Below are 71245 nucleotides of genomic sequence, written 5' to 3'. Positions count from 1 at the left end.
TGCAGTCAACGGCATCCCCGGGGGAAGGACAGACAACCACGTCCTCAGCACGGTCTCTGGGAGAGGGAAAGAAGAAACAGCGACCGTCATTACCGTCGATCGACCCTGGCCAAAGCCCCTCCTTGCGCAGGGGCTTCTGGACACACCGCCCCTTCCCCGCGCTACTGCTAAGGGCCCCTGCGCCGAGGGGGAATCCAGTGCGCTCGAGGGCCGGCTCGCTGCCTTCACGACAGGGCCTGGGGGCGGCCAAGGGCTACGCAGCACGCTTCCGGGGAGGTGCCGGGGCTGGGGGCAGGCGCACGGGGCAAGGGGGGGCCAGGGGAGGCTGAGCGGGAGCTCCGGTGAGCCGGGGAGGCGGCGGCCATCATCTGCGCCCTGGGCAGGGGGAAAAGGTCCTCCTCCTTTCCCTCTTCCCTTCTGTCAGCTCCCGGGGAACTCACCGCTTCTCGGGGAGCGGCCGCACCTGGAAGCCCCCAGAAATCAACACGAATCCAACCCCAAAAATACACCGCGCCTACCGTACGCGGCACGGCGAGCCACGTGACAGGGCCGGCAGCCACTGCGCCAGGACTACAGCTCCCGGCATGCTCTGCGCCACAACACGGCCGCCCGGCAGCCCCCCGCCACAAGGACTACAGCTCCCGCCATGCTCTGCGCCACAACACGGCCGCCCGGCAGCCCCCCGCCACAAGGACTACAGCTCCCGGCATGCTCTGCGCCACAACACGGCCGCCCGGCAGCCCCCCGCCGCAAGGACTACAGCTCCCGCCATGCTCTGCGCCACAACACGGCCGCCCGGCAGCCCCCCGCCACAAGGACTACAGCTCCCGGCATGCTCTGCGCCACAACACGGCCGCCCGGCAGCCCCCCGACACAAGGACTACAGCTCCCGCCATGCTCTGCGCCACAACACGGCCGCCCGGGAGCCCGCCGCCGCAAGGACTACAGCTCCCGCCATGCTCTGCGCCACAACGCGGCCGCCCGGCAGCCGCGTCCGCAAGGACTACAGCTCCCGCCATGCTCTGCGCCACAACACGGCCGCCCGGCAGCCCCCCGCCACAAGGACTACAGCTCCCGCCATGCTCTGCGCCACAACACGGCCGCCCGGCAGCCCCCCGACACAAGGACTACAGCTCCCGGCACGCTCTGCGCCACAACATGGCCGCCCGCCCAGCCGGCAGACGCACCACCACAGCTCCCGCCACGCCGCGAGCCCGCCCTCCCCGCTCTCTCACCCTGCGGGGCACCGTCCCTCCCGCCGATGCACCCGGAAGCCCCACCGAGCCCTCAGCACAGCCTCGCTCTCCCCACCGCCCGCTCCGACCCGCCGCTGCCCCGCCGCAGCCCTCCTCGGGGCTTGACCCGGCACGCAGCGGCCCCCCACCCAGCCCCCGCTCACCTCCTCCCTCGCTACACTCGCAGCCCGCTGACGCTCGGCCACAGCTCCGCTCCGCCCCGCCCTCGGCTCACACTGGCCCCCCGGAGCAGGGCACCACCCCTTTTCCAGGGAGGAGCCGGCACCGGCAGCCCCACTGCCCGCACCTGGGGCTCCTCCAGCCAGACCCCGCCCACAGCTGAGGCGCAGCAGCAACGGGGGGCCCCCTCCCCTCACCCCCACAGTGCACCACCTCCTCCCCCGGGCTCCATCACAGACCCTTGCCCCACGCCAAGGGAGCGCAAACGCAGCCCTCAGGCCAAAGGAGAGGGCAGGTGTTGGTGCAGGCGCGCACGTAACAAGTCCCAGGAGCGATTCGTGGCTCAGGGTCCCCAACGCTCCCCCTGCCCCAAGGCCACCTCGGCCGCCGTTGCCGCAGCCGCACGGAGCTGGTGGTGGCTGGGATAGTGCTCATTTTCTCCACAGTAGCTAGGAAGGGATACGTTTTGGATTTATGCTCAAAACCCCGTTAATAATGTAGAGATGTTTTGGTTCTTGCTGAGCACTGCTTCCACAGTCAGGGCCTCTTCTGGTTCTCTCAGTGCCCCACCAGCAAGTAGGCTGGGACAGCTGGGAAAGCTTTCCCAGCTAACTGACCAAAGGGATATTCCATACCATTTGACATCATGCTCAGCACACGCAGCTGGGGGAAGAAGGGGGAGTCCTTGGGGGGGGGGGGGGGGGGGGGCTACGGCATTTCTCTCCCTAAGTAACCATGACACATGACAGAGCCCTGCTTTCCCAGAGGTGGCTCAACACCTGCCCGCCGAAAAGGAGGAGTGAATTAATTCCTTGCTTTGCTTCCACGCACAGCTTTTGCTTTACCTATTAAACAGTCTTGATCTCAGCCCATGATTTTTCTCACTTTTACCCTTCCAGCTCTCTCCCCCAGCCCACTGAGGGTGGAGCGAGCAAGCAGCTCCCTGGTGCAGAGTTGCCAGCTGGGGCTGAACCACGGCACGTGCTTGTCCGCGTTTGGCAGGGAAGGGACCGTCCGTCGCCTGGCTCCTGGAGCGACGGGCTGCTGGGCAGAGGGGGAGGCCACCAAAGGTGAGGAGCAGGGCACAGGACAGTAGGAAGAGAGAAGAGAAGAGAAGAGCGGCAGCCAGCTGGACGGGGGCGGGGGGGCGTGTGTGCGTGTAGTGAGAAGGCACGAGGCAGGGAACAGGACGGCCAGAGAAGGACAGGGAGCCTGACGGAGGTGGAGATACAAGCAGCAGAGAGAGGGGAAGAGAGGCAGCAGAAAGAGGGGGGAAGAGCAGGACACAGACCAACAAAGAAGGAAGAGGAGCAGGCTGGAGACGCACAAAGAACCTGGGGCAGGCAGCACGACAGCGAGGGAGGAAAGAAGAATAGGGGCAGGAAGCTGGACCGAGCGCGATGGAGACAGACAAGACAAGCGACAAGAACAGGGCAGAAAGGGAAGAATGAAGCCACGGGGACAGGGAGCCGAGACAGCCAACAACGGAGGGAAGGGGCCGGGGAGGGAACACCACAAAACAAACCATGGGGCTACGTGGTACAGAGCACGAGAAGGCAGAGAATTAAGAATTAGGGACAGGGAGCCAGAGAAACAACAACAAAAAAAAACACCCAAAACAAAGGGAGATGGGGAGCAAAAGGAATCGCAATGCGTACAGAAAGGAGAGAGAAACAATTCTAAAACAGGGTCACGGGGAAGCCAGAGACAGCAAGATGGAGAAAGGACAAAAGCTACAGGCTACAGGGCAGAGAGGGAAGAATTAATGAATAGACACAGAGAGCTGGGCAGAAAGAGATGGAGAAAGGCTGAAGATCACACGGCCAACAGGGAAGAGAGAAGAGAGGGAGGAATTTTCAAAACAGGGGCAAGAAGCCAGAGAGAGGGAGAGAGGCGCAACAATAAAATGGGGACAAGCCACAGGGCGGCGAGGAGGGAATCGATGAATAAGAACAGGAGACCAAAGAGAACACAATGTAGAATGGAAAAAAGGAACAGCGGCCTACAGGGAAGGAGGAATTAAAGATCAGGCACTGGGAGGCAGACAGAGACACATGAAGAAACAAGTAGGAAAAAAAAAAAAAAAAAAAACACACAACGGCAATGGGCTACAAAGACAGACAGAGAGGGAAGAAATAAAACATAGCAGCAAGGAGCTGGACAGAGAGAGATGAGGACAAACAAATAGCACGGGTCTACGTGACAGAGAACGTGGAATTAGAACACAGAGAGGGGGAGCTGGACAGAGAGAGAGGCCGAGAGAAAAATCTAGACGGGCTACGGCGGGCAGAGGCAGGAATTAAAACCTAGGGACAGGGAGCTGGACAGAGAGAGACAGAGATCACAGGGAACAGCGGCGGGTGCAGGAAGAACAGGAATTCAAGAATAGGGAAAGGGAGCTGGACAGAGAAGAACTCAGGCAGGCAAGTAACAGTAGCAGGGTACAGAGCAGAGCAGACGAACTAAAAAGCGCGGCGGGAGCGTTGAGGCAGACAGAGAGAGATTAAGAAAAAAGTCACGGGCTACGTGGCAAAGCAGGAGGAACTCAGAAACGGGGATGGCAACCAAGGGAGAGTGAGCTGGTGAAGGATAACGGGTATTCAAAGTGAGGGACGGGGAGCTGGGAAAAGCGAGGCAGAGAAAAACAGAATCACAGAGAGAATCACACAAAGCCAAAAAAGAAGAAACTGAACAACAGGAACAGGTGTAACCAAAGCGATGAAATCAACCAACCAGAGACGGTGTTCCATTACGGGAACACGGAGCGTACGAATCAGCGCATCTGTCGATCTGCATTTTAGTCCCTAGGCGATCGTTAATGTCAGCAGAACAACAGACAACGTGCTTCTGTCAGAAAAGGATGACAAAACGCAGTTTCGTGTAGCGCACTGAGAAAACTAGCCAAGACTGCCAAGATTAAGAGCCAAGAAGGTAAAAGGCAATTCTGGCAGGGGGAGATCGCGACCACCGACTCACGGACCACCACCGAGCCTGCGCAGTGATTTACATACGGAACGAGCCAGTTTGTACCGATCAGTAGACAGGACGATAATGAATATGTATGAATACGTAAAATTTTGATCTACAAATTCTACGGGAAAGGTGTGTGAGGTACGCACGCCAGGAGAAGCGATCCCCCGTGCATCTGGCGCCGTGAATAAAGAACGCCTGCTCTTTAATACTAAATCGGCGTTGAGGAGTTGTTTCCGATTTTACCGCGTTTTTCGGTAACACACGGAGTCAGACCAAGAGGGCCAGAGAAAGACAAAATACCGACAGGCTACAGAACAGAGCAGGAGGAATAAAAAAATAAAAACGGAGCCAGAGCCAGGCAGAGAGAGGCGGAGAAAGAACAAGTAGCCACAGGCTACAGGACAGAGAGAGGGAGGCCTGAAAAGACGGGGAGGCAGGGAGCCACTCAGAGCGAGATGGAGAAAGAAGGGGCGGGGGGGTGCCAAAAAAAAAAAAAAAAAAAATTTTGCAGCAGGTAAGGAAAGAGAGGGGGCCAGGGGGGAGAGACAGGGAGGGCCCAGGACGCACAAGAGAGGCAACGGGGCCCCAGTGGCCCAGGACTCACCGCGACTCTCGCTCTCAGCGCTGCTGGCACAATTTAGCCGTTCAGATGCTTCTTTCCCCTCCTCTCCGCCCTGCCTCTTCTGCAGCTCCAGACTCTAGGCCGTCCTCCACCTAAAGAGGATACATGGGTGTCTTACCGCTCTTACGAGATGAGGCTTCCTAGGCACGTAGCCTAGCTCGCTCGTGCACTACACGCCCGTACCCAACTCCCGGTTACGCGTACAGACCCTGCGGTGCACGTTGGTGGCCTGGCCCGCTGCGGGCTACGAAGGGGGATCCTCCCTCCCTCACCTGCAGGGACAGGCTCTCTCTTGCCTGCGGCAGGAAGGCAGCTGGCAGCCAGAGCGCCTTCAGTTTCTTCTGCTTTACCTTTCGTTGGCGTCTCCAGCTTCAGCCGAGGCAGCTCCTGTCCACAGCCGGGAAGGGCTCTGTGTGTCCCTTTTCGCCCCCACGCTGCGAGGATGGCAACACCGGGCAGAGAGAAGCCACGCAAGCCTGAGACGGCTGCAGTCAACGGCATCCCCGGGGGAAGGACAGACAACCACGTCCTCAGCACGGTCTCTGGGAGAGGGAAAGAAGAAACAGCGACCGTCATTACCGTCGATCGACCCTGGCCAAAGCCCCTCCTTGCGCAGGGGCTTCTGGACACACCGCCCCTTCCCCGCGCTACTGCTAAGGGCCCCTGCGCCGAGGGGGAATCCAGTGCGCTCGAGGGCCGGCTCGCTGCCTTCACGACAGGGCCTGGGGGCGGCCAAGGGCTACGCAGCACGCTTCAGGGGAGGTGCCGGGGCTGGGGGCAGGCGCACGGGGCAAGGGGGGGGCCAGGGGAGGCTGAGCGGGAGCTCCGGTGAGCCGGGGAGGCGGCGGCCATCATCTGCGCCCTGGGCAGGGGGAAAAGGTCCTCCTCCTTTCCCTCTTCCCTTCTGTCAGCTCCCGGGGAACTCACCGCTTCTCGGGGAGCGGCCGCACCTGGAAGCCCCCAGAAATCAACACGAATCCAACCCCAAAAATACACCGCGCCTACCGTACGGGGCACGGCCGCCCGGCACCCGAGCGCCGGAACACCGCGCCTCCCGCCGCGCCCCGGCGAGCCACGTGACAGGGCCGGCAGCCACTGCGCCAGGACTACAGCTCCCGGCATGCTCTGCGCCACAACACGGCCGCCCGGCAGCCCCCGCCACAAGGACTACAGCTCCCGCCATGCTCTGCGCCACAACACGGCCGCACGGCAGCCCCCCGCCACAAGGACTACAGCTCCCGGCATGCTCTGCGCCACAACGCGGCCGCCCGGGAGCCGCGCGCCACAAGGACTACAGCTCCCGGCATGCTCTGCGCCACAACATGGCCGCCCGGCAGCCCCCCGACACAAGGACTACAGCTCCCGGCACGCTCTGCGCCACAACATGGCCGCCCGCCCAGCCGCCACACGCACCACCACAGCTCCCGCCACGCCGCGAGCCCGCCCTCCCCGCTCTCTCACCCTGCGGGGCACCGTCCCTCCCGCCGATGCACCCGGAAGCCCCACCGAGCCCTCAGCACAGCCTCGCTCTCCCCACCGCCCGCTCCGACCCGCCGCTGCCCCGCCGCAGCCCTCCTCGGGGCTTGACCCGGCACGCAGCGGCCCCCCACCCAGCCCCCGCTCACCTCCTCCCTCGCTACACTCGCAGCCCGCTGACGCTCGGCCACAGCTCCGCTCCGCTCCGCCCTCGGCTCACACTGGCCCCCCGGAGCAGGGCACCACCCCTTTTCCAGGGAGGAGCCGGCACCGCCAGCCCCACTGCCCGCACCTGGGGCTCCTCCAGCCAGACCCCGCCCACAGCTGAGGCGCAGCAGCAACGGGGGGCCCCCTCCCCTCACCCCCACAGTGCACCACCTCCTCCCCCGGGCTCCATCACAGCCCCTTGCCCCACGCCAAGGGAGCGCAAACGCAGCCCTCAGGCCAAAGGAGAGGGCAGGTGTTGGTGCAGGCGCGCACGTAACAAGTCCCAGGAGCGATTCGTGGCTCAGGGTCCCCAACGCTCCCCCTGCCCCAAGGCCACCTCGGCCGCCGTTGCCGCAGCCGCACGGAGCTGGTGGTGGCTGGGATAGTGCTCATTTTCTCCACAGTAGCTAGGAAGGGATACGTTTTGGATTTATGCTCAAAACACCGTTAATAATGTAGAGATGTTTTGGTTCTTGCTGAGCACTGCTTCCACAGTCAGGGCCTCTTCTGGTTCTCTCAGTGCCCCACCAGCAAGTAGGCTGGGACAGCTGGGAAAGCTTTCCCAGCTAACTGACCAAAGGGATATTCCATACCATTTGACATCATGCTCAGCACACGCAGCTGGGGGAAGAAGGGGGAGTCCTTGGGGGGGGGGGGGGGGGGGGGGCTACGGCATTTCTCTCCCTAAGTAACCATGACACATGACAGAGCCCTGCTTTCCCAGAGGTGGCTCAACACCTGCCCGCCGAAAAGGAGGAGTGAATTAATTCCTTGCTTTGCTTCCACGCACAGCTTTTGCTTTACCTATTAAACAGTCTTGATCTCAGCCCATGATTTTTCTCACTTTTACCCTTCCAGCTCTCTCCCCCAGCCCACTGAGGGTGGAGCGAGCAAGCAGCTCCCTGGTGCAGAGTTGCCAGCTGGGGCTAAACCACGGCACGCGCTTGTCCGCGTTTGGCAGGGAGCGGACCGTCCATTACCTGGCTCCTGGAGCGACGGGCTGCTGGGCAGAGGGGGAGGCCACCAAAGGTGAGGAGCAGGGCACAGGACAGTAGGAAGAGAGAAGAGAAGAGAAGAGCGGCAGCCAGCTGGACGGGGGCGGGGGGGCGTGTGTGCGTGTAGTGAGAAGGCACGAGGCAGGGAACAGGACGGCCAGAGAAGGACAGGGAGCCTGACGGAGGTGGAGATACAAGCAGCAGAGAGAGGGGAAGAGAGGCAGCAGAAAGAGGGGGGAAGAGCAGGACACAGACCAACAAAGAAGGAAGAGGAGCAGGCTGGAGACGCACAAAGAACCTGGGGCAGGCAGCACGACAGCGAGGGAGGAAAGAAGAATAGGGGCAGGAAGCTGGACCGAGCGCGATGGAGACAGACAAGACAAGCGACAAGAACAGGGCAGAAAGGGAAGAATGAAGCCACGGGGACAGGGAGCCGAGACAGCCAACAACGGAGGGAAGGGGCCGGGGAGGGAACACCACAAAACAAACCATGGGGCTACGTGGTACAGAGCACGAGAAGGCAGAGAATTAAGAATTAGGGACAGGGAGCCAGAGAAACAACAACAAAAAAAAACACCCAAAACAAAGGGAGATGGGGAGCAAAAGGAATCGCAATGCGTACAGAAAGGAGAGAGAAACAATTCTAAAACAGGGTCATGGGGAAGCCAGAGACAGCAAGATGGAGAAAGGACAAAAGCTACAGGCTACAGGGCAGAGAGGGAAGAATTAATGAATAGACACAGAGAGCTGGGCAGAAAGAGATGGAGAAAGGCTGAAGATCACACGGCCAACAGGGAAGAGAGAAGAGAGGGAGGAATTTTCAAAACAGGGGCAAGAAGCCAGAGAGAGGGAGAGAGGCGCAACAATAAAATGGGGACAAGCCACAGGGCGGCGAGGAGGGAATCGATGAATAAGAACAGGAGACCAAAGAGAACACAATGTAGAATGGAAAAAAGGAACAGCGGCCTACAGGGAAGGAGGAATTAAAGATCAGGCACTGGGAGGCAGACAGAGACACATGAAGAAACAAGTAGGAAAAAAAAAAAAAAAAAAACACACAACGGCAATGGGCTACAAAGACAGACAGAGAGGGAAGAAATAAAACATAGCAGCAAGGAGCTGGACAGAGAGAGATGAGGACAAACAAATAGCACGGGTCTACGTGACAGAGAACGTGGAATTAGAACACAGAGAGGGGGAGCTGGACAGAGAGAGAGGCCGAGAGAAAAATCTAGACGGGCTACGGCGGGCAGAGGCAGGAATTAAAACCTAGGGACAGGGAGCTGGACAGAGAGAGACAGAGATCACAGGGAACAGCGGCGGGTGCAGGAAGAACAGGAATTCAAGAATAGGGAAAGGGAGCTGGACAGAGAAGAACTCAGGCAGGCAAGTAACAGTAGCAGGGTACAGAGCAGAGCAGACGAACTAAAAAGCGCGGCGGGAGCGTTGAGGCAGACAGAGAGAGATTAAGAAAAAAGTCACGGGCTACGTGGCAAAGCAGGAGGAACTCAGAAACGGGGATGGCAACCAAGGGAGAGTGAGCTGGTGAAGGATAACGGGTATTCAAAGTGAGGGACGGGGAGCTGGGAAAAGCGAGGCAGAGAAAAACAGAATCACAGAGAGAATCACACAAAGCCAAAAAAGAAAAAACTGAACAACAGGAACAGGTGTAACCAAAGCGATGAAATCAACCAACCAGAGACGGTGTTCCATTACGGGAACACGGAGCGTACGAATCAGCGCATCTGTCGATCTGCATTTTAGTCCCTAGGCGATCGTTAATGTCAGCAGAACAACAGACAACGTGCTTCTGTCAGAAAAGGATGACAAAACGCAGTTTCGTGTAGCGCACTGAGAAAACTAGCCAAGACTGCCAAGATTAAGAGCCAAGAAGGTAAAAGGCAATTCTGGCAGGGGGAGATCGCGACCACCGACTCACGGACCACCACCGAGCCTGCGCAGTGATTTACATACGGAACGAGCCAGTTTGTACCGATCAGTAGACAGGACGATAATGAATATGTATGAATACGTAAAATTTTGATCTACAAATTCTACGGGAAAGGTGTGTGAGGTACGCACGCCAGGAGAAGCGATCCCCCGTGCATCTGGCGCCGTGAATAAAGAACGCCTGCTCTTTAATACTAAATCGGCGTTGAGGAGTTGTTTCCGATTTTACCGCGTTTTTCGGTAACACACGGAGTCAGACCAAGAGGGCCAGAGAAAGACAAAATACCGACAGGCTACAGAACAGAGCAGGAGGAATAAAAAAATAAAAACGGAGCCAGAGCCAGGCAGAGAGAGGCGGAGAAAGAAAAAGTAGCCACAGGCTACAGGACAGAGAGAGAGAGGCCTGAAAAGACGGGGAGGCAGGGAGCCACTCAGAGCGAGATGGAGAAAGAAGGGGCGGGGGGGCGCCAAAAAAAAAAAAAAAAAAAATTTTGCAGCAGGTAAGGAAAGAGAGGGGGCCAGGGGGGAGAGACAGGGAGGGCCCAGGACGCACAAGAGAGGCAACGGGGCCCCAGTGGCCCAGGACTCACCGCGACTCTCGCTCTCAGCGCTGCTGGCACAATTTAGCCGTTCAGATGCTTCTTTCCCCTCCTCTCCGCCCTGCCTCTTCTGCAGCTCCAGACTCTAGGCCGTTCTCCACCTAAAGAGGATACATGGGTGTCTTACCGCTCTTACGAGATGAGGCTTCCTAGGCACGTAGCCTAGCTCGCTCGTGCACTACACGCCTGTACCCAACTCCCGGTTACGCGTACAGACCCTGCGGTGCACGTTGGTGGCCTGGCCCGCTGCGGGCTACGAAGGGGGATCCTCCCTCCCTCACCTGCAGGGACAGGCTCTCTCTTGCCTGCGGCAGGAAGGCAGCTGGCAGCCAGAGCGCCTTCAGTTTCTTCTGCTTTACCTTTCGTTGGCGTCTCCAGCTTCAGCCGAGGCAGCTCCTGTCCACAGCCGGGAAGGGCTCTGTGTGTCCCTTTTCGCCCCCGCGCTGCGAGGATGGCAACACCGGGCAGAGAGAAGCCACGCAAGCCTGAGACGGCTGCAGTCAACGGCATCCCCGGGGGAAGGACAGACAACCACGTCCTCAGCACGGTCTCTGGGAGAGGGAAAGAAGAAACAGCGACCGTCATTACCGTCGATCGACCCTGGCCAAAGCCCCTCCTTGCGCAGGGGCTTCTGGACACACCGCCCCTTCCCCGCGCTACTGCTAAGGGCCCCTGCGCCGAGGGGGAATCCAGTGCGCTCGAGGGCCGGCTCGCTGCCTTCACGACAGGGCCTGGGGGCGGCCAAGGGCTACGCAGCACGCTTCCGGGGAGGTGCCGGGGCTGGGGGCAGGCGCACGGGGCAAGGGGGGGGCCAGGGGAGGCTGAGCGGGAGCTCCGGTGAGCCGGGGAGGCGGCGGCCATCATCTGCGCCCTGGGCAGGGGGAAAAGGTCCTCCTCCTTTCCCTCTTCCCTTCTGTCAGCTCCCGGGGAACTCACCGCTTCTCGGGGAGCGGCCGCACCTGGAAGCCCCCAGAAATCAACACGAATCCAACCCCAAAAATACACCGCGCGTACCGTACGGGGCACGGCCGCCCGCCACCCGAGCGCCGGAACACCGCGCCTCCCGCCGCGCCCCGGCGAGCCACGTGACAGGGCCGGCAGCCACTGCGCCAGGACTACAGCTCCCGGCACGCTCTGCGCCACAACGCGGCCGCCCGGGAGCCGCGCGCCACAAGGACTACAGCTCCCGGCATGCTCTGCGCCACAACATGGCCGCCCGCCCAGCCGCCACACGCACCACCACAGCTCCCGGCATGCTCTGCGCCACAACACGGCCGCCCGGCAGCCCCCCGCCGCAAGGACTACAGCTCCCGCCATGCTCTGCGCCACAACACGGCCGCCCGGCAGCCCCCCGACACAAGGACTACAGCTCCCGGCACGCTCTGCGCCACAACATGGCCGCCCGCCCAGCCGGCAGACGCACCACCACAGCTCCCGCCACGCCGCGAGCCCGCCCTCCCCGCTCTCTCACCCTGCGGGGCACCGTCCCTCCCGCCGATGCACCCGGAAGCCCCACCGAGCCCTCAGCACAGCCTCGCTCTCCCCACCGCCCGCTCCGACCCGCCGCTGCCCCGCCGCAGCCCTCCTCGGGGCTTGACCCGGCACGCAGCGGCCCCCCACCCAGCCCCCGCTCACCTCCTCCCTCGCTACACTCGCAGCCCGCTGACGCTCGGCCACAGCTCCGCTCCGCCCCGCCCTCGGCTCACACTGGCCCCCCGGAGCAGGGCACCACCCCTTTTCCAGGGAGGAGCCGGCACCGCCAGCCCCACTGCCCGCACCTGGGGCTCCTCCAGCCAGACCCCGCCCACAGCTGAGGCGCAGCAGCAACGGGGGGCCCCCTCCCCTCACCCCCACAGTGCACCACCTCCTCCCCTGGGCTCCGTCACAGACCCTTGCCCCACGCCAAGGGAGCGCAAACGCAGCCCTCAGGCCAAAGGAGAGGGCAGCTGTTTGTGCAGGCGCGCACGTAACAAGTCCCAGGAGCGATTCGTGGCTCAGGGTCCCCAACGCTCCCCCTGCCCCAAGGCCACCTCGGCCGCCGTTGCCGCAGCCGCACGGAGCTGGTGGTGGCTGGGATAGTGCTCATTTTCTCCACAGTAGCTAGGAAGGGATACGTTTTGGATTTATGCTCAAAACACCGTTAATAATGTAGAGATGTTTTGGTTCTTGCTGAGCACTGCTTCCACAGTCAGGGCCTCTTCTGGTTCTCTCAGTGCCCCACCAGCAAGTAGGCTGGGACAGCTGGGAAAGCTTTCCCAGCTAACTGACCAAAGGGATATTCCATACCATTTGACATCATGCTCAGCACACGCAGCTGGGGGAAGAAGGGGGAGTCCTTGGGGGGGGGGGGGGGGGGGGGGGCTACGGCATTTCTCTCCCTAAGTAACCATGACACATGACAGAGCCCTGCTTTCCCAGAGGTGGCTCAACACCTGCCCGCCGAAAAGGAGGAGTGAATTAATTCCTTGCTTTGCTTCCACGCACAGCTTTTGCTTTACCTATTAAACAGTCTTGATCTCAGCCCATGATTTTTCTCACTTTTACCCTTCCAGCTCTCTCCCCCAGCCCACTGAGGGTGGAGCGAGCAAGCAGCTCCCTGGTGCAGAGTTGCCAGCTGGGGCTAAACCACGGCACGCGCTTGTCCGCGTTTGGCAGGGAAGGGACCGTCCGTCGCCTGGCTCCTGGAGCGACGGGCTGCTGGGCAGAGGGGGAGGCCACCAAAGGTGAGGAGCAGGGCACAGGACAGTAGGAAGAGAGAAGAGAAGAGAAGAGCGGCAGCCAGCTGGACGGGGGCGGGGGGGCGTGTGTGCGTGTAGTGAGAAGGCACGAGGCAGGGAACAGGACGGCCAGAGAAGGACAGGGAGCCTGACGGAGGTGGAGATACAAGCAGCAGAGAGAGGGGAAGAGAGGCAGCAGAAAGAGGGGGGAAGAGCAGGACACAGACCAACAAAGAAGGAAGAGGAGCAGGCTGGAGACGCACAAAGAACCTGGGGCAGGCAGCACGACAGCGAGGGAGGAAAGAAGAATAGGGGCAGGAAGCTGGACCGAGCGCGATGGAGACAGACAAGACAAGCGACAAGAACAGGGCAGAAAGGGAAGAATGAAGCCACGGGGACAGGGAGCCGAGACAGCCAACAACGGAGGGAAGGGGCCGGGGAGGGAACACCACAAAACAAACCATGGGGCTACGTGGTACAGAGCACGAGAAGGCAGAGAATTAAGAATTAGGGACAGGGAGCCAGAGAAACAACAACAAAAAAAAACACCCAAAACAAAGGGAGATGGGGAGCAAAAGGAATCGCAATGCGTACAGAAAGGAGAGAGAAACAATTCTAAAACAGGGTCACGGGGAAGCCAGAGACAGCAAGATGGAGAAAGGACAAAAGCTACAGGCTACAGGGCAGAGAGGGAAGAATTAATGAATAGACACAGAGAGCTGGGCAGAAAGAGATGGAGAAAGGCTGAAGATCACACGGCCAACAGGGAAGAGAGAAGAGAGGGAGGAATTTTCAAAACAGGGGCAAGAAGCCAGAGAGAGGGAGAGAGGCGCAACAATAAAATGGGGACAAGCCACAGGGCGGCGAGGAGGGAATCGATGAATAAGAACAGGAGACCAAAGAGAACACAATGTAGAATGGAAAAAAGGAACAGCGGCCTACAGGGAAGGAGGAATTAAAGATCAGGCACTGGGAGGCAGACAGAGACACATGAAGAAACAAGTAGGAAAAAAAAAAAAAAAAAAAACACACAACGGCAATGGGCTACAAAGACAGACAGAGAGGGAAGAAATAAAACATAGCAGCAAGGAGCTGGACAGAGAGAGATGAGGACAAACAAATAGCACGGGTCTACGTGACAGAGAACGTGGAATTAGAACACAGAGAGGGGGAGCTGGACAGAGAGAGAGGCCGAGAGAAAAATCTAGACGGGCTACGGCGGGCAGAGGCAGGAATTAAAACCTAGGGACAGGGAGCTGGACAGAGAGAGACAGAGATCACAGGGAACAGCGGCGGGTGCAGGAAGAACAGGAATTCAAGAATAGGGAAAGGGAGCTGGACAGAGAAGAACTCAGGCAGGCAAGTAACAGTAGCAGGGTACAGAGCAGAGCAGACGAACTAAAAAGCGCGGCGGGAGCGTTGAGGCAGACAGAGAGAGATTAAGAAAAAAGTCACGGGCTACGTGGCAAAGCAGGAGGAACTCAGAAACGGGGATGGCAACCAAGGGAGAGTGAGCTGGTGAAGGATAACGGGTATTCAAAGTGAGGGACGGGGAGCTGGGAAAAGCGAGGCAGAGAAAAACAGAATCACAGAGAGAATCACACAAAGCCAAAAAAGAAGAAACTGAACAACAGGAACAGGTGTAACCAAAGCGATGAAATCAACCAACCAGAGACGGTGTTCCATTACGGGAACACGGAGCGTACGAATCAGCGCATCTGTCGATCTGCATTTTAGTCCCTAGGCGATCGTTAATGTCAGCAGAACAACAGACAACGTGCTTCTGTCAGAAAAGGATGACAAAACGCGGTTTCGTGTAGCGGACTGAGAAAACTAGCCAAGACTGCCAAGATTAAGAGCCAAGAAGGTAAAAGGCAATTCTGGCAGGGGGAGATCGCGACCACCGACTCACGGACCACCACCGAGCCTGCGCAGTGATTTACATACGGAACGAGCCAGTTTGTACCGATCAGTAGACAGGACGATAATGAATATGTATGAATACGTAAAATTTTGATCTACAAATTCTACGGGAAAGGTGTGTGAGGTACGCACGCCAGGAGAAGCGATCCCCCGTGCATCTGGCGCCGTGAATAAAGAACGCCTGCTCTTTAATACTAAATCGGCGTTGAGGAGTTGTTTCCGATTTTACCGCGTTTTTCGGTAACACACGGAGTCAGACCAAGAGGGCCAGAGAAAGACAAAATACCGACAGGCTACAGAACAGAGCAGGAGGAATAAAAAAATAAAAACGGAGCCAGAGCCAGGCAGAGAGAGGCGGAGAAAGAAAAAGTAGCCACAGGCTACAGGACAGAGAGAGAGAGGCCTGAAAAGACGGGGAGGCAGGGAGCCACTCAGAGCGAGATGGAGAAAGAAGGGGCGGGGGGGCGCCAAAAAAAAAAAAAAAAAAAATTTTGCAGCAGGTAAGGAAAGAGAGGGGGCCAGGGGGGAGAGACAGGGAGGGCCCAGGACGCACAAGAGAGGCAACGGGGCCCCAGTGGCCCAGGACTCACCGCGACTCTCGCTCTCAGCGCTGCTGGCACAATTTAGCCGTTCAGATGCTTCTTTCCCCTCCTCTCCGCCCTGCCTCTTCTGCAGCTCCAGACTCTAGGCCGTTCTCCACCTAAAGAGGATACATGGGTGTCTTACCGCTCTTACGAGATGAGGCTTCCTAGGCACGTAGCCTAGCTCGCTCGTGCACTACACGCCTGTACCCAACTCCCGGTTACGCGTACAGACCCTGCGGTGCACGTTGGTGGCCTGGCCCGCTGCGGGCTACGAAGGGGGATCCTCCCTCCCTCACCTGCAGGGACAGGCTCTCTCTTGCCTGCGGCAGGAAGGCAGCTGGCAGCCAGAGCGCCTTCAGTTTCTTCTGCTTTACCTTTCGTTGGCGTCTCCAGCTTCAGCCGAGGCAGCTCCTGTCCACAGCCGGGAAGGGCTCTGTGTGTCCCTTTTCGCCCCCGCGCTGCGAGGATGGCAACACCGGGCAGAGAGAAGCCACGCAAGCCTGAGACGGCTGCAGTCAACGGCATCCCCGGGGGAAGGACAGACAACCACGTCCTCAGCACGGTCTCTGGGAGAGGGAAAGAAGAAACAGCGACCGTCATTACCGTCGATCGACCCTGGCCAAAGCCCCTCCTTGCGCAGGGGCTTCTGGACACACCGCCCCTTCCCCGCGCTACTGCTAAGGGCCCCTGCGCCGAGGGGGAATCCAGTGCGCTCGAGGGCCGGCTCGCTGCCTTCACGACAGGGCCTGGGGGCGGCCAAGGGCTACGCAGCACGCTTACGGGGAGGTGCCGGGGCTGGGGGCAGGCGCACGGGGCAAGGGGGGGGCCAGGGGAGGCTGAGCGGGAGCTCCGGTGAGCCGGGGAGGCGGCGGCCATCATCTGCGCCCTGGGCAGGGGGAAAAGGTCCTCCTCCTTTCCCTCTTCCCTTCTGTCAGCTCCCGGGGAACTCACCGCTTCTCGGGGAGCGGCCGCACCTGGAAGCCCCCAGAAATCAACACGAATCCAACCCCAAAAATACACCGCGCCTACCGTACGCGGCACGGCCGCCCGGCACCCGAGCGCCGGAACACCGCGCCTCCCGCCGCGCCCCGGCGAGCCACGTGACAGGGCCGGCAGCCACTGCGCCAGGACTACAGCTCCCGCCATGCTCTGCGCCACAACGCGGCCGCCCGGGAGCCGCGCGCCACAAGGACTACAGCTCCCGGCATGCTCTGCGCCACAACGCGGCCGCCCGGGAGCCGCGCGCCACAAGGACTACAGCTCCCGGCATGCTCTGCGCCACAACATGGCCGCCCGGCAGCCCCCCGACACAAGGACTACAGCTCCCGGCACGCTCTGCGCCACAACATGGCCGCCCGCCCAGCCGCCACACGCACCACCACAGCTCCCGCCACGCCGCGAGCCCGCCCTCCCCGCTCTCTCACCCTGCGGGGCACCGTCCCTCCCGCCGATGCACCCGGAAGCCCCACCGAGCCCTCAGCACAGCCTCGCTCTCCCCACCGCCCGCTCCGACCCGCCGCTGCCCCGCCGCAGCCCTCCTCGGGGCTTGACCCGGCACGCAGCGGCCCCCCACCCAGCCCCCGCTCACCTCCTCCCTCGCTACACTCGCAGCCCGCTGACGCTCGGCCACAGCTCCGCTCCGCTCCGCCCTCGGCTCACACTGGCCCCCCGGAGCAGGGCACCACCCCTTTTCCAGGGAGGAGCCGGCACCGCCAGCCCCACTGCCCGCACCTGGGGCTCCTCCAGCCAGACCCCGCCCACAGCTGAGGCGCAGCAGCAACGGGGGGCCCCCTCCCCTCACCCCCACAGTGCACCACCTCCTCCCCCGGGCTCCATCACAGCCCCTTGCCCCACGCCAAGGGAGCGCAAACGCAGCCCTCAGGCCAAAGGAGAGGGCAGGTGTTGGTGCAGGCGCGCACGTAACAAGTCCCAGGAGCGATTCGTGGCTCAGGGTCCCCAACGCTCCCCCTGCCCCAAGGCCACCTCGGCCGCCGTTGCCGCAGCCGCACGGAGCTGGTGGTGGCTGGGATAGTGCTCATTTTCTCCACAGTAGCTAGGAAGGGATACGTTTTGGATTTATGCTCAAAACACCGTTAATAATGTAGAGATGTTTTGGTTCTTGCTGAGCACTGCTTCCACAGTCAGGGCCTCTTCTGGTTCTCTCAGTGCCCCACCAGCAAGTAGGCTGGGACAGCTGGGAAAGCTTTCCCAGCTAACTGACCAAAGGGATATTCCATACCATTTGACATCATGCTCAGCACACGCAGCTGGGGGAAGAAGGGGGAGTCCTTGGGGGGGGGGGGGGGGGGGGGGCTACGGCATTTCTCTCCCTAAGTAACCATGACACATGACAGAGCCCTGCTTTCCCAGAGGTGGCTCAACACCTGCCCGCCGAAAAGGAGGAGTGAATTAATTCCTTGCTTTGCTTCCACGCACAGCTTTTGCTTTACCTATTAAACAGTCTTGATCTCAGCCCATGATTTTTCTCACTTTTACCCTTCCAGCTCTCTCCCCCAGCCCACTGAGGGTGGAGCGAGCAAGCAGCTCCCTGGTGCAGAGTTGCCAGCTGGGGCTAAACCACGGCACGCGCTTGTCCGCGTTTGGCAGGGAGCGGACCGTCCATTACCTGGCTCCTGGAGCGACGGGCTGCTGGGCAGAGGGGGAGGCCACCAAAGGTGAGGAGCAGGGCACAGGACAGTAGGAAGAGAGAAGAGAAGAGAAGAGCGGCAGCCAGCTGGACGGGGGCGGGGGGGCGTGTGTGCGTGTAGTGAGAAGGCACGAGGCAGGGAACAGGACGGCCAGAGAAGGACAGGGAGCCTGACGGAGGTGGAGATACAAGCAGCAGAGAGAGGGGAAGAGAGGCAGCAGAAAGAGGGGGGAAGAGCAGGACACAGACCAACAAAGAAGGAAGAGGAGCAGGCTGGAGACGCACAAAGAACCTGGGGCAGGCAGCACGACAGCGAGGGAGGAAAGAAGAATAGGGGCAGGAAGCTGGACCGAGCGCGATGGAGACAGACAAGACAAGCGACAAGAACAGGGCAGAAAGGGAAGAATGAAGCCACGGGGACAGGGAGCCGAGACAGCCAACAACGGAGGGAAGGGGCCGGGGAGGGAACACCACAAAACAAACCATGGGGCTACGTGGTACAGAGCACGAGAAGGCAGAGAATTAAGAATTAGGGACAGGGAGCCAGAGAAACAACAACAAAAAAAAACACCCAAAACAAAGGGAGATGGGGAGCAAAAGGAATCGCAATGCGTACAGAAAGGAGAGAGAAACAATTCTAAAACAGGGTCACGGGGAAGCCAGAGACAGCAAGATGGAGAAAGGACAAAAGCTACAGGCTACAGGGCAGAGAGGGAAGAATTAATGAATAGACACAGAGAGCTGGGCAGAAAGAGATGGAGAAAGGCTGAAGATCACACGGCCAACAGGGAAGAGAGAAGAGAGGGAGGAATTTTCAAAACAGGGGCAAGAAGCCAGAGAGAGGGAGAGAGGCGCAACAATAAAATGGGGACAAGCCACAGGGCGGCGAGGAGGGAATCGATGAATAAGAACAGGAGACCAAAGAGAACACAATGTAGAATGGAAAAAAGGAACAGCGGCCTACAGGGAAGGAGGAATTAAAGATCAGGCACTGGGAGGCAGACAGAGACACATGAAGAAACAAGTAGGAAAAAAAAAAAAAAAAAAAACACACAACGGCAATGGGCTACAAAGACAGACAGAGAGGGAAGAAATAAAACATAGCAGCAAGGAGCTGGACAGAGAGAGATGAGGACAAACAAATAGCACGGGTCTACGTGACAGAGAACGTGGAATTAGAACACAGAGAGGGGGAGCTGGACAGAGAGAGAGGCCGAGAGAAAAATCTAGACGGGCTACGGCGGGCAGAGGCAGGAATTAAAACCTAGGGACAGGGAGCTGGACAGAGAGAGACAGAGATCACAGGGAACAGCGGCGGGTGCAGGAAGAACAGGAATTCAAGAATAGGGAAAGGGAGCTGGACAGAGAAGAACTCAGGCAGGCAAGTAACAGTAGCAGGGTACAGAGCAGAGCAGACGAACTAAAAAGCGCGGCGGGAGCGTTGAGGCAGACAGAGAGAGATTAAGAAAAAAGTCACGGGCTACGTGGCAAAGCAGGAGGAACTCAGAAACGGGGATGGCAACCAAGGGAGAGTGAGCTGGTGAAGGATAACGGGTATTCAAAGTGAGGGACGGGGAGCTGGGAAAAGCGAGGCAGAGAAAAACAGAATCACAGAGAGAATCACACAAAGCCAAAAAAGAAGAAACTGAACAACAGGAACAGGTGTAACCAAAGCGATGAAATCAACCAACCAGAGACGGTGTTCCATTACGGGAACACGGAGCGTACGAATCAGCGCATCTGTCGATCTGCATTTTAGTCCCTAGGCGATCGTTAATGTCAGCAGAACAACAGACAACGTGCTTCTGTCAGAAAAGGATGACAAAACGCGGTTTCGTGTAGCGCACTGAGAAAACTAGCCAAGACTGCCAAGATTAAGAGCCAAGAAGGTAAAAGGCAATTCTGGCAGGGGGAGATCGCGACCACCGACTCACGGACCACCACCGAGCCTGCGCAGTGATTTACATACGGAACGAGCCAGTTTGTACCGATCAGTAGACAGGACGATAATGAATATGTATGAATACGTAAAATTTTGATCTACAAATTCTACGGGAAAGGTGTGTGAGGTACGCACGCCAGGAGAAGCGATCCCCCGTGCATCTGGCGCCGTGAATAAAGAACGCCTGCTCTTTAATACTAAATCGGCGTTGAGGAGTTGTTTCCGATTTTACCGCGTTTTTCGGTAACACACGGAGTCAGACCAAGAGGGCCAGAGAAAGACAAAATACCGACAGGCTACAGAACAGAGCAGGAGGAATAAAAAAATAAAAACGGAGCCAGAGCCAGGCAGAGAGAGGCGGAGAAAGAACAAGTAGCCACAGGCTACAGGACAGAGAGAGAGAGGCCTGAAAAGACGGGGAGGCAGGGAGCCACTCAGAGCGAGATGGAGAAAGAAGGGGCGGGGGGGCGCCAAAAAAAAAAAAAAAAAAAATTTTGCAGCAGGTAAGGAAAGAGAGGGGGCCAGGGGGGAGAGACAGGGAGGGCCCAGGACGCACAAGAGAGGCAACGGGGCCCCAGTGGCCCAGGACTCACCGCGACTCTCGCTCTCAGCGCTGCTGGCACAATTTAGCCGTTCAGATGCTTCTTTCCCCTCCTCTCCGCCCTGCCTCTTCTGCAGCTCCAGACTCTAGGCCGTTCTCCACCTAAAGAGGATACACGGGTGTCTTACCGCTCTTACGAGATGAGGCTTCCTAGGCACGTAGCCTAGCTCGCTCGTGCACTACACGCCCGTACCCAACTCCCGGTTACGCGTACAGACCCTGCGGTGCACGTTGGTGGCCTGGCCCGCTGCGGGCTACGAAGGGGGATCCTCCCTCCCTCACCTGCAGGGACAGGCTCTCTCTTGCCTGCGGCAGGAAGGCAGCTGGCAGCCAGAGCGCCTTCAGTTTCTTCTGCTTTACCTTTCGTTGGCGTCTCCAGCTTCAGCCGAGGCAGCTCCTGTCCACAGCCGGGAAGGGCTCTGTGTGTCCCTTTTCGCCCCCGCGCTGCGAGGATGGCAACACCGGGCAGAGAGAAGCCACGCAAGCCTGAGACGGCTGCAGTCAACGGCATCCCCGGGGGAAGGACAGACAACCACGTCCTCAGCACGGTCTCTGGGAGAGGGAAAGAAGAAACAGCGACCGTCATTACCGTCGATCGACCCTGGCCAAAGCCCCTCCTTGCGCAGGGGCTTCTGGACACACCGCCCCTTCCCCGCGCTACTGCTAAGGGCCCCTGCGCCGAGGGGGAATCCAGTGCGCTCGAGGGCCGGCTCGCTGCCTTCACGACAGGGCCTGGGGGCGGCCAAGGGCTACGCAGCACGCTTCCGGGGAGGTGCCGGGGCTGGGGGCAGGCGCACGGGGCAAGGGGGGGGCCAGGGGAGGCTGAGCGGGAGCTCCGGTGAGCCGGGGAGGCGGCGGCCATCATCTGCGCCCTGGGCAGGGGGAAAAGGTCCTCCTCCTTTCCCTCTTCCCTTCTGTCAGCTCCCGGGGAACTCACCGCTTCTCGGGGAGCGGCCGCACCTGGAAGCCCCCAGAAATCAACACGAATCCAACCCCAAAAATACACCGCGCGTACCGTACGGGGCACGGCCGCCCGCCACCCGAGCGCCGGAACACCGCGCCTCCCGCCGCGCCCCGGCGAGCCACGTGACAGGGCCGGCAGCCACTGCGCCAGGACTACAGCTCCCGGCACGCTCTGCGCCACAACACGGCCGCCCGGCAGCCGCGCGCCACAAGGACTACAGCTCCCGGCACGCTCTGCGCCACAACACGGCCGCCCGGCAGCCCCCCGCCACAAGGACTACAGCTCCCGGCACGCTCTGCGCCACAACACGGCCGCCCGGCAGCCCCCCGCCGCAAGGACTACAGCTCCCGGCATGCTCTGCGCCACAACACGGCCGCCCGGCAGCCCCCCGCCACAAGGACTACAGCTCCCGCCATGCTCTGCGCCACAACACGGCCGCCCGGCAGCCCCCCGCCACAAGGACTACAGCTCCCGCCATGCTCTGCGCCACAACGCGGCCGCCCGGGAGCCGCGCGCCACAAGGACTACAGCTCCCGGCATGCTCTGCGCCACAACATGGCCGCCCGGCAGCCCCCCGACACAAGGACTACAGCTCCCGGCACGCTCTGCGCCACAACACGGCCGCCCGCCCAGCCGCCACACGCACCACCACAGCTCCCGCCACGCCGCGAGCCCGCCCTCCCCGCTCTCTCACCCTGCGGGGCACCGTCCCTCCCGCCGCTGCCCCCGGAAGCCCCACCGAGCCCTCAGCACAGCCTCGCTCTCCCCACCGCCCGCTCCGACCCGCCGCTGCCCCGCCGCAGCCCTCCTCGGGGCTTGACCCGGCACGCAGCGGCCCCCCACCCAGCCCCCGCTCACCTCCTCCCTCGCTACACTCGCAGCCCGCTGACGCTCGGCCACAGCTCCGCTCCGCTCCGCCCTCGGCTCACACTGGCCCCCCGGAGCAGGGCACCACCCCTTTTCCAGGGAGGAGCCGGCACCGCCAGCCCCACTGCCCGCACCTGGGGCTCCTCCAGCCAGACCCCGCCCACAGCTGAGGCGCAGCAGCAACGGGGGGCCCCCTCCCCTCACCCCCACAGTGCACCACCTCCTCCCCCGGGCTCCATCACAGCCCCTTGCCCCACGCCAAGGGAGCGCAAACGCAGCCCTCAGGCCAAAGGAGAGGGCAGGTGTTGGTGCAGGCGCGCACGTAACAAGTCCCAGGAGCGATTCGTGGCTCAGGGTCCCCAACGCTCCCCCTGCCCCAAGGCCACCTCGGCCGCCGTTGCCGCAGCCGCACGGAGCTGGTGGTGGCTGGGATAGTGCTCATTTTCTCCACAGTAGCTAGGAAGGGATACGTTTTGGATTTATGCTCAAAACCCCGTTAATAATGTAGAGATGTTTTGGTTCTTGCTGAGCACTGCTTCCACAGTCAGGGCCTCTTCTGGTTCTCTCAGTGCCCCACCAGCAAGTAGGCTGGGACAGCTGGGAAAGCTTTCCCAGCTAACTGACCAAAGGGATATTCCATACCATTTGACATCATGCTCAGCACACGCAGCTGGGGGAAGAAGGGGGAGTCCTTGGGGGGGGGGGGGCTACGGCATTTCTCTCCCTAAGTAACCATGACACATGACAGAGCCCTGCTTTCCCAGAGGTGGCTCAACACCTGCCCGCCGAAAAGGAGGAGTGAATTAATTCCTTGCTTTGCTTCCACGCACAGCTTTTGCTTTACCTATTAAACAGTCTTGATCTCAGCCCATGATTTTTCTCACTTTTACCCTTCCAGCTCTCTCCCCCAGCCCACTGAGGGTGGAGCGAGCAAGCAGCTCCCTGGTGCAGAGTTGCCAGCTGGGGCTGAACCACGGCACGCGCTTGTCCGCGTTTGGCAGGGAAGGGACCGTCCGTCGCCTGGCTCCTGGAGCGACGGGCTGCTGGGCAGAGGGGGAGGCCACCAAAGGTGAGGAGCAGGGCACAGGACAGTAGGAAGAGAGAAGAGAAGAGCGGCAGCCGGCTGGACGGGGGCGGGGGGGCGTGTGTGCGTGTAGTGAGAAGGCACGAGGCAGGGAACAGGACGGCCAGAGAAGGACAGGGAGCCTGACGGAGGTGGAGATACAAGCAGCAGAGAGAGGGGAAGAGAGGCAGCAGAAAGAGGGGGGAAGAGCAGGACACAGACCAACAAAGAAGGAAGAGGAGCAGGCTGGAGACGCACAAAGAACCTGGGGCAGGCAGCACGACAGCGAGGGAGGAAAGAAGAATAGGGGCAGGAAGCTGGACCGAGCGCGATGGAGACAGACAAGACAAGCGACAAGAACAGGGCAGAAAGGGAAGAATGAAGCCACGGGGACAGGGAGCCGAGACAGCCAACAACGGAGGGAAGGGGCCGGGGAGGGAACACCACAAAACAAACCATGGGGCTACGTGGTACAGAGCACGAGAAGGCAGAGAATTAAGAATTAGGGACAGGGAGCCAGAGAAACAACAACAAAAAAAACCACCCAAAACAAAGGGAGATGGGGAGCAAAAGGAATCGCAATGCGTACAGAAAGGAGAGAGAAACAATTCTAAAACAGGGTCACGGGGAAGCCAGAGACAGCAAGATGGAGAAAGGACAAAAGCTACAGGCTACAGGGCAGAGAGGGAAGAATTAATGAATAGACACAGAGAGCTGGGCAGAAAGAGATGGAGAAAGGCTGAAGATCACACGGCCAACAGGGAAGAGAGAAGAGAGGGAGGAATTTTCAAAACAGGGGCAAGAAGCCAGAGAGAGGGAGAGAGGCGCAACAATAAAATGGGGACAAGCCACAGGGCGGCGAGGAGGGAATCGATGAATAAGAACAGGAGACCAAAGAGAACACAATGTAGAATGGAAAAAAGGAACAGCGGCCTACAGGGAAGGAGGAATTAAAGATCAGGCACTGGGAGGCAGACAGAGACACATGAAGAAACAAGTAGGAAAAAAAAAAAAAAAAAAAACACACAACGGCAATGGGCTACAAAGACAGACAGAGAGGGAAGAAATAAAACATAGCAGCAAGGAGCTGGACAGAGAGAGATGAGGACAAACAAATAGCACGGGTCTACGTGACAGAGAACGTGGAATTAGAACACAGAGAGGGGGAGCTGGACAGAGAGAGAGGCCGAGAGAAAAATCTAGACGGGCTACGGCGGGCAGAGGCAGGAATTAAAACCTAGGGACAGGGAGCTGGACAGAGAGAGACAGAGATCACAGGGAACAGCGGCGGGTGCAGGAAGAACAGGAATTCAAGAATAGGGAAAGGGAGCTGGACAGAGAAGAACTCAGGCAGGCAAGTAACAGTAGCAGGGTACAGAGCAGAGCAGACGAACTAAAAAGCGCGGCGGGAGCGTTGAGGCAGACAGAGAGAGATTAAGAAAAAAGTCACGGGCTACGTGGCAAAGCAGGAGGAACTCAGAAACGGGGATGGCAACCAAGGGAGAGTGAGCTGGTGAAGGATAACGGGTATTCAAAGTGAGGGACGGGGAGCTGGGAAAAGCGAGGCAGAGAAAAACAGAATCACAGAGAGAATCACACAAAGCCAAAAAAGAAGAAACTGAACAACAGGAACAGGTGTAACCAAAGCGATGAAATCAACCAACCAGAGACGGTGTTCCATTACGGGAACACGGAGCGTACGAATCAGCGCATCTGTCGATCTGCATTTTAGTCCCTAGGCGATCGTTAATGTCAGCAGAACAACAGACAACGTGCTTCTGTCAGAAAAGGATGACAAAACGCGGTTTCGTGTAGCGCACTGAGAAAACTAGCCAAGACTGCCAAGATTAAGAGCCAAGAAGGTAAAAGGCAATTCTGGCAGGGGGAGATCGCGACCACCGACTCACGGACCACCACCGAGCCTGCGCAGTGATTTACATACGGAACGAGCCAGTTTGTACCGATCAGTAGACAGGACGATAATGAATATGTATGAATACGTAAAATTTTGATCTACAAATTCTACGGGAAAGGTGTGTGAGGTACGCACGCCAGGAGAAGCGATCCCCCGTGCATCTGGCGCCGTGAATAAAGAACGCCTGCTCTTTAATACTAAATCGGCGTTGAGGAGTTGTTTCCGATTTTACCGCGTTTTTCGGTAACACACGGAGTCAGACCAAGAGGGCCAGAGAAAGACAAAATACCGACAGGCTACAGAACAGAGCAGGAGGAATAAAAAAATAAAAACGGAGCCAGAGCCAGGCAGAGAGAGGCGGAGAAAGAAAAAGTAGCCACAGGCTACAGGACAGAGAGAGAGAGGCCTGAAAAGACGGGGAGGCAGGGAGCCACTCAGAGCGAGATGGAGAAAGAAGGGGCGGGGGGGCGCCAAAAAAAAAAAAAAAAAAAATTTTGCAGCAGGTAAGGAAAGAGAGGGGGCCGGGGGGGAGAGACAGGGAGGGCCCAGGACGCACAAGAGAGGCAACGGGGCCCCAGTGGCCCAGGACTCACCGCGACTCTCGCTCTCAGCGCTGCTGGCACAATTTAGCCGTTCAGATGCTTCTTTCCCCTCCTCTCCGCCCTGCCTCTTCTGCAGCTCCAGACTCTAGGCCGTCCTCCACCTAAAGAGGATACATGGGTGTCTTACCGCTCTTACGAGATGAGGCTTCCTAGGCACGTAGCCTAGCTCGCTCGTGCACTACACGCCCGTACCCAACTCCCGGTTACGCGTACAGACCCTGCGGTGCACGTTGGTGGCCTGGCCCGCTGCGGGCTACGAAGGGGGATCCTCCCTCCCTCACCTGCAGGGACAGGCTCTCTCTTGCCTGCGGCAGGAAGGCAGCTGGCAGCCAGAGCGCCTTCAGTTTCTTCTGCTTTACCTTTCGTTGGCGTCTCCAGCTTCAGCCGAGGCAGCTCCTGTCCACAGCCGGGAAGGGCTCTGTGTGTCCCTTTTCGCCCCCGCGCTGCGAGGATGGCAACACCGGGCAGAGAGAAGCCACGCAAGCCTGAGACGGCTGCAGTCAACGGCATCCCCGGGGGAAGGACAGACAACCACGTCCTCAGCACGGTCTCTGGGAGAGGGAAAGAAGAAACAGCGACCGTCATTACCGTCGATCGACCCTGGCCAAAGCCCCTCCTTGCGCAGGGGCTTCTGGACACACCGCCCCTTCCCCGCGCTACTGCTAAGGGCCCCTGCGCCGAGGGGGAATCCAGTGCGCTCGAGGGCCGGCTCGCTGCCTTCACGACAGGGCCTGGGGGCGGCCAAGGGCTACGCAGCACGCTTACGGGGAGGTGCCGGGGCTGGGGGCAGGCGCACGGGGCAAGGGGGGGGCCAGGGGAGGCTGAGCGGGAGCTCCGGTGAGCCGGGGAGGCGGCGGCCATCATCTGCGCCCTGGGCAGGGGGAAAAGGTCCTCCTCCTTTCCCTCTTCCCTTCTGTCAGCTCCCGGGGAACTCACCGCTTCTCGGGGAGCGGCCGCACCTGGAAGCCCCCAGAAATCAACACGAATCCAACCCCAAAAATACACCGCGCGTACCGTACGGGGCACGGCCGCCCGCCACCCGAGCGCCGGAACACCGCGCCTCCCGCCGCGCCCCGGCGAGCCACGTGACAGGGCCGGCAGCCACTGCGCCAGGACTACAGCTCCCGGCACGCTCTGCGCCACAACACGGCCGCCCGGCAGCCGCGCGCCACAAGGACTACAGCTCCCGGCATGCTCTGCGCCACAACACGGCCGCCCGGCAGCCCCCCGACACAAGGACTACAGCTCCCGCCATGCTCTGCGCCACAACATGGCCGCCCGCCCAGCCGCCACACGCACCACCACAGCTCCCGCCACGCCGCGAGCCCGCCCTCCCCGCTCTCTCACCCTGCGGGGCACCGTCCCTCCCGCCGATGCACCCGGAAGCCCCACCGAGCCCTCAGCACAGCCTCGCTCTCCCCACCGCCCGCTCCGACCCGCCGCTGCCCCGCCGCAGCCCTCCTCGGGGCTTGACCCGGCACGCAGCGGCCCCCCACCCAGCCCCCGCTCACCTCCTCCCTCGCTACACTCGCAGCCCGCTGACGCTCGGCCACAGCTCCGCTCCGCTCCGCCCTCGGCTCACACTGGCCCCCCGGAGCAGGGCACCACCCCTTTTCCAGGGAGGAGCCGGCACCGCCAGCCCCACTGCCCGCACCTGGGGCTCCTCCAGCCAGACCCCGCCCACAGCTGAGGCGCAGCAGCAACGGGGGGCCCCCTCCCCTCACCCCCACAGTGCACCACCTCCTCCCCCGGGCTCCATCACAGCCCCTTGCCCCACGCCAAGGGAGCGCAAACGCAGCCCTCAGGCCAAAGGAGAGGGCAGGTGTTGGTGCAGGCGCGCACGTAACAAGTCCCAGGAGCGATTCGTGGCTCAGGGTCCCCAACGCTCCCCCTGCCCCAAGGCCACCTCGGCCGCCGTTGCCGCAGCCGCACGGAGCTGGTGGTGGCTGGGATAGTGCTCATTTTCTCCACAGTAGCTAGGAAGGGATACGTTTTGGATTTATGCTCAAAACCCCGTTAATAATGTAGAGATGTTTTGGTTCTTGCTGAGCACTGCTTCCACAGTCAGGGCCTCTTCTGGTTCTCTCAGTGCCCCACCAGCAAGTAGGCTGGGACAGCTGGGAAAGCTTTCCCAGCTAACTGACCAAAGGGATATTCCATACCATTTGACATCATGCTCAGCACACGCAGCTGGGGGAAGAAGGGGGAGTCCTTGGGGGGGGGGGGGGCTACGGCATTTCTCTCCCTAAGTAACCATGACACATGACAGAGCCCTGCTTTCCCAGAGGTGGCTCAACACCTGCCCGCCGAAAAGGAGGAGTGAATTAATTCCTTGCTTTGCTTCCACGCACAGCTTTTGCTTTACCTATTAAACAGTCTTGATCTCAGCCCATGATTTTTCTCACTTTTACCCTTCCAGCTCTCTCCCCCAGCCCACTGAGGGTGGAGCGAGCAAGCAGCTCCCTGGTGCAGAGTTGCCAGCTGGGGCTGAACCACGGCACGTGCTTGTCCGCGTTTGGCAGGGAAGGGACCGTCCGTCGCCTGGCTCCTGGAGCGACGGGCTGCTGGGCAGAGGGGGAGGCCACCAAAGGTGAGGAGCAGGGCACAGGACAGTAGGAAGAGAGAAGAGAAGAGAAGAGCGGCAGCCAGCTGGACGGGGGCGGGGGGGCGTGTGTGCGTGTAGTGAGAAGGCACGAGGCAGGGAACAGGACGGCCAGAGAAGGACAGGGAGCCTGACGGAGGTGGAGATACAAGCAGCAGAGAGAGGGGAAGAGAGGCAGCAGAAAGAGGGGGGAAGAGCAGGACACAGACCAACAAAGAAGGAAGAGGAGCAGGCTGGAGACGCACAAAGAACCTGGGGCAGGCAGCACGACAGCGAGGGAGGAAAGAAGAATAGGGGCAGGAAGCTGGACCGAGCGCGATGGAGACAGACAAGACAAGCGACAAGAACAGGGCAGAAAGGGAAGAATGAAGCCACGGGGACAGGGAGCCGAGACAGCCAACAACGGAGGGAAGGGGCCGGGGAGGGAACACCACAAAACAAACCATGGGGCTACGTGGTACAGAGCACGAGAAGGCAGAGAATTAAGAATTAGGGACAGGGAGCCAGAGAAACAACAACAAAAAAAAACACCCAAAACAAAGGGAGATGGGGAGCAAAAGGAATCGCAATGCGTACAGAAAGGAGAGAGAAACAATTCTAAAACAGGGTCACGGGGAAGCCAGAGACAGCAAGATGGAGAAAGGACAAAAGCTACAGGCTACAGGGCAGAGAGGGAAGAATTAATGAATAGACACAGAGAGCTGGGCAGAAAGAGATGGAGAAAGGCTGAAGATCACACGGCCAACAGGGAAGAGAGAAGAGAGGGAGGAATTTTCAAAACAGGGGCAAGAAGCCAGAGAGAGGGAGAGAGGCGCAACAATAAAATGGGGACAAGCCACAGGGCGGCGAGGAGGGAATCGATGAATAAGAACAGGAGACCAAAGAGAACACAATGTAGAATGGAAAAAAGGAACAGCGGCCTACAGGGAAGGAGGAATTAAAGATCAGGCACTGGGAGGCAGACAGAGACACATGAAGAAACAAGTAGGAAAAAAAAAAAAAAAAAAACCACACAACGGCAATGGGCTACAAAGACAGACAGAGAGGGAAGAAATAAAACATAGCAGCAAGGAGCTGGACAGAGAGAGATGAGGACAAACAAATAGCACGGGTCTACGTGACAGAGAACGTGGAATTAGAACACAGAGAGGGGGAGCTGGACAGAGAGAGAGGCCGAGAGAAAAATCTAGACGGGCTACGGCGGGCAGAGGCAGGAATTAAAACCTAGGGACAGGGAGCTGGACAGAGAGAGACAGAGATCACAGGGAACAGCGGCGGGTGCAGGAAGAACAGGAATTCAAGAATAGGGAAAGGGAGCTGGACAGAGAAGAACTCAGGCAGGCAAGTAACAGTAGCAGGGTACAGAGCAGAGCAGACGAACTAAAAAGCGCGGCGGGAGCGTTGAGGCAGACAGAGAGAGATTAAGAAAAAAGTCACGGGCTACGTGGCAAAGCAGGAGGAACTCAGAAACGGGGATGGCAACCAAGGGAGAGTGAGCTGGTGAAGGATAACGGGTATTCAAAGTGAGGGACGGGGAGCTGGGAAAAGCGAGGCAGAGAAAAACAGAATCACAGAGAGAATCACACAAAGCCAAAAAAGAAAAAACTGAACAACAGGAACAGGTGTAACCAAAGCGATGAAATCAACCAACCAGAGACGGTGTTCCATTACGGGAACACGGAGCGTACGAATCAGCGCATCTGTCGATCTGCATTTTAGTCCCTAGGCGATCGTTAATGTCAGCAGAACAACAGACAACGTGCTTCTGTCAGAAAAGGATGACAAAACGCGGTTTCGTGTAGCGGACTGAGAAAACTAGCCAAGACTGCCAAGATTAAGAGCCAAGAAGGTAAAAGGCAATTCTGGCAGGGGGAGATCGCGACCACCGACTCACGGACCACCACCGAGCCTGCGCAGTGATTTACATACGGAACGAGCCAGTTTGTACCGATCAGTAGACAGGACGATAATGAATATGTATGAATACGTAAAATTTTGATCTACAAATTCTACGGGAAAGGTGTGTGAGGTACGCACGCCAGGAGAAGCGATCCCCCGTGCATCTGGCGCCGTGAATAAAGAACGCCTGCTCTTTAATACTAAATCGGCGTTGAGGAGTTGTTTCCGATTTTACCGCGTTTTTCGGTAACACACGGAGTCAGACCAAGAGGGCCAGAGAAAGACAAAATACCGACAGGCTACAGAACAGAGCAGGAGGAATAAAAAAATAAAAACGGAGCCAGAGCCAGGCAGAGAGAGGCGGAGAAAGAAAAAGTAGCCACAGGCTACAGGACAGAGAGAGAGAGGCCTGAAAAGACGGGGAGGCAGGGAGCCACTCAGAGCGAGATGGAGAAAGAAGGGGCGGGGGGGCGCCAAAAAAAAAAAAAAAAAAAATTTTGCAGCAGGTAAGGAAAGAGAGGGGGCCAGGGGGGAGAGACAGGGAGGGCCCAGGACGCACAAGAGAGGCAACGGGGCCCCAGTGGCCCAGGACTCACCGCGACTCTCGCTCTCAGCGCTGCTGGCACAATTTAGCCGTTCAGATGCTTCTTTCCCCTCCTCTCCGCCCTGCCTCTTCTGCAGCTCCAGACTCTAGGCCGTTCTCCACCTAAAGAGGATACACGGGTGTCTTACCGCTCTTACGAGATGAGGCTTCCTAGGCACGTAGCCTAGCTCGCTCGTGCACTACACGCCCGTACCCAACTCCCGGTTACGCGTACAGACCCTGCGGTGCACGTTGGTGGCCTGGCCCGCTGCGGGCTACGAAGGGGGATCCTCCCTCCCTCACCTGCAGGGACAGGCTCTCTCTTGCCTGCGGCAGGAAGGCAGCTGGCAGCCAGAGCGCCTTCAGTTTCTTCTGCTTTACCTTTCGTTGGCGTCTCCAGCTTCAGCCGAGGCAGCTCCTGTCCACAGCCGGGAAGGGCTCTGTGTGTCCCTTTTCGCCCCCGCGCTGCGAGGATGGCAACACCGGGCAGAGAGAAGCCACGCAAGCCTGAGACGGCTGCAGTCAACGGCATCCCCGGGGGAAGGACAGACAACCACGTCCTCAGCACGGTCTCTGGGAGAGGGAAAGAAGAAACAGCGACCGTCATTACCGTCGATCGACCCTGGCCAAAGCCCCTCCTTGCGCAGGGGCTTCTGGACACACCGCCCCTTCCCCGCGCTACTGCTAAGGGCCCCTGCGCCGAGGGGGAATCCAGTGCGCTCGAGGGCCGGCTCGCTGCCTTCACGACAGGGCCTGGGGGCGGCCAAGGGCTACGCAGCACGCTTCCGGGGAGGTGCCGGGGCTGGGGGCAGGCGCACGGGGCAAGGGGGGGGCCAGGGGAGGCTGAGCGGGAGCTCCGGTGAGCCGGGGAGGCGGCGGCCATCATCTGCGCCCTGGGCAGGGGGAAAAGGTCCTCCTCCTTTCCCTCTTCCCTTCTGTCAGCTCCCGGGGAACTCACCGCTTCTCGGGGAGCGGCCGCACCTGGAAGCCCCCAGAAATCAACACGAATCCAACCCCAAAAATACACCGCGCCTACCGTACGGGGCACGGCCGCCCGCCACCCGAGCGCCGGAACACCGCGCCTCCCGCCGCGCCCCGGCGAGCCACGTGACAGGGCCGGCAGCCACTGCGACAGGACTACAGCTCCCGGCACGCTCTGCGCCACAACACGGCCGCCCGGCAGCCGCGCGCCGCAAGGACTACAGCTCCCGGCATGCTCTGCGCCACAACACGGCCGCCCGGCAGCCCCCCGACACAAGGACTACAGCTCCCGGCACGCTCTGCGCCACAACATGGCCGCCCGCCCAGCCGCCACACGCACCACCACAGCTCCCGCCACGCCGCGAGCCCGCCCTCCCCGCTCTCTCACCCTGCGGGGCACCGTCCCTCCCGCCGATGCACCCGGAAGCCCCACCGAGCCCTCAGCACAGCCTCGCTCTCCCCACCGCCCGCTCCGACCCGCCGCTGCCCCGCCGCAGCCCTCCTCGGGGCTTGACCCGGCACGCAGCGGCCCCCCACCCAGCCCCCGCTCACCTCCTCCCTCGCTACACTCGCAGCCCGCTGACGCTCGGCCACAGCTCCGCTCCGCTCCGCCCTCGGCTCACACTGGCCCCCCGGAGCAGGGCACCACCCCTTTTCCAGGGAGGAGCCGGCACCGCCAGCCCCACTGCCCGCACCTGGGGCTCCTCCAGCCAGACCCCGCCCACAGCTGAGGCGCAGCAGCAACGGGGGGCCCCCTCCCCTCACCCCCACAGTGCACCACCTCCTCCCCCGGGCTCCATCACAGCCCCTTGCCCCACGCCAAGGGAGCGCAAACGCAGCCCTCAGGCCAAAGGAGAGGGCAGGTGTTGGTGCAGGCGCGCACGTAACAAGTCCCAGGAGCGATTCGTGGCTCAGGGTCCCCAACGCTCCCCCTGCCCCAAGGCCACCTCGGCCGCCGTTGCCGCAGCCGCACGGAGCTGGTGGTGGCTGGGATAGTGCTCATTTTCTCCACAGTAGCTAGGAAGGGATACGTTTTGGATTTATGCTCAAAACCCCGTTAATAATGTAGAGATGTTTTGGTTCTTGCTGAGCACTGCTTCCACAGTCAGGGCCTCTTCTGGTTCTCTCAGTGCCCCACCAGCAAGTAGGCTGGGACAGCTGGGAAAGCTTTCCCAGCTAACTGACCAAAGGGATATTCCATACCATTTGACATCATGCTCAGCACACGCAGCTGGGGGAAGAAGGGGGAGTCCTTGGGGGGGGGGGGGGGGGGGGGCTACGGCATTTCTCTCCCTAAGTAACCATGACACATGACAGAGCCCTGCTTTCCCAGAGGTGGCTCAACACCTGCCCGCCGAAAAGGAGGAGTGAATTAATTCCTTGCTTTGCTTCCACGCACAGCTTTTGCTTTACCTATTAAACAGTCTTGATCTCAGCCCATGATTTTTCTCACTTTTACCCTTCCAGCTCTCTCCCCCAGCCCACTGAGGGTGGAGCGAGCAAGCAGCTCCCTGGTGCAGAGTTGCCAGCTGGGGCTAAACCACGGCACGCGCTTGTCCGCGTTTGGCAGGAAAGGGACCGTCCGTCGCCCGGCTCCTGGAGCGACGGGCTGCTGGGCAGAGGGGGAGGCCGCCAAAGGTGAGGAGCAGGGCACAGGACAGTAGGAAGAGAGAAGAGAAGAGCGGCAGCCGGCTGGACGGGGGCGGGGGGGCGTGTGTGCGTGTAGTGAGAAGGCACGAGGCAGGGAACAGGACGGCCAGAGAAGGACAGGGAGCCTGACGGAGGTGGAGATACAAGCAGCAGAGAGAGGGGAAGAGAGGCAGCAGAAAGAGGGGGGAAGAGCAGGACACAGACCAACAAAGAAGGAAGAGGAGCAGGCTGGAGACGCACAAAGAACCTGGGGCAGGCAGCACGACAGCGAGGGAGGAAAGAAGAATAGGGGCAGGAAGCTGGACCGAGCGCGATGGAGACAGACAAGACAAGCGACAAGAACAGGGCAGAGAGGGAAGAATGAAGCCACGGGGACAGGGAGCCGAGACAGCCAACAACGGAGGGAAGGGGCCGGGGAGGGAACACCACAAAACAAACCATGGGGCTACGTGGTACAGAGCACGAGAAGGCAGAGAATTAAGAATTAGGGACAGGGAGCCAGAGAAACAACAACAAAAAAAAACACCCAAAACAAAGGGAGATGGGGAGCAAAAGGAATCGCAATGCGTACAGAAAGGAGAGAGAAACAATTCTAAAACAGGGTCACGGGGAAGCCAGAGACAGCAAGATGGAGAAAGGACAAAAGCTACAGGCTACAGGGCAGAGAGGGAAGAATTAATGAATAGACACAGAGAGCTGGGCAGAAAGAGATGGAGAAAGGCTGAAGATCACACGGCCAACAGGGAAGAGAGAAGAGAGGGAGGAATTTTCAAAACAGGGGCAAGAAGCCAGAGAGAGGGAGAGAGGCGCAACAATAAAATGGGGACAGGCCACAGGGCGGCGAGGAGGGAATCGATGAATAAGAACAGGAGACCAAAGAGAACACAATGTAGAATGGAAAAAAGGAACAGCGGCCTACAGGGAAGGAGGAATTAAAGATCAGGCACTGGGAGGCAGACAGAGACACATGAAGAAACAAGTAGGAAAAAAAAAAAAAAAACACACAACGGCAATGGGCTACAAAGACAGACAGAGAGGGAAGAAATAAAACATAGCAGCAAGGAGCTGGACAGAGAGAGATGAGGACAAACAAATAGCACGGGTCTACGTGACAGAGAACGTGGAATTAGAACACAGAGAGGGGGAGCTGGACAGAGAGAGAGGCCGAGAGAAAAATCTAGACGGGCTACGGCGGGCAGAGGCAGGAATTAAAACCTAGGGACAGGGAGCTGGACAGAGAGAGACAGAGATCACAGGGAACAGCGGCGGGTGCAGGAAGAACAGGAATTCATGAATAGGAAAAGGGAGCTGGACAGAGAAGAACTCAGAAAGGCAAGAACAGTAGCAGGGTACAGAGCAGAGCAGACGAACTAAAAAGCGCGGCGGGAGCGTTGAGGCAGACAGAGAGAGATTAAGAAAAAAGTCACGGGCTACGTGGCAAAGCAGGAGGAACTCAGAAACGGGGATGGCAACCAAGGGAGAGTGAGCTGGTGAAGGATAACGGGTATTCAAAGTGAGGGACGGGGAGCTGGGAAAAGCGAGGCAGAGAAGAACAGAATCACAGAGAGAATCACACAAAGCCAAAAAAGAAGAAACTGAACAACAGGAACAGGTGTAACCAAAGCGATGAAATCAACCAACCAGAGACGGTGTTCCATTACGGGAACACGGAGCGTACGAATCAGCGCATCTGTCGATCTGCATTTTAGTCCCTAGGCGATCGTTAATGTCAGCAGAACAACAGACAACGTGCTTCTGTCAGAAAAGGATGACAAAACGCGGTTTCGTGTAGCGCACTGAGAAAACTAGCCAAGACTGCCAAGATTAAGAGCCAAGAAGGTAAAAGGCAATTCTGGCAGGGGGAGATCGCGACCACCGACTCACGGACCACCACCGAGCCTGCGCAGTGATTTACATACGGAACGAGCCAGTTTGTACCGATCAGTAGACAGGACGATAATGAATATGTATGAATACGTAAAATTTTGATCTACAAATTCTACGGGAAAGGTGTGTGAGGTACGCACGCCAGGAGGAGCGATCCCCCGTGCATCTGGCGCCGTGAATAAAGAACGCCTGCTCTTTAATACTAGATTGGTGTTGAATAGATATTTCCGATTTTACCGTGTTTTTTGGTAACAGTTTTGGCACCCCAGATGGGAACCTGCTTTTGAATCTCGACGGATCCGCAGGACCGTGGGACCTGCAGTCAGCCCCAAGGAATTCTTGGGGAGAGCTTCCGATCCCCAGGCCAGAGAATTCTGAGAAAGATCCCCTGGACTGAAGTAAACAAGGCATTCGTTTAAGAAGAAACTTAGGTAGAATAATATGTGGCGTTAGCTTCCCACATAGGACAGGATAGTGGGTTTGAGTCCCACAGGCCTGCCCGTAAGGCGCGGCGAAAGCCACGCAGGGTTGGGGCCAAGAGGTACCTCGGTTGGTAAGTCTCTGCTAGGCGAAAGCCTGTGGAGCGGGACCCGAGGGTAGGGGGGTCTTCAACAGGGGGTTGAAGTCTCCAGGGATATCTAGCAGGGGGCTACAGATCCCAGTGGCGGATTCCCAGTGAGACCTCTAACGGGGGTTGGAGTCCCTCTGACTACTATTTGTGATAGTGCACTATCACAACTGCTAGTCGACTGGGAGATGGGAGCATTTCTGAGTAAGAAACCTATCCCACAGAGAACACCTTTGGGATGTACTTTGAAGCACTGGAAAGACATCGGGGGTGATGACCCACTAACTCGGAAACCATTAATTGAATATTGCAATCATTGGTGCCCAACGTATCAATTGGAAGGTGGGCACGAATGGCCAGAACAGGAGACATTGCAATATCATACCATCTTGCAATTAATGTTGTTTTGTAAAAAGGGAAGGCAAATGGGAAGAAGTGGCATATGTTGATTTGTTCTTTACACTGTGGAATCATCCAGCGTGGCAGAAACAGCGTGAGATATGTCCACAGGATTCTACAGCAATGTTTCTGAAAAGAGGAAAATGTGGTGAGAACTTGAAGTGTTGCTCTACTTGTGATACTGGATACTTCACTTGATGGAACTGACAAGAAAATAGTATTGAATACAGCCAGAAGGCAGGTGCAGGGAGCACATGCTAACAGGAATTTACAGAGAACAACGAATAAGAATTTTCCATCTACAAATCCCGAGTGGGACCCTAATCAGCCAGGACCCAGGGGAATGTTGACTAGATGTCAGAGACAGATTTTATTTGGAGTAAGACATGCAATGCCAAAAGCCATAAATTTTGACCCATTTATTAAGTGAGACAAGAATTAAAGGAGTCCCCTTCAGCCTTTATGGAAAGACTGAAGGTGACCACCAGAAAATATACTCATTTGAACCCAGAAAAACACAGAAAAAGCAATTCAGTTGGTCTCTATATTCATAAGACAATCAGCCCCAGATTGGGGGGGGTGGGGGGGGGAGTAAAAAAACCTTCAGAAACCAGAAGAACCTGAATCCAGAGATCTGGGTAAAATGCTTGAAGTAGCTTGGCATGAAGGAGACCAGAGGAATCAACCCTAGCTGAACACCTGGTTACACTGAAGCTAGGGAATGAAGAAATAGAATTTTTGGTAGATACGGGAGCCACTTCTTTGGTATTGAATACACGTAAAGAGAAAGTTGATCATAAACCAGTAGGTGTTGTTAGTGCGACAGGGCAAAGAAAAATTAGCCTTTCTTAGAGCCATTAAAGTTTAAATTGGAGAAGCAATGGGCAACTCACCAGTTTCTGTATATGCCTGAATGTCCACTGCCTCTGTTATGATGAGATCTATTAAGTAAATTAGATGCTCAAGTAACTTTTAAAGATGGAGAGATTAAATTACTAATACCAGAACAGAATCAAAAGCCACAGAGGCGAGAGCGTTTATGTTACAGGATTCCTCCAGGGAGGAACAGGTTCCTGAAGAAGTGGAAAACGTAGTAATTCCTTTGGTTTGAGCGAGCGGAGCTCCGGAGCGACCTAAGCGGGCAGAGCCGGTAAAAGTAACCTTAAAGCCTGGAGCCAAGCCGGTAAGGCAAAAACAATACCGTATTAAGCGAGAGGCTCGAAAAGGATTAGAGAAGTTAATTATAAATTTTTTTCAGAATATGAGCTCTTAGTAGAATGTGAATCAGAATATAGTACTCCTGTGCCGCCAGTAAAGAAATCTAGAGGCAAAGAGTATTAGCTGGTTCACGATTTAAGGGCTATATCTCAGGTGGTCCAAGATCTACATCCGGTAGTAGCTAATCCATACACTTTACTGACCTCTTTTAAAGGAGGAGCATAAATGGTTTACTGTACTAGATTTGAAGGATGCCTTCTTTTGCATACCTCCAGGCATAAAAAGTCAAAGCCTATTTGCTTTGGAATGGGAAAGCCCGACCACAGAATGAAAGACACAGCTAACATGGACCGTACTTCCACAAGGATTTAAAATTAGTCCTACGATATTTGGGACTCAGCTGGCAAGAAAAAAAATTAGAAATATAGAAATGTATAGAAAAAACAGAACCCAGGGAGAGGCATACTGTTACAGAATGCAGACGACATTCTGATAGTGGCAGAAAGTAAAGAATAATGTTTTGAAATTTTTAAATTTTCTGGGCCAAGGAAGATGCGGAGTTTCCAGAAACAAAACCCAAATAGGAGAAGAAGCAGCCATTTATTTAGGATTTGAAATATCTCAGAGACAAAGACAATTAGAAAGTGAAAAGAAAGAAACTATTTGTCAAATTCCCGAACCTTGCGGCCCGAAGGAACTGAGAGCTTTTCTGAAAATAGTGAAATAGCGTCAGCTCTGGATTCTGAACTACAGACTGTATGTAAAACCATTATACGAGGCACTGAAAGAATCAAAGGATAAATATTTAACCTGGACGCCCGGATGCCAAACGGCATTCAAAGAACTGAAAGGAGCCTCAGTGATGGCCCCTGCATTAGGCCTACCCGATTTCGCTAAACCTTTTGAGCTGTTTGTCCACGAAAGACAACATTTAGCCCTTGGAGTGCTGACACAGCGACTGGGAACCTGGAAGAGACCCGTGGGCTACTTCTCCAAACAACTCGACCACGTGAGTAAAAGATGGCCTGGATGTTTACGGGCAGTAGCAACAGCAGCGCTGCCGATCCAGGAAGCCCCAAAGTTAACAATGGGACAAAAGATGACAGTATGTGTCCCGCACATAGCGGTGACTGTTTTAGAACAAAAGGGGGGTCGTTGGCTATCCCTTAGCAGAATGTTGAAATATCAAGTTGTTCTGTTAGAACAAGACCATGTGGAATCGAAGGCTACTGCTATACTGAATCCTGTATGTTTTTAACAACAGAAAACCTTACGGACAATTTCGAACACGATCGCTTGCTAACTATTGAACAAGTCTATTCCAGCAGACCAGGCCTGAGACACAAACCTCTGGGAAAATCCTGATCTGGAGTTGTTTACAGATGGAAGCAGCTCTGGGCGAGAAGAGAATGGCCGGATATGCTGTCGTTATCACCGCCGAGGGAATGGAGTCAGGGGCGCTGCCTGCGAACACCTCAGCACAGAAAGCAGTATTGGTAGCGTTGAAGCGAGCTCTGCGAATGGCAGAAGGACGAAGGATAAATATCTAGACTGATTCCAAACATGCATTTGGTGTGATCCACGATCATGGAGCTACTGGGAAGGAAAAAGGACTGCCATCAGCCCAAGAATCATTGATACAGCATAAAGAAGACATTCTCCAACTTCCGGAAGACGTGCAGAAACCAAAAGAAGTGGCGGTAAAGCGTTGCAAAGCTCATCGATTCGGCCAGACGGCTGTAAACATAAGCAAACGATTGACAGATAAAGCTGCAAAGAGGACTGCAGAGCAAGGTATCCTTGCACTAGTACCAGTAAAACAGATCGGAATTCCAAAGTTGAAACCGAGATTATTATAATAAATTGGATGAGCAATTAGCAGAACAATTGGAAGCATCACAAAACACAGAGAGATGGTAGGTAACACCAGAAAAACAAGTAATAATAATAACAACCCCACAAGTTATGACAGAACTTGCAAAAGAAAAGCATGAGCAAACACATTAGGGTGTAGATGCTACGGTTTTGAGTTTAAAAGCATCTGTAGCGTGTGTAGGCATGACAAGAATAATTAAACCCATGGTAGCTAAGTGTCCAATCTGTCCTAGAAATAATCCCCTGAACCAAAGGAAACCACCTTTAGGAGTAACAAAACAAAAAATTCTCCCGGAAATTATTAGCAAATTAAGTTCTCTGAGTTACCCAGACAAAATAGATATAGCAGTATTTGTTAGTGCTGATGGACAAGTTTTCTAGTTGGCCAGAAGCTTTCTCGTGCTGCACCAACAAAGCTAGAGTAGTAGTTAAAATGTTGCTGAAAGAAATAATACCAAGATTTAGAGTGCCAACAGGAATGTCCTCTGGGAGAGGACCACATTTTTTTGCAGAGGTAGTTCAACAAATTAATAAAATTTTGGGTATAAAATGGAACCTGCATATGCCCTAGAGACCACAATCAAGTGAAAACTTTGAGAAGATGAACCAAACACTGAACTGACATAGTGGAATATTATTGATCTAGGATGGAAGTATTGAGAAAATGATTATTTCAAAACTTCCAAAGGGGGGAAATGTAACCAAAGCGATGAAATCAACCAACCAGAGACGGTGTTCCATTACGGGAACACGGAGCGTACGAATCAGCGCATCTGTCGATCTGCATTTTAGTCCCTAGGCGATCGTTAATGTCAGCAGAACAACAGACAACGTGCTTCTGTCAGAAAAGGATGACAAAACGCGGTTTCGTGTAGCGCACTGAGAAAACTAGCCAAGACTGCCAAGATTAAGAGCCAAGAAGGTAAAAGGCAATTCTGGCAGGGGGAGATTGCGACCACCGACTCACGGACCACCACCGAGCCTGCGCAGTGATTTACATACGGAACGAGCCAGTTTGTACCGATCAGTAGACAGGACGATAATGAATATGTATGAATACGTAAAATTTTGATCTACAAATTCTACGGGAAAGGTGTGTGAGGTACGCACGCCAGGAGAAGCGATCCCCCGTGCATCTGGCGCCGTGAATAAAGAACGCCTGCTCTTTAATACTAAATCGGCGTTGAGGAGTTGTTTCCGATTTTACCGCGTTTTTCGGTAACACACGGAGTCAGACCAAGAGGGCCAGAGAAAGACAAAATACCGACAGGCTACAGAACAGAGCAGGAGGAATAAAAAAATAAAAACGGAGCCAGAGCCAGGCAGAGAGAGGCGGAGAAAGAACAAGTAGCCACAGGCTACAGGACAGAGAGAGGGAGGCCTGAAAAGACGGGGAGGCAGGGAGCCACTCAGAGCGAGATGGAGAAAGAAGGGGCGGGGGGGCGCCAAAAAAAAAAAAAAAAATTTTGCAGCAGGTAAGGAAAGAGAGGGGGCCAGGGGGGAGAGACAGGGAGGGCCCAGGATGCACAAGAGAGGCAACGGGGCCCCAGTGGCCCAGGACTCACCGCGACTCTCGCTCTCAGCGCTGCTGGCACAATTTAGCCGTTCAGATGCTTCTTTCCCCTCCTCTCCGCCCTGCCTCTTCTGCAGCTCCAGACTCTAGGCCGTCCTCCACCTAAAGAGGATACACGGGTGTCTTACCGCTCTTACGAGATGAGGCTTCCTAGGCACGTAGCCTAGCTCGCTCGTGCACTACACGCCCGTACCCAACTCCCGGTTACGCGTACAGACCCTGCGGTGCACGTTGGTGGCCTGGCCCGCTGCGGACTATGAAGGGGGATCCTTCCTCCCTCACCTGCAGGGACAGGCTCTCTCTTGCCTGCGGCAGGAAGGCAGCTGGCAGCCAGAGCGCCTTCAGTTTCTTCTGCTTTACCTTTCGTTGGCGTCTCCAGCTTCAGCCGAGGCAGCTCCTGTCCACAGCCGGGAAGGGCTCTGTGTGTCCCTTTTCGCCCCCGCGCTGCGAGGATGGCAACGCCGGGCAGAGAGAAGCCACGCAAGCCTGAGACGGCCGCAGTCAACGGCATCCCCGGGGGAAGGACAGACAACCACGTCCTCAGCACGGTCTCTGGGAGAGGGAAAGAAGAAACAGCGACCGTCATTACCGTCGATCGACCCTGGCCAAAGCCCCTCCTTGCGCAGGGGCTTCTGGACACACCGCCCCTTCCCCGCGCTACTGCTAAGGGCCCCTGCGCCGAGGGGGAATCCAGTGCGCTCGAGGGCCGGCTCGCTGCCTTCACGACAGGGCCTGGGGGCGGCCAAGGGCTACGCAGCACGCTTCAGGGGAGGTGCCGGGGCTGGGGGCAGGCGCACGGGGCAAGGGGGGGGCCAGGGGAGGCTGAGCGGGAGCTCCGGTGAGCCGGGGAGGCGGCGGCCATCATCTGCGCCCTGGGCAGGGGGAAAAGGTCCTCCTCCTTTCCCTCTTCCCTTCTGTCAGCTCCCGGGGAACTCACCGCTTCTCGGGGAGCGGCCGCACCTGGAAGCCCCCAGAAATCAACACGAATCCAACCCCAAAAATACACCGCGCCTACCGTACGGGGCACGGCCGCCCGCCACCCGAGCGCCGGAACACCGCGCCTCCCGCCGCGCCCCGGCGAGCCACGTGACAGGGCCGGCAGCCACTGCGCCAGGACTACAGCTCCCGGCACGCTCTGCGCCACAACACGGCCGCCCGGCAGCCCCCCGCCACAAGGACTACAGCTCCCGCCATGCTCTGCGCCACAACACGGCCGCCCGGCAGCCCCCCGCCGCAAGGACTACAGCTCCCGCCATGCTCTGCGCCACAACACGGCCGCCCGGCAGCCCCCCGCCGCAAGGACTACAGCTCCCGCCATGCTCTGCGCCACAACATGGCCGCCCGGCAGCCCCCCGCCACAAGGACTACAGCTCCCGCCATGCTCTGCGCCACAACATGGCCGCCCGGCAGCCCCCCGCCACAAGGACTACAGCTCCCGCCATGCTCTGCGCCACAACACGGCCGCCCGGCAGCCCCCCGCCACAAGGACTACAGCTCCCGGCATGCTCTGCGCCACAACACGGCCGCCCGGCAGCCCCCCGCCACAAGGACTACAGCTCCCGGCACGCTCTGCGCCACAACACGGCCGCCCGCCCAGCCGCCACACGCACCACCACAGCTCCCGCCACGCCGCGAGCCCGCCCTCCCCGCTCTCTCACCCTGCGGGGCACCGTCCCTCCCGCCGCTGCCCCCGGAAGCCCCACCGAGCCCTCAGCACAGCCTCGCTCTCCCCACCGCCCGCTCCGACCCGCCGCTGCCCCGCCGCAGCCCTCCTCGGGGCTTGACCCGGCACGCAGCGGCCCCCCACCCAGCCCCCGCTCACCTCCTCCCTCGCTACACTCGCAGCCCGCTGACGCTCGGCCACAGCTCCGCCCCGCCCCGCCCTCGGCTCACACTGGCCCCCCGGAGCAGGGCACCACCCCTTTTCCAGGGAGGAGCCGGCACCGCCAGCCCCACTGCCCGCACCTGGGGCTCCTCCAGCCAGACCCCGCCCACAGCTGAGGCGCAGCAGCAACGGGGGGCCCCCTCCCCTCACCCCCACAGTGCACCACCTCCTCCCCCGGGCTCCATCACAGACCCTTGCCCCACGCCAAGGGAGCGCAAACGCAGCCCTCAGGCCAAAGGAGAGGGCAGCTGTTTGTGCAGGCGCGCACGTAACAAGTCCCAGGAGCGATTCGTGGCTCAGGGTCCCCAACGCTCCCCCTGCCCCAAGGCCACCTCGGCCGCCGTTGCCGCAGCCGCACGGAGCTGGTGGTGGCTGGGATAGTGCTCATTTTCTCCACAGTAGCTAGGAAGGGATACGTTTTGGATTTATGCTCAAAACACCGTTAATAATGTAGAGATGTTTTGGTTCTTGCTGAGCACTGCTTCCACAGTCAGGGCCTCTTCTGGTTCTCTCAGTGCCCCACCAGCAAGTAGGCTGGGACAGCTGGGAAAGCTTTCCCAGCTAACTGACCAAAGGGATATTCCATACCATTTGACATCATGCTCAGCACACGCAGCTGGGGGAAGAAGGGGGAGTCCTTGGGGGGGGGGGGGGCTACGGCATTTCTCTCCCTAAGTAACCATGACACATGACAGAGCCCTGCTTTCCCAGAGGTGGCTCAACACCTGCCCGCCGAAAAGGAGGAGTGAATTAATTCCTTGCTTTGCTTCCACGCACAGCTTTTGCTTTACCTATTAAACAGTCTTGATCTCAGCCCATGATTTTTCTCACTTTTACCCTTCCAGCTCTCTCCCCCAGCCCACTGAGGGTGGAGCGAGCAAGCAGCTCCCTGGTGCAGAGTTGCCAGCTGGGGCTAAACCACGGCACGCGCTTGTCCGCGTTTGGCAGGAAAGGGACCGTCCGTCGCCCGGCTCCTGGAGCGACGGGCTGCTGGGCAGAGGGGGAGGCCACCAAAGGTGAGGAGCAGGGCACAGGACAGTAGGAAGAGAGAAGAGAAGAGCGGCAGCCGGCTGGACGGGGGCGGGGGGGCGTGTGTGCGTGTAGTGAGAAGGCACGAGGCAGGGAACAGGACGGCCAGAGAAGGACAGGGAGCCTGACGGAGGTGGAGATACAAGCAGCAGAGAGAGGGGAAGAGAGGCAGCAGAAAGAGGGGGGAAGAGCAGGACACAGACCAACAAAGAAGGAAGAGGAGCAGGCTGGAGACGCACAAAGAACCTGGGGCAGGCAGCACGACAGCGAGGGAGGAAAGAAGAATAGGGGCAGGAAGCTGGACCGAGCGCGATGGAGACAGACAAGACAAGCGACAAGAACAGGGCAGAGAGGGAAGAATGAAGCCACGGGGACAGGGAGCCGAGACAGCCAACAACGGAGGGAAGGGGCCGGGGAGGGAACACCACAAAACAAACCATGGGGCTACGTGGTACAGAGCACGAGAAGGCAGAGAATTAAGAATTAGGGACAGGGAGCCAGAGAAACAACAACAAAAAAAAACACCCAAAACAAAGGGAGATGGGGAGCAAAAGGAATCGCAATGCGTACAGAAAGGAGAGAGAAACAATTCTAAAACAGGGTCACGGGGAAGCCAGAGACAGCAAGATGGAGAAAGGACAAAAGCTACAGGCTACAGGGCAGAGAGGGAAGAATTAATGAATAGACACAGAGAGCTGGGCAGAAAGAGATGGAGAAAGGCTGAAGATCACACGGCCAACAGGGAAGAGAGAAGAGAGGGAGGAATTTTCAAAACAGGGGCAAGAAGCCAGAGAGAGGGAGAGAGGCGCAACAATAAAATGGGGACAGGCCACAGGGCGGCGAGGAGGGAATCGATGAATAAGAACAGGAGACCAAAGAGAACACAATGTAGAATGGAAAAAAGGAACAGCGGCCTACAGGGAAGGAGGAATTAAAGATCAGGCACTGGGAGGCAGACAGAGACACATGAAGAAACAAGTAGGAAAAAAAAAAAAAAACCACACAACGGCAATGGGCTACAAAGACAGACAGAGAGGGAAGAAATAAAACATAGCAGCAAGGAGCTGGACAGAGAGAGATGAGGACAAACAAATAGCACGGGTCTACGTGACAGAGAACGTGGAATTAGAACACAGAGAGGGGGAGCTGGACAGAGAGAGAGGCCGAGAGAAAAATCTAGACGGGCTACGGCGGGCAGAGGCAGGAATTAAAACCTAGGGACAGGGAGCTGGACAGAGAGAGACAGAGATCACAGGGAACAGCGGCGGGTGCAGGAAGAACAGGAATTCATGAATAGGAAAAGGGAGCTGGACAGAGAAGAACTCAGAAAGGCAAGAACAGTAGCAGGGTACAGAGCAGAGCAGACGAACTAAAAAGCGCGGCGGGAGCGTTGAGGCAGACAGAGAGAGATTAAGAAAAAAGTCACGGGCTACGTGGCAAAGCAGGAGGAACTCAGAAACGGGGATGGCAACCAAGGGAGAGTGAGCTGGTGAAGGATAACGGGTATTCAAAGTGAGGGACGGGGAGCTGGGAAAAGCGAGGCAGAGAAGAACAGAATCACAGAGAGAATCACACAAAGCCAAAAAAGAAGAAACTGAACAACAGGAACAGGTGTAACCAAAGCGATGAAATCAACCAACCAGAGACGGTGTTCCATTACGGGAACACGGAGCGTACGAATCAGCGCATCTGTCGATCTGCATTTTAGTCCCTAGGCGATCGTTAATGTCAGCAGAACAACAGACAACGTGCTTCTGTCAGAAAAGGATGACAAAACGCGGTTTCGTGTAGCGCACTGAGAAAACTAGCCAAGACTGCCAAGATTAAGAGCCAAGAAGGTAAAAGGCAATTCTGGCAGGGGGAGATCGCGACCACCGACTCACGGACCACCACCGAGCCTGCGCAGTGATTTACATACGGAACGAGCCAGTTTGTACCGATCAGTAGACAGGACGATAATGAATATGTATGAATACGTAAAATTTTGATCTACAAATTCTACGGGAAAGGTGTGTGAGGTACGCACGCCAGGAGGAGCGATCCCCCGTGCATCTGGCGCCGTGAATAAAGAACGCCTGCTCTTTAATACTAGATTGGTGTTGAATAGATATTTCCGATTTTACCGTGTTTTTTGGTAACAGTTTTGGCACCCCAGATGGGAACCTGCTTTTGAATCTCGACGGATCCGCAGGACCGTGGGACCTGCAGTCAGCCCCAAGGAATTCTTGGGGAGAGCTTCCGATCCCCAGGCCAGAGAATTCTGAGAAAGATCCCCTGGACTGAAGTAAACAAGGCATTCGTTTAAGAAGAAACTTAGGTAGAATAATATGTGGCGTTAGCTTCCCACATAGGACAGGATAGTGGGTTTGAGTCCCACAGGCCTGCCCGTAAGGCGCGGCGAAAGCCACGCAGGGTTGGGGCCAAGAGGTACCTCGGTTGGTAAGTCTCTGCTAGGCGAAAGCCTGTGGAGCGGGACCCGAGGGTAGGGGGGTCTTCAACAGGGGGTTGAAGTCTCCAGGGATATCTAGCAGGGGGCTACAGATCCCAGTGGCGGATTCCCAGTGAGACCTCTAACGGGGGTTGGAGTCCCTCTGACTACTATTTGTGATAGTGCACTATCACAACTGCTAGTCGACTGGGAGATGGGAGCATTTCTGAGTAAGAAACCTATCCCACAGAGAACACCTTTGGGATGTACTTTGAAGCACTGGAAAGACATCGGGGGTGATGACCCACTAACTCGGAAACCATTAATTGAATATTGCAATCATTGGTGCCCAACGTATCAATTGGAAGGTGGGCACGAATGGCCAGAACAGGAGACATTGCAATATCATACCATCTTGCAATTAATGTTGTTTTGTAAAAAGGGAAGGCAAATGGGAAGAAGTGGCATATGTTGATTTGTTCTTTACACTGTGGAATCATCCAGAGTGGCAGAAACAGCGTGAGATATGTCCACAGGATTCTACAGCAATGTTTCTGAAAAGAGGAAAATGTGGTGAGAACTTGAAGTGTTGCTCTACTTGTGATACTGGACACTTCACTTGATGGAACTGACAAGAAAATAGTATTGAATACAGCCAGAAGGCAGGTGCAGGGAGCACATGCTAACAGGAATTTACAGAGAACAACGAATAAGAATTTTCCATCTACAAATCCCGAGTGGGACCCTAATCAGCCAGGACCCAGGGGAATGTTGACTAGATGTCAGAGACAGATTTTATTTGGAGTAAGACATGCAATGCCAAAAGCCATAAATTTTGACCCATTTATTAAGTGAGACAAGAATTAAAGGAGTCCCCTTCAGCCTTTATGGAAAGACTGAAGGTGACCACCAGAAAATATACTCATTTGAACCCAGAAAAACACAGAAAAAGCAATTCAGTTGGTCTCTATATTCATAAGACAATCAGCCCCAGATTGGGGGGGGTGGGGGGGGGAGTAAAAAAACCTTCAGAAACCAGAAGAACCTGAATCCAGAGATCTGGGTAAAATGCTTGAAGTAGCTTGGCATGAAGGAGACCAGAGGAATCAACCCTAGCTGAACACCTGGTTACACTGAAGCTAGGGAATGAAGAAATAGAATTTTTGGTAGATACGGGAGCCACTTCTTTGGTATTGAATACACGTAAAGAGAAAGTTGATCATAAACCAGTAGGTGTTGTTAGTGCGACAGGGCAAAGAAAAATTAGCCTTTCTTAGAGCCATTAAAGTTTAAATTGGAGAAGCAATGGGCAACTCACCAGTTTCTGTATATGCCTGAATGTCCACTGCCTCTGTTATGATGAGATCTATTAAGTAAATTAGATGCTCAAGTAACTTTTAAAGATGGAGAGATTAAATTACTAATACCAGAACAGAATCAAAAGCCACAGAGGCGAGAGCGTTTATGTTACAGGATTCCTCCAGGGAGGAACAGGTTCCTGAAGAAGTGGAAAACGTAGTAATTCCTTTGGTTTGAGCGAGCGGAGCTCCGGAGCGACCTAAGCGGGCAGAGCCGGTAAAAGTAACCTTAAAGCCTGGAGCCAAGCCGGTAAGGCAAAAACAATACCGTATTAAGCGAGAGGCTCGAAAAGGATTAGAGAAGTTAATTATAAATTTTTTTCAGAATATGAGCTCTTAGTAGAATGTGAATCAGAATATAGTACTCCTGTGCCGCCAGTAAAGAAATCTAGAGGCAAAGAGTATTAGCTGGTTCACGATTTAAGGGCTATATCTCAGGTGGTCCAAGATCTACATCCGGTAGTAGCTAATCCATACACTTTACTGACCTCTTTTAAAGGAGGAGCATAAATGGTTTACTGTACTAGATTTGAAGGATGCCTTCTTTTGCATACCTCCAGGCATAAAAAGTCAAAGCCTATTTGCTTTGGAATGGGAAAGCCCGACCACAGAATGAAAGACACAGCTAACATGGACCGTACTTCCACAAGGATTTAAAATTAGTCCTACGATATTTGGGACTCAGCTGGCAAGAAAAAAAATTAGAAATATAGAAATGTATAGAAAAAACAGAACCCAGGGAGAGGCATACTGTTACAGAATGCAGACGACATTCTGATAGTGGCAGAAAGTAAAGAATAATGTTTTGAAATTTTTAAATTTTCTGGGCCAAGGAAGATGCGGAGTTTCCAGAAACAAAACCCAAATAGGAGAAGAAGCAGCCATTTATTTAGGATTTGAAATATCTCAGAGACAAAGACAATTAGAAAGTGAAAAGAAAGAAACTATTTGTCAAATTCCCGAACCTTGCGGCCCGAAGGAACTGAGAGCTTTTCTGAAAATAGTGAAATAGCGTCAGCTCTGGATTCTGAACTACAGACTGTATGTAAAACCATTATACGAGGCACTGAAAGAATCAAAGGATAAATATTTAACCTGGACGCCCGGATGCCAAACGGCATTCAAAGAACTGAAAGGAGCCTCAGTGATGGCCCCTGCATTAGGCCTACCCGATTTCGCTAAACCTTTTGAGCTGTTTGTCCACGAAAGACAACATTTAGCCCTTGGAGTGCTGACACAGCGACTGGGAACCTGGAAGAGACCCGTGGGCTACTTCTCCAAACAACTCGACCACGTGAGTAAAAGATGGCCTGGATGTTTACGGGCAGTAGCAACAGCAGCGCTGCCGATCCAGGAAGCCCCAAAGTTAACAATGGGACAAAAGATGACAGTATGTGTCCCGCACATAGCGGTGACTGTTTTAGAACAAAAGGGGGGTCGTTGGCTATCCCTTAGCAGAATGTTGAAATATCAAGTTGTTCTGTTAGAACAAGACCATGTGGAATCGAAGGCTACTGCTATACTGAATCCTGTATGTTTTTAACAACAGAAAACCTTACGGACAATTTCGAACACGATCGCTTGCTAACTATTGAACAAGTCTATTCCAGCAGACCAGGCCTGAGACACAAACCTCTGGGAAAATCCTGATCTGGAGTTGTTTACAGATGGAAGCAGCTCTGGGCGAGAAGAGAATGGCCGGATATGCTGTCGTTATCACCGCCGAGGGAATGGAGTCAGGGGCGCTGCCTGCGAACACCTCAGCACAGAAAGCAGTATTGGTAGCGTTGAAGCGAGCTCTGCGAATGGCAGAAGGACGAAGGATAAATATCTAGACTGATTCCAAACATGCATTTGGTGTGATCCACGATCATGGAGCTACTGGGAAGGAAAAAGGACTGCCATCAGCCCAAGAATCATTGATACAGCATAAAGAAGACATTCTCCAACTTCCGGAAGACGTGCAGAAACCAAAAGAAGTGGCGGTAAAGCGTTGCAAAGCTCATCGATTCGGCCAGACGGCTGTAAACATAAGCAAACGATTGACAGATAAAGCTGCAAAGAGGACTGCAGAGCAAGGTATCCTTGCACTAGTACCAGTAAAACAGATCGGAATTCCAAAGTTGAAACCGAGATTATTATAATAAATTGGATGAGCAATTAGCAGAACAATTGGAAGCATCACAAAACACAGAGAGATGGTAGGTAACACCAGAAAAACAAGTAATAATAATAACAACCCCACAAGTTATGACAGAACTTGCAAAAGAAAAGCATGAGCAAACACATTAGGGTGTAGATGCTACGGTTTTGAGTTTAAAAGCATCTGTAGCGTGTGTAGGCATGACAAGAATAATTAAACCCATGGTAGCTAAGTGTCCAATCTGTCCTAGAAATAATCCCCTGAACCAAAGGAAACCACCTTTAGGAGTAACAAAACAAAAAATTCTCCCGGAAATTATTAGCAAATTAAGTTCTCTGAGTTACCCAGACAAAATAGATATAGCAGTATTTGTTAGTGATGATGGACAAATTTTCTAGTTGGCCAGAAGCTTTCTCGTGCTGCACCAACAAAGCTAGAGTAGTAGTTAAAATGTTGCTGAAAGAAATAATACCAAGATTTAGAGTGCCAACAGGAATGTCCTCTGGGAGAGGACCACATTTTTTTGCAGAGGTAGTTCAACAAATTAATAAAATTTTGGGTATAAAATGGAACCTGCATATGCCCTAGAGACCACAATCAAGTGAAAACTTTGAGAAGATGAACCAAACACTGAACTGACATAGTGGAATATTATTGATCTAGGATGGAAGTATTGAGAAAATGATTATTTCAAAACTTCCAAAGGGGGGAAATGTAACCAAAGCGATGAAATCAACCAACCAGAGACGGTGTTCCATTACGGGAACACGGAGCGTACGAATCAGCGCATCTGTCGATCTGCATTTTAGTCCCTAGGCGATCGTTAATGTCAGCAGAACAACAGACAACGTGCTTCTGTCAGAAAAGGATGACAAAACGCGGTTTCGTGTAGCGCACTGAGAAAACTAGCCAAGACTGCCAAGATTAAGAGCCAAGAAGGTAAAAGGCAATTCTGGCAGGGGGAGATCGCGACCACCGACTCACGGACCACCACCGAGCCTGCGCAGTGATTTACATACGGAACGAGCCAGTTTGTACCGATCAGTAGACAGGACGATAATGAATATGTATGAATACGTAAAATTTTGATCTACAAATTCTACGGGAAAGGTGTGTGAGGTACGCACGCCAGGAGGAGCGATCCCCCGTGCATCTGGCGCCGTGAATAAAGAACGCCTGCTCTTTAATACTAGATTGGTGTTGAATAGATATTTCCGATTTTACCGTGTTTTTTGGTAACAGTTTTGGCACCCCAGATGGGAACCTGCTTTTGAATCTCGACGGATCCGCAGGACCGTGGGACCTGCAGTCAGCCCCAAGGAATTCTTGGGGAGAGCTTCCGATCCCCAGGCCAGAGAATTCTGAGAAAGATCCCCTGGACTGAAGTAAACAAGGCATTCGTTTAAGAAGAAACTTAGGTAGAATAATATGTGGCGTTAGCTTCCCACATAGGACAGGATAGTGGGTTTGAGTCCCACAGGCCTGCCCGTAAGGCGCGGCGAAAGCCACGCAGGGTTGGGGCCAAGAGGTACCTCGGTTGGTAAGTCTCTGCTAGGCGAAAGCCTGTGGAGCGGGACCCGAGGGTAGGGGGGTCTTCAACAGGGGGTTGAAGTCTCCAGGGATATCTAGCAGGGGGCTACAGATCCCAGTGGCGGATTCCCAGTGAGACCTCTAACGGGGGTTGGAGTCCCTCTGACTACTATTTGTGATAGTGCACTATCACAACTGCTAGTCGACTGGGAGATGGGAGCATTTCTGAGTAAGAAACCTATCCCACAGAGAACACCTTTGGGATGTACTTTGAAGCACTGGAAAGACATCGGGGGTGATGACCCACTAACTCGGAAACCATTAATTGAATATTGCAATCATTGGTGCCCAACGTATCAATTGGAAGGTGGGCACGAATGGCCAGAACAGGAGACATTGCAATATCATACCATCTTGCAATTAATGTTGTTTTGTAAAAAGGGAAGGCAAATGGGAAGAAGTGGCATATGTTGATTTGTTCTTTACACTGTGGAATCATCCAGCGTGGCAGAAACAGCGTGAGATATGTCCACAGGATTCTACAGCAATGTTTCTGAAAAGAGGAAAATGTGGTGAGAACTTGAAGTGTTGCTCTACTTGTGATACTGGATACTTCACTTGATGGAACTGACAAGAAAATAGTATTGAATACAGCCAGAAGGCAGGTGCAGGGAGCACATGCTAACAGGAATTTACAGAGAACAACGAATAAGAATTTTCCATCTACAAATCCCGAGTGGGACCCTAATCAGCCAGGACCCAGGGGAATGTTGACTAGATGTCAGAGACAGATTTTATTTGGAGTAAGACATGCAATGCCAAAAGCCATAAATTTTGACCCATTTATTAAGTGAGACAAGAATTAAAGGAGTCCCCTTCAGCCTTTATGGAAAGACTGAAGGTGACCACCAGAAAATATACTCATTTGAACCCAGAAAAACACAGAAAAAGCAATTCAGTTGGTCTCTATATTCATAAGACAATCAGCCCCAGATTGGGGGGGGTGGGGGGGGGAGTAAAAAAACCTTCAGAAACCAGAAGAACCTGAATCCAGAGATCTGGGTAAAATGCTTGAAGTAGCTTGGCATGAAGGAGACCAGAGGAATCAACCCTAGCTGAACACCTGGTTACACTGAAGCTAGGGAATGAAGAAATAGAATTTTTGGTAGATACGGGAGCCACTTCTTTGGTATTGAATACACGTAAAGAGAAAGTTGATCATAAACCAGTAGGTGTTGTTAGTGCGACAGGGCAAAGAAAAATTAGCCTTTCTTAGAGCCATTAAAGTTTAAATTGGAGAAGCAATGGGCAACTCACCAGTTTCTGTATATGCCTGAATGTCCACTGCCTCTGTTATGATGAGATCTATTAAGTAAATTAGATGCTCAAGTAACTTTTAAAGATGGAGAGATTAAATTACTAATACCAGAACAGAATCAAAAGCCACAGAGGCGAGAGCGTTTATGTTACAGGATTCCTCCAGGGAGGAACAGGTTCCCGAAGAAGTGGAAAACGTAGTAATTCCTTTGGTTTGAGCGAGCGGAGCTCCGGAGCGACCTAAGCGGGCAGAGCCGGTAAAAGTAACCTTAAAGCCTGGAGCCAAGCCGGTAAGGCAAAAACAATACCGTATTAAGCGAGAGGCTCGAAAAGGATTAGAGAAGTTAATTATAAATTTTTTTCAGAATATGAGCTCTTAGTAGAATGTGAATCAGAATATAGTACTCCTGTGCCGCCAGTAAAGAAATCTAGAGGCAAAGAGTATTAGCTGGTTCACGATTTAAGGGCTATATCTCAGGTGGTCCAAGATCTACATCCGGTAGTAGCTAATCCATACACTTTACTGACCTCTTTTAAAGGAGGAGCATAAATGGTTTACTGTACTAGATTTGAAGGATGCCTTCTTTTGCATACCTCCAGGCATAAAAAGTCAAAGCCTATTTGCTTTGGAATGGGAAAGCCCGACCACAGAATGAAAGACACAGCTAACATGGACCGTACTTCCACAAGGATTTAAAATTAGTCCTACGATATTTGGGACTCAGCTGGCAAGAAAAAAAATTAGAAATATAGAAATGTATAGAAAAAACAGAACCCAGGGAGAGGCATACTGTTACAGAATGCAGACGACATTCTGATAGTGGCAGAAAGTAAAGAATAATGTTTTGAAATTTTTAAATTTTCTGGGCCAAGGAAGATGCGGAGTTTCCAGAAACAAAACCCAAATAGGAGAAGAAGCAGCCATTTATTTAGGATTCGAAATATCTCAGAGACAAAGACAATTAGAAAGTGAAAAGAAAGAAACTATTTGTCAAATTCCCGAACCTTGCGGCCCGAAGGAACTGAGAGCTTTTCTGAAAATAGTGAAATAGCGTCAGCTCTGGATTCTGAACTACAGACTGTATGTAAAACCATTATATGAGGCACTGAAAGAATCAAAGGATAAATATTTAACCTGGACGCCCGGATGCCAAACGGCATTCAAAGAACTGAAAAGAGCCTCAGTGATGGCCCCTGCATTAGGCCTACCCGATTTCGCTAAACCTTTTGAGTTGTTTGTCCACGAAAGACAACATTTAGCCCTTGGAGTGCTGACACAGCGACTGGGAACCTGGAAGAGACCCGTGGGCTACTTCTCCAAACAACTCGACCACGTGAGTAAAAGATGGCCTGGATGTTTACGGGCAGTGGCAACAGCAGCGCTGCCGATCCAGGAAGCCCCAAAGTTAACAATGGGACAAAAGATGACAGTATGTGTCCCGCACATAGCGGTGACTGTTTTAGAACAAAAGGGGGGTCGTTGGCTATCCCTTAGCAGAATGTTGAAATATCAAGTTGTTCTGTTAGAACAAGACCATGTGGAATCGAAGACTACTGCTATACTGAATCCTGCTATGTTTTTAACAACAGAAAACCTTACGGACAGTTTCGAACACGATCGCTTGCTAACTATTGAACAAGTCTATTCCAGCAGACCAGGCCTGAGACACAAACCTCTGGGAAAATCCTGATCTGGAGTTGTTTACAGATGGAAGCAGCTCTGGGCGAGAAGAGAATGGCCGGATATGCTGTCGTTATCACCGCCGAGGGAATGGAGTCAGGGGCGCTGCCTGCGAACACCTCAGCACAGAAAGCAGCATTGGTAGCGTTGAAGCGAGCTCTGCGAATGGCAGAAGGACGAAGGATAAATATCTAGACTGATTCCAAACATGCATTTGGTGTGATCCACGATCATGGAGCTACTGGGAAGGAAAAAGGACTGCCATCAGCCCAAGAATCATTGATACAGCATAAAGAAGACATTCTCCAACTTCCGGAAGACGTGCAGAAACCAAAAGAAGTGGCGGTAAAGCGTTGCAAAGCTCATCGATTCGGCCAGACGGCTGTAAACATAAGCAAACGATTGACAGATAAAGCTGCAAAGAGGACTGCAGAGCAAGGTATCCTTGCACTAGTACCAGTAAAACAGATCGGAATTCCAAAGTTGAAACCGAGATTATTATAATAAATTGGATGAGCAATTAGCAGAACAATTGGAAGCATCACAAAACACAGAGAGATGGTAGGTAACACCAGAAAAACAAGTAATAATAATAACAACCCCACAAGTTATGACAGAACTTGCAAAAGAAAAGCATGAGCAAACACATTAGGGTGTAGATGCTACGGTTTTGAGTTTAAAAGCATCTGTAGCGTGTGTAGGCATGACAAGAACAGTTAAACCCATGGTAGCTAAGTGTCCAATCTGTCCTAGAAATAATCCCCTGAACCAAAGGAAACCACCTTTAGGAGTAACAAAACAAAAAATTCTCCCGGAAATTATTAGCAAATTAAGTTTTCTGAGTTACCCAGACAAAATAGATATAGCAGTATTTGTTAGTGCTGATGGACAAGTTTTCTAGTTGGCCAGAAGCTTTCTCGTGCTGCACCAACAAAGCTAGAGTAGTAGTTAAGATGTTGCTGAAAGAAATAATACCAAGATTTAGAGTGCCAACAGGAATGTCCTCTGAGAGAGGACCACATTTTTTTGCAGAGGTAGTTCAACAAATTAATAAAATTTTGGGTATAAAATGGAACCTGCATATGCCCTAGAGACCACAATCAAGTGAAAATTTTGAGAAGATGAACCAAACACTGAACTGACATAGTGGAATATTATTGATCTAAGATGGAAGTATTGAGAAAATGATTATTTCAAAACTTCCAAAGGGGGGAAATGTAACCAAAGCGATGAAATCAACCAACCAGAGACGGTGTTCCATTACGGGAACACGGAGCGTACGAATCAGCGCATCTGTCGATCTGCATTTTAGTCCCTAGGCGATCGTTAATGTCAGCAGAACAACAGACAACGTGCTTCTGTCAGAAACGGATGACAAAACGCGGTTTCGTGTAGCGGACTGAGAAAACTAGCCAAGACTGCCAAGATTAAGAGCCAAGAAGGTAAAAGGCAATTCTGGCAGGGGGAGATTGCGACCACCGACTCACGGACCACCACCGAGCCTGCGCAGCGATTTACATACGGAACAAGCAAGTTTGTACCGATCAGTAGACAGGACGATAACGACTATATATGAGTATGTAAAATTTTGATCTACAAATTCTACGGGAAAGGTGTGTGAGGTACGCACGCCAGGAGGAGCGATCCCCCGTGCATCTGGCGCCGTGAATAAAGAACGCCTGCTCTTTAATACTAGATTGGTGTTGAATAGATATTTCCGATTTTACCGCGTTTTTCGGTAACACAGGGAGTCAGACCAAGAGAGCCAGAGAAAGACACAATACCGACAGGCTACAGGACAGAGCAGGAGGAATGAAAAAATAAAAACGGAGCCAGAGCCAGGCAGAGAGAGGCGGAGAAAGAACAAGTAGCCACAGGCTACAGGACAGAGAGAGGGAGGCCTGAAAAGACGGGGAGGCAGGGAGCCACTCAGAGCGAGATGGAGAAAGAAGGGGCGGGGGGGGGGTGCAAAAAAAAAAAAACTAAAAAAAATTTTGCAGCAGGTAAGGAAAGAGAGGGGGCCAGGGGAGAGACAGGGAGGGCCCAGGATGCACAAGAGAGGCAACGGGGCCCCAGTGGCCCAGGACTCACCGCGACTCTCGCTCTCAGCGCTGCTGGCACAATTTAGCCGTTCAGATGCTTCTTTCCCCTCCTCTCCGCCCTGCCTCTTCTGCAGCTCCAGACTCTAGGCCATCCTCCACCTGAAGAGAATACAAGGGTGTCTCACAGCTCTTACGAGATGAGGCTTCCTAGGCACGTAGCGTAGCCTAGCTCGCTCGTGCCGGAGCTGGGGGCAGGAGCACGGGGCAAGTGGGGCCAGGGGAGGCTGAGGGGGAGCTCTGGTGAGCTGGGGAGTCGGCTATCTTCTGCACCCTGGGCAGGGGGAAAATGTCATCATCCTCCTCCTCCTTTCCCTCTTCCCTTCTATCAGCTCCCGGGTAACTCCTGGGGCTGCCCTCACCCGCTCGCCTTTAGCATACCAGAAGCCTGCCTCGGCAGGTCGTTTGAAGCTTCCCATCCCACCAGCCCCAGTAGTGCAGGCACACAAGGAGACACCCCGGCACCCACCAAAGGGGCTCGCTCACCTCACCGGCAGCCCTAGGCCTCACCCGACACAGGGAATCGTGTCCGACACACCACCACGCTGCAGCAGGAGCGGAGGAGGCCTTTCCTTACCAGGAAGCAGCAACGAGCACGGCGGCATCACCTCGCAGGCACCGCAGCATCGCAGGGCTGTCACCTGCGGAGAGAGCAATGGGGATCACAGGGACGCCACCGCGCGTGCGCGGCTCCCGGGCTCAGTACCCAACTCTGGTCGCTGGGCAGCAGCATTATCTGAATTACTCTTCTCGATTAATACCATCCAGAAACCGTAACTTGGCTGCATCCACAGAGCTTCTATTCCTCTGCACCTTTCCCCCTCGCAGCCCCGGCAGCACCGTTCATTGCCTCTGCACCAAACAGCAAAGCGTCTCGAGCATTTCAGTCCTTTCCTCTCGACTGCTTAAAAAAATCTGGTGCTTGCTACTGTCCATGCCACTGCCCGCCCCCCCCATGCCCGAGGGAGGAGAAGCAGCACAGCAAACCTGGGGAACAAGGTTGGGTCCCCCACCCCCGCAGAATAAGCCCCAGGAACTGCTTGTAGGCATGTGGCATCAGGGTTGTGATAGGGTTTTGTTTTGGTTTTCTTTTTTTTCCCCTGCCTTCTTTACATAATGTAATAATTGGGGTTGCTTTTCCAAACTACTGAGTTCTGTGGGGACTTTTTGTGCTTTTACCCTACAAAAAATGGTCATTTTCACTTTCGGTTTTGTGCATGAGAATGGTTGGTGGGTGCTTTTAGGTGGTTGTTCCTTCCCCACCACCACCCTTTTTTTCCTTTCCAGCTGCACAAATCCAGCTGAGTTGGCTTTCCCAGAAGCCCCAAGTTGTTTTCTTTCCACCAGAATTCTTCCTGTATTTTCACCCCCCATTGCAGACCCAGAGTCAGGGGGTTTGAGGTATTTTTGTGCCCAGGCAGCAGCTCCCAGGCTGCATAAGCAGCCCCACAGGGGGAAGTCCCCGTTTGAGGGAATCGGCCCCAAATTGGGATGGGAAAGTGAAGACAAGGGAAAAAAAAATCCTGAATAACCTGAAAAAGAACACCTACTCCAGCCCACCAAGCACCGGTCACCTTGCCTGACTCACCTCCAGGGCCCAGATCACGCTCGGCTCATCACTTAGTGCCCTCAGATCACAAAAAAAAAAAAAAAGAGTAAAACCCATAATGGAGCCCTATAGCCATCAGTCACATCTTCCCTCCAGTACTACACACAGACTCACCTTCTTACAGCGCTCCCCTGGGCTCTCCTCCGTTGCCCTGCACGACTCATCCATCTGCACCTGGAAAAACAGTGTTACTGAACAAGTCACCTGGAGGCACAGCAACAGCTTAACCATTCCACAGCTCTTGCGCCCCCGTAGGAATACCATCTAGAGCCCAACTACAGCCTGCCGTTAAAGGAAATGCGTTAAATCAAACGTTAAGCCCTCGCACGTACAAGCCGGAACAGCAAACACACAGCACGCTCGCGCACCCAGGGCGCAGCCCGACGGAGGTCCACGGGCACCTCGCCGGTCTGATGCGGAGCCGCCCAGCATCCCTGAGAGCACAGCTGCAGGCGCAACAGCAGTTTCACCTACACCCATCTCAGCGCGCAGCGCTTCTGAAGCTTTAAGCTGAAAGCCCTACCTTGACCCTTGGCCACACTAGAAGCGAGCCGTGGCTAGGACTCCACAGAAACACAGCAACACAAATTGCACACCCACAGCGGCGACAGCCTTGCAGCTATTTAGACCAGGAACAACAGAGAAAAGTAAAACAGCTTCATCACCCGCACAGGAAAAGCAGCAGACGGAGACAAAGGGTCAGCATTCACAGCCCTTACAGAACACAGGCGTTCTCTCTCCTTCCACTCCTAAACCCATCCCCACTTAGGTCTAAATATCGCAGCCCTGCTGGGGCAATATCGAGAGCGGGGAACAAGAGCCCTGCCGCCGGCCGTTTGTGCGGCAGGACACAAAAACAGAGGGACATGTTTTGCCACACACAACCCTGAATCTCCTGAAAATTTATGTTTACCAAAAATAGCCATTTGGAACATATTCCCAAAAACATTCGGCAATGAAACGCTTACGTGTTTGACACCCGCACATTTTTGGGGAACTTGCTATTTGCTTCCTGGTTTTGCTGGTCTTCCCTCAGAAGTTCTACCTGCAGCCAAGTTATTCCCACCCGCCCGACCGGTTCAAGCGTTCACCTTCCTGGTATTATCAGCACATTGACACAGGCGAGGAACTTAACTGCTCTTCTAAAACTATCCAAATGACAATTACAGCCCTGAAAGAGGAGTGGAAGAGAAGAAAAGGAGAGATCAGGCAGCAAAAATGCCCTGCAGGCTGCTGCCAGCCAACACTGCACTCTTTTGTTAAAGCCACCCCGCCCCCCCAAACGCAAAAATAAACCCCATGACTTTGTGGAGTGCGGTTTTTTCTTCTTTTCAGCAGTCCTTCTGGAGCTCATCCCTGTCTCAGCATCTTGTCTTGTCAGAGCATGAAGATGCAGATGATCTGTATCCCGATGACATCTGCATGGGATGAATACATTTTCAGAAAACGCCCGACTGAGCCATTTGCCACAGTCACGAGACTCACGACATGACACACGAGGTGGGCCCAGAGTTTTAAGGCAAAAATACCTCCCCCGCCCCCCACCCGAGATATTTCAGGCTCCAGACCTGCCATCTCCCCGCACCAAACCTCCCCGGCCAAAGGGTTTCAGGTGGCCCAAAACACAGTACACAGAAAATAAACGGGGAAAGCCCTACATTGTGCAAAAGCGAACGATGCCCGACCAGGGCTTCTCTGCGGGGCCCGGGCTCGGCACGGAGCCCCCCCCCGGCACGAGCACGGGCCCGGGCCGGTCACGGAGCCCCCCCCCGCCCGGCCCCGGGCCCGGCACGGAGGAGCCAGCCCCCCCCTCCCCCGCCCGGCCCCGGGCCCGGCACGGAGGAGCCAGCCCCCCCCTCCCCCGCCCGGCCCCGGGCCCGGCACGGAGGAGCCAGCCCCCCCCTCCCCCGCCCGGCCCCGGGCCCGGCACGGAGGAGCCAGCCCCCCCCTCCCCCGCCCGGCCCCGGGCCCGGCACGGAGGAGCCAGCCCCCCCCTCCCCCGCCCGGCCCCGGGCCCGGCACGGAGGAGCCAGCCCCCCCCTCCCCCGCCCGGCCCCGGGCCCGGCACGGAGGAGCCAGCCCCCCCCTCCCCCGCCCGGCCCCGGGCCCGGCACGGAGGAGCCAGCCCCCCCCTCCCCCGCCCGGCCCCGGGCCCGGCACGGAGGAGCCAGCCCCCCCCTCCCCCGCCCGGCCCCGGGCCCGGCACGGAGGAGCCAGCCCCCGCCTCCCCCGCCCGGCCCCGGGCCCGGCACGGAGGAGCCAGCCCCCCCCTCCCCCGCCCGGCCCCGGGCCCGGCACGGAGGAGCCAGCCCCCCCCTCCCCCGCCCGGCCCCGGGCCCGGCACGGAGGAGCCAGCCCCCCCCTCCCCCGCCCGGCCCCGGGCCCGGCACGGAGGAGCCAGCCCCCCCCTCACCCGTCCGGCCCCGGGCCCGGCACGGAGGAGCCAGCCCCCCCCTCACCCGCCCGGCCCCGGGCCCGGCGCGACGGAGCTCCTCCCGCCCGGCACCGAGCCCGGCACGGAGGCCCGGCGCGACGGAGCCCCCCCCGCCCGGCCCAGGGTCGGGCCCGCACGGAGCCCCCCCCACCCCCGGCCCACAAGGAGCCCCCACCGCTGCCCGAACTCACCCACCAGCGCTCTCCGGCCCCCGGCTACGGCCGCGCTGCTCTCTCAGGCGGCTGCCGCAGACGAGGATCGGGAGCCGCCAGGCCTCCAGGAGTCCCGAGGGGCTGCCGGCCACCGCAGGGGATGGCTGCCTGCGGCCGGACTGCCGCGGCGCTCCCCGCCCAGCTCCGAGCAGTCTCCGCCGGCCACGGGCTTCCCACGCCGGGCCGCAGAGGGGCCCCGGCACCGCAAAGAGACCCCTCGCGACCCGGCCGCCCCACGCACCTCTCCCACCTCCGCTCCGCCGCGCACGCGCCACCGGAAGCCCGGGCCCCGCGGGGCGGCCCTTAGAGGGCGGCCGGAAGGACCGGCCCCCACCGGCCCCGCCCCCGCGCCGGACCGCCCCCGCGCCCAGCCGGTGAGCGCCAGCGCCCCCTGCTGGCCGGGCCGCGCTCAGCTCGCGAGGGCGCCGAGGGCCGGGCGGGGCGGGACGCGCCGGCTCGGGGCCGGCTCCTTTCGGGGCGAGCGGGCGAGCGAGAGACCCCTGCGGGCCCCGGTCACGGCCGGGCAGAGCCGCGCGCCCTCCGGGAGCGGCTGAACGGGGCTGCCGCTCGTGACACGTACCGAGCCGTCCGCGACGGGAGCGAGCAGAGGAGGAAGGGGCCGGCGGCCGCGGGGCCCTGCCCGCAGGCACGGGGGGGGGGTGCGGGCTGGGGCCCGTGGGGCCGCCCTGCTGGGCCGCTGCCCTGCGCCGCACCGCGCTGGGGGCTGGGGCCCGACCGGCGCCGGGGGACCGGGGGCAGCCACGAGCAGGGGGCCTGAGCTTAGCCACGGCCTGCAAAACACCCCGCAGCGTGAGACGCTGCGAGGCCAAGGTGGTCCTTGGCAATGGGGGCGCCTGGGCTCGGCCTCCGCCGTACCCGTCCTGGGTCTGCGTGGCGTTCCAGGGGAACGGTGTTCTCCTTGTGCGGAAGGTGGGCTGGCCGTTCGGCCGTGCCCCGGCCGTTACCGATACTGCCAGAGGCGCTCGCACGCTCTGGCCCGTTACTGCTGCGGTACCGCGCCGTAGCCGAAAGAAGAGGTGTTGTGTTTTCTCACAGAAAAGCCTCCTACGGTCAGTGGAAGAAATAACCTCCTTCCGTGGCACTGACTCTTTTCGTCCAGTCCATAGCCGGCTTTCGGCTTTTGTCTTTACAGCATTCAGTTTGCTTTCTGCCAAGCTTTCTACCTGCTGTGAAACATTTGGATGGTTTTTTCCTGTTGCTTTTTTTCCCCCCTACTTGCTCCACAACTCCCACACCAACCACCCAGCGCGGCTCGCCTTTCAGCCCCCAGACCCAGGAGCCTTGCCCTGGGACGGCCCGTACATGTCAGCAGAGTTGTTCCAGCTCTCACCCTGTCCCTACCCAGCTGAGGACGTCTGTGTCCGTGGCAGACACCCAGACACTGCCCCTGCAGCATGGCAGTCCCCTGCCCCGTCAGTGAAAACTGCGGCAATATCGGCTAAGTTTAAAAGCGTCGGCAGGAGGTGCAGGATACGTAAATAAAGCGGCGGTTGGCTGCCGGGTACGGGTGCGATATAAATACATTTTGTTTACAGGCCTTCGTGCCTATTCAGCGTTGAACGGCACCGCAGCCCACCCACCCCGGGGCTCACGGGGCTCGGAGAAGGGTCTCTCCAAGGGCACAACCTAAGGCAGCGCAGGAAGCCCAGCTGCCACGCTCCCAGTCGCTACGGGACGCTTGCTTACAGCTACACCGACGAGGGTGCGGATGAGGCTGGAACTAGCAGAAATGCTGACTCTTCTGGCCTTTTATTTGCGGAAGGCACAGCGCGCGAGCCTCGGCGGCTCACAGGAGAAGCGTGCGGCGCTGCCGGACTCTCATTCTCAGCTCACGTACTACTGCCAAAGCTCCTGCCCTGTGCTGTGCCAGATGCCGGCTGGCGTGAGCACCTGGGCTCCTGAGGGACCCCCTTGTCCTGAGAGCCAGAGGTACTCACTTCCCTTTGCATGAGGCCTGTAGGAGATAGACCCTGCAATTTAAAAAATCTGTATCAAACGTGGCAGACTCAAAGGGGGGCATTTTAAAAAAGGCAGGTTTGTTTTCTTTTTTAACTTTACGATCTACAGCCTAGCAAAGAGCTCCCTTTCAGTGTCAGTCGCTTGGCCTTCTCCCCTACTGACGAGGTCCCAGCCTCCCGGTGAGATCTCGCTGGAGATATTCTCAGTTTCCCTCAGGTACGGGGCTGCCCTGGCCCGAGGCCAGCGAAGAAGCTGACTTTGCCCGTGCCCGAATCAGCAACACGTCCAGCAGGCGACTTGCAGAGCCCAGGGAACCCTCGTAAAGAGGTCTGGGGGTGGGCCGCGCCACATCTGCGGCATCGGCCGTGGGAAAGGACCGGCGCAGTAAAGCAGGTGGGTGAAACCGCGGTCCGCGCCAGTACGTGCTGCTGCCTGGGGCATGGCTTTGCTGCAGGTCAAGTCAGATGCTCTCTGTAAGAGTCAGTCAGGGCAAAGGCCGCAGCAGATGTCTTTTCTGCTCATTTTAACAAAGGCTGGACGGAGCCCATAGAGGAAGGCACTACGCGTCTTGCTGGGTCTGTTTGCCTGCCTTCTCGTAAGCCGTCGCGGAAACTTGCACGAGCAAAGCCTGTGCAAGCTGATGACAGCCACGCACGGTTGAAGAGGGAGCAGACGGTGAGAGCAGAGGTGCGCGCTCAGGCTGTGCGCTGGAAGCTAATGCTAATGCTGCAAAATAAAGAGTGGATTTTCTTTTTTGGGTTTAGGTGAGCGCTAAACATGACATGTGCGTGTGTGCGTGTGTCTCTCGCAGGTTTTTGTCATACACCCCACCCCCCCGCCCCAAAAAAACCACCCGCACATGCCACGCGTTAAACAGTGGTTTTCCATTGTACTTAGACGTGCTTACATAGGTGTGTTGGTTTTTTTCTTTTTTAATGCAGAAACAGCAATACGATAGATTTAATACAGCTAGCAATTAGATGGGTGTAGCTTTAGAGCGTCGGCTGTTTACAAAGCAACTGCACACCTTCTTTAACTCACAGTTTAAACAGGTAAACTTGCAGTGCATCACACGTGCTTTGTACAGTCACGGTCCACACGGCAGGCCAGATGCTTCCCCCTGCCTTGTCCTTGTTCCCCCGACTCCGACGGGACCGCCGAGGCCACCCTGGGGACAGCGCCGCTTTCTAGCAGCTGGGTTGCTTGCCTGGACGCCCCACAGACAAACAGTCATTTCCCCACTGAACCTCTTCTCAAATATTTTCCTAGCCCTGCAGGCCCCAGGTCCTTTGGTTCATATTTCCTTTTTTCCGGGCTTGATGCACAGGACCGACGATTTCCAGAAACAGAAACAGAGGCTGATTCAGTCCAGGCTAAACATTCTCTGACCTAAACCAAACTGCCTTCGAAGAGATAGCTGTACTGTAGGCACCACCTCGGGAACAGAAGTTGCCCTGTCATTAAAAAAAAAAAAAAAAAAAAAAGCAGGAAAACAAGGCATTTCAGGCTGAGGAGGCTGAACAGTGTGCTGGGGGCGGTGGGGGGCTGGAAAGAAACAGTTCAGACGATTAGAGCGAGCTTGGCGTTGCAAAGCGTGCCATTATTTTTAATTCGGCAGTCAGAAGAAAATAGATTCTGACACTGATTTCCTGCGTGCTGCGGGAGTTCTCTCCTCAGCATTCCTGTGCACCATTTTACTTTTGTGTCCCGTCCGCTTCGCTTTTGCGCTGTAGCTCTCCGGTTCTAGCTACGCTTCCCACCACCCCCATTACGCTTTGACAAGCCCAGCTCTCACTGTGCGTCCCTTCCCTTCCCTTCCCGTATGCGCGTGCAGGGAAAAGCCCGCGCGTCTGGCACTACAGGACACGCTCTGGGGGGCAGGAGAGATGACGACGCTCCCTGACAGAGGACACAGCTGAGGGGCGGTCCGCCGGGGCCGGGGAGATGGCAGCACCTTCCCTCAGCTGCCCCATCCGAGCACAGGTGCAGGTGCGCACTGAGGAGAGACAAGCAGGCAGGAGCCGCAGAGCGAGAGAGAAAATAAAATTCACGGGTGGGTGCTACTTGCGTCTCATTTTTAGCGCAAGACATTAATTCTCAGCACGTTCTTGGAGCTGCCCCTTTGGGACTCACGGAGAAGAGGGAGGTTGGCCACGCGGTGCAGCCCAGCTCTGCTTCCCCTAAATGGTTTTACTGTTCAGGTGTTGCCCTAATCTGGCCGGTACCCCCGCAAAGAGTTTGGGATTTCTGCTGCCTCTCCGGGCCAGCCACAGACCCCGACTTCATCGCAGCGAATGACCCTGCACTCGTCAGAGCGGTTGCCGAGTCACATCCCGCTGCCTTCCCTGCAGAACTGGAGACCCTTTTTCAGCCCTTGCCCCCTCTTCTCTCAGCTCGTCGCCCATCCCTTTATCAGTGCCGGCACCGATCCTGCCTCCAGCTCGCCCTGTCCCCACCTGCGAGCGCCCAACAGGAGCTAAATGTCTCCTCAAGGATGCACGGAAGAGACGCGCAGGTAACCCAGCACAGACCCCCTGCAAACATCTTCTTTCCATTTGCTTTCCTCTCCTGACACGAAGGGATGACTTAGGAAAAGCGTACTGCTCGCGTTTCACATGCACCGCTTCTACTTTCACTCTCGCTCTCCTTGGCAGTAATTAATAGCGGTGGCGGGGGGGGCTGGGGCATTCCCCCAAAGCGGCTGCGGTTACATCCGGGCGGTTGTGGCACTCCATTAGCTCTGTAGTTTTTAAATCTAAATCTTCTGGAATTGTTAGTTCTGGTCAGGAATCACCCGTACCTGCAAATTTTCTTAATAGCTACGCTTGAACCCAGCCACTGTTTAACAGCTCACCTTTATTTCTCTCCATTTAAGAACCCAAAGCTTCGTTTACTGCTTGGGTTGGAAGCAGGAGCTGTCGCTGCCTCCGAACTTTCTAACAGCCCTGTTACAATTTCAGTACTACCCGCTCCCAATTTAGCTTTCCGGGTCGATTTTCATTCTAGATTCTAAAATTTCCTTATTTTGTTTCTGATCAGGAGTCATTAATGCCTGCAGTTGATTTAATAACGGCTGCATTTAGATTGAGCTATTAATGACTCGCAACTCTATTTATGGCATAAAAAAGGGCTGCCTTTATATTTTTTTTAATTACAGATTAGGAATAATGACTGCCTGGTTTGTTCAGTAATAGCTGCGATTAAATTGAGTCACGACTCCTCCCTAAATAATATGTGTTTATTTGCACTCCTACAATTTAACCTCCCCTTCACCGGTCAGGGGCACCGACAAGTGCCCGCGCGTACCTCCGCGCCCCCTGCGCCGGCTCCCCAGGGAGCAGCCTCGTACCCTGACCAGAGTCTGCAGCGGCCCGTTGTCGGCCCAGCTCCTCGCCCTCGAGCGGCGGATCCGCTGCTGCCCTGAGGGGACGGAAATGGCGCGGGGTAAATGATAATGTGAAATGATAAACGAATAAAATGATCTCACAAGGGGGAAGAAAACCAGCAAAGCAAAAACCAAACCCCAAACAGAACACCATACCACTAAACCGCCTCACCGCCCCCTCAGCGCCCAAAACAGCATCCCGGGAGAAAAAAAGCAAAGCAGGCCACAAGGGACCTTTCTAGTACAGCTGCTGCCAAAGAGCGCCAAGCTCTGGAAGCCTTACCTCAGGCAACGCCTCCGCTTCTCTAAACGCCAGAGCACGCCTGCCCGGGGGGCTGAGACAGCCCCAGAGCTGCGACCGCCCGAGGGAACACGGGAGCCCCGGCGCCAGAGGAGCCCGGGGGCAGCGAGAGCTGCCCGAGCCCCGGCTGGGGCTCTTCGACCCCCGGGCCCCGCCCCCGCCCTTCCCACAGCGCCCCGCGAAAGGGGCGGGCCGAGCCCCCCGAGGGGGGAAGGCCCCGGGAGCCGTACGGGAGCCGCCTGGAGCTCCCGGCGCGGGAGGGGGGGGGAGAGAAAACACCCAAACCGAGCCCCCCCCCCGAGCGGAGCAAACACAGGCTCGGGCCGTTGCCGGGGGGCGGGGCCTGTCGCTACGGGGAGAGAGCCGGCACCGCCCCCCGGTCCGTTGCCAGGGGGCGGGGCCTGTCGCTAAGGGGAGAGAGCCGGCACCGCCCCCCGGGCCGTTGCCAGGGGGCGGGGCCTGTCGCTAAGGGGAGAGAGCCGGCACCGCCCCCCGGGCCGTTGCTAGGGGGCTGGGCCTGTCGCTAAGGGGAGAGAGCCGGCACCACCCCCCGGGCCGTTGCCAGGGGGCGGGGCCTGTCGCTAAGGGGAGAGAGCCGGCACCGCCCCCCGGGCCGTTGCCAGGGGGCGGGGCCTGTCGCTAAGGGGAGAGAGCCGGCACCGCCCCCCGGGCCGTTGCTAGGGGGCTGGGCCTGTCGCTAAGGGGAGAGAGCCGGCACCGCCCCCCGGGCCGTTGCCAGGGGGCGGGGCCTGTCGCTAAGGGGAGAGAGCCGGCACCGCCCCCGGGCCGTTGCTAGGGGGCTGGGCCTGTCGCTAAGGGGAGAGAGCCGGCACCGCCCCCCGGGCCGTTGCCAGGGGGCGGGGCCTGTCGCTAAGGGGAGAGAGCCGGCACCGCCCCCCGGTCCGTTGCCAGGGGGCGGGGCCTGTCGCTAAGGGGAGAGAGCCGGCACCGCCCCCCGGGCCGTTGCCAGGGGGCGGGGCCTGTCGCTAAGGGGAGAGAGCCGGCACCGCCCCCCGGTCCGTTGCCAGGGGGCGGGGCCTGTCGCTAAGGGGAGAGAGCCGGCACCGCCCCCCGGTCCGTTGCCAGGGGGCGGGGCCTGTCGCTAAGGGGAGAGAGCCGGCACCGCCCCCCGGGCCGTTGCTAGGGGGCTGGGCCTGTCGCTAAGGGGAGAGAGCCGGCACCGCCCCCCGGGCCGTTGCCAGGGGGCGGGGCCTGTCGCTAAGGGGAGAGAGCCGGCACCGCCCCCCGGGCCGTTCCCAGGGGGCGGGGCCTGTCGCTAAGGGGAGAGAGCCGGCACCGCCCCCCGGGCCGTTGCTAGGGGGCTGGGCCTGTCGCTAAGGGGAGAGAGCCGGCACCGCCCCCCGGGCCGTTGCCAGGGGGCTGGGCCTGTCGCTAAGGGGAGAGAGCCAGCACCGCCCCCTGGGCCGTTGCCAGGGGGTGGGGCCTGTCGCTAAGGGGAGAGAGCCGGCACCGCCCCCCGGGCCGTTGCTAGGGGGCTGGGCCTGTCGCTAAGGGGAGAGAGCCGGCACCGCCCCCCGGGCCGTTGCCAGGGGGCGGGGCCTGTCGCTAAGGGGAGAGAGCCGGCACCGCCCCCCGGGCCGTTGCCAGGGGGCGGGGCCTGTCGCTAAGGGGAGAGAGCCGGCACCGCCCCCCGGGCCGTTGCCAGGGGGCGGGGCCTGTCGCTAAGGGGAGAGAGCCGGCACCGCCCCCCGGGCCGTTGCCAGGGGGCGGGGCCTGTCGCTAAGGGGAGAGAGCCGGCACCGCCCCCCGGGCCGTTCCCAGGGGGCGGGGCCTGTCGCTAAGGGGAGAGAGCCGGCACCGCCCCCCGGGCCGTTGCTAGGGGGCTGGGCCTGTCGCTAAGGGGAGAGAGCCGGCACCGCCCCCCGGGCCGTTGCCAGGGGGCGGGGCCTGTCGCTAAGGGGAGAGAGCCGGCACCGCCCCCCGGGCCGTTGCCAGGGGGCGGGGCCTGTCGCTAAGGGGAGAGAGCCGGCACCGCCCCCCGGGCCATTGCTAGGGGGCTGGGCCTGTCGCTAAGGGGAGAGAGCTGGCACCGCCCCCCGGGCCATTGCCAGGGGGTGGGGCCTGTCGCTAAGGGGAGAGAGCCGGCACCGCCCCCCGGGCCGTTGCCAGGGGGCGGGGCCTGTCGCTAAGGGGAGAGAGCCGGCACCGCCCCCCGGGCCGTTGCTATGGGGCTGGGCCTGTCGCTAAGGGGAGAGAGCCGGCACCGCCCCCCGGGCCGTTGCCAGGGGGCTGGGCCTGTCGCTAAGGGGGTGTGTCCAAAGGGACGCTGGCAATGCCCCTGGAACCATCACCACGGGCAGGGCCTCTTGCTATGGAGGGTGGGGCCAGGCAGCACCAGCAACACCCCCAGGCTGTCACCAGGGGGTGGGGCCTGTTGCTACCTGGGGGTGCTGGGGAGCACAGGAGCACGGCCCCGCCCCACCAGGCCCTCGCCAGGGGGCCTGTCGCAAAGGTGGGTGGGGCCAGGTGGGTCAGCCATCAGACCGCCTGCCCGCCCATCGCCGGGGGCGGGGCCCGTTGCTAAGAGCGTGGCGAGGAGTATCAGCACCACCCTCACCGGGCTATCGCAAGGGGTCAACACCTGTCGCTAAGGGCTGTGGTACACGGCTCCAGCCCCCACGGTGCCGTCACCAGGTAGCGGGGGGGGGGTGTCACTAAGTGGCGTGGAGAAGTGAGCGCGGCGAAATGTCGCTACAGCCCGTGCACGGCTGCTGGCTGCAGTACCGCGGTTTGGCCGCACGGTGGCGGCAGAGAGCAGAAAAGGGCGCCACTGCGCATGCGCGGCTGCCCGCCTGCAGTACCGCTCTTTGGTCGCACGGTGGCGATAGAGCTAAAATGGCGCCACTGCGCATGCGCGGCCGCCCGCCTGCAGTACCGCGGTTTGGCCGCACGGTGGCGATAGAGAGCAGAAAAAGGCGCCACTGCGCATGCGCGGCTGCCCGCCTGCAGTACCGCGGTTTGGCCGCACGGTGGCGGTAGAGAGCAGAAAAGGGCGCCACTGCGCATGCGCGGCTGCCCGCCTGCAGTACCAGCATCTGCTTGCACGGCAACAGCAGCGGCCAGAGGAAAACTTCACCCTCGGGAACGGGCGGCTTCCCGTCTGCCGTACCCGGTTTTGATCGACCGGTGACTGCCGCGATCGGATAAGGGGCGGGTGGAAATCTCTACCAGGGTAGCGCACCTCCCGCCTGCAGTCCCGGGGCTCGGTCGCTCGGTGAAAGTAGCGAGCAGAAAACAGGTGGCCAGTGCGCATGCGCGGCTGCCCGCCTGCAGTACCGCGGTTTGGCCGCACGGTGGCGGCAGAGAGCAGCAAAGGCGCCACTGCGCATGCGCGGCTGCCCGCCTGCAGTACCGCGGTTTGGCCGCACGGTGGCAGCAGAGAGCAGCAAAGGCGCCACTGCGCATGCGCACTGTCCTCCCGCCTGCCCCACTCGCCCCCACCCCACGCCCGAGGGAGGAGAAGCAGCACAAACCACCTGGGGAAAAAGGTCCCCTTTCCCACCCCCACACCCGCCCGGAGTAAGCCCCATCAGTTGCTGTAGGCCTGCGGCATCAGGGCTGGGACAGGGAGAGCAGCAAGTCAACAGGTCCTGGAGGGTTAAAGAAGAAAATCCATCAGGGGAACACAGCTGCCCTTCTGAAGGCAGGCTGCCCGGGGTGAGGGGGGCAGCTGTGCGTCGGGGCACAGGGCAGCCAGGCAGACCAGATGCCAGCGGCTGCCCTGCAAAGGAGTTGTGCGCTGCTGAGCCTTGGGCTTCGTTGGCTTGGCAGCGCCTCGCCTCGCCACTGCTCATCCTGCGTAAGCACGAGGCTTCAGCGAGCACAGAACAGGAGGCCAGGGGAAGCGGGGGGGAGGAATGTCACCGGGGAAAAAAAGTCATGCAGGGGGGCCATCTCAGGGGACAGCGTCTGGGAGGGCACAGACACACGCAGAGGGAGGGCGGGGGAGGAGGCGGACACTGCCGGACAGGGGCATGTCTGGGCAGACACGCCATGGGGAACATGCATGGGGATGACTGACACCAGGGGGGTCCCCCCAGGATAATCCACAACGGGCAACTCACCTGGGCTCACCTGCAGCAGATGATCCGCTCCAGATAACCGACCCACTCCGGAGAATCCATTCCGGATAAGCCCCAGCAATGCCCCTCAAACTGCTGCTGTTTCACCCCAAATTTTCCCCAATTTGGGGTTTTTGGGCCGGTCGTTTGGTGGTGCTGATTTCTGTTTGGATGGCTTGGCTTTTTTTGTTGTTGGGGTTTTTGGGGGTTTTACCTTATGGAAAAGCAAAAAAAGCCAAAGGAACAAAGTTGGGATTGCTTTTCCAAACGGTTCACTTCTGGGTCTCTTTGGCCCTTTCCACAACAAAGAAATCGGTGATTTTTGCTCCTGGTTTTGTGCATGAGAATGGTTAGTGGGGTTCCACACACACCCCCCCCCCCCCCCTTTCCAGCTGCACAAACCCAGCAGGAGTGGGCTTTCCCAGGAGCCCCCAATTGTTTTCTTTCCCCCAAACCTGTTTGGGTGTTTTGGCTG

This window comes from Phalacrocorax carbo, unplaced genomic scaffold, assembly GCF_963921805.1.
Source record: "Phalacrocorax carbo unplaced genomic scaffold, bPhaCar2.1 SCAFFOLD_38, whole genome shotgun sequence".
In the NCBI taxonomy this organism is placed as follows: Eukaryota; Metazoa; Chordata; class Aves; order Suliformes; family Phalacrocoracidae; genus Phalacrocorax; species Phalacrocorax carbo.
This window is presented reverse-complemented; position numbering follows the sequence as displayed.